Source organism: Arachis hypogaea, chromosome 12 (assembly GCF_003086295.3).
Source record: "Arachis hypogaea cultivar Tifrunner chromosome 12, arahy.Tifrunner.gnm2.J5K5, whole genome shotgun sequence".
Classification (NCBI taxonomy): Eukaryota; Viridiplantae; Streptophyta; class Magnoliopsida; order Fabales; family Fabaceae; genus Arachis; species Arachis hypogaea.
Genome location: NC_092047.1, coordinates 30,491,969 through 30,564,057, shown reverse-complemented (window position 1 = coordinate 30,564,057; position 72,089 = coordinate 30,491,969). Strand labels below are relative to the sequence as shown.

Sequence of the window (72,089 nt, the reverse complement as noted above, 5' to 3'; positions counted from 1 at the left end):
TTAGGTTCTAAAAACTATCTAAGTGAGCTCCTCTTGATATGTGATGTTCACCCCCTTCATATAGCACTCAATTTGGCTTTAGAAACTCCAAAAATTGGGCCAGGAAAGCCCCAAATTTGCGAGCCACGTAACTTTTTAATGAAGGCACACGGAGGGACTTGTGCGTACGCATAAGTTGTGCATGGGTACACTTGCTGATTTCTGTACTTGTGCGTGGTCACAGGGCTATGCGTGGGCACAGGTGCTGATTTTGACCCTTGTGCGTAGGCACAGAAAGTGTGCGTGGGCACAGGCTGAAATGCTTTTCTCCTTTTTTGCATGCTTTCTTCCACTTCTACCAAACCATTCTTACCTCTAGGACTTGAAATCACTCAACAAATATATCATGGCATCGAATGGAATAAAAGTGAGAATAAATTGCTCAATTTAAACACAAAAACGCATGTTTCCACATTTAGGTTCAATTTAGGGATCAAACACAAAAGTATGCTATTTTGGTGAATAAGTGTGAGTTTATGTGATGAAATCAATCCAATTCAAGCCAAAACATATCGTCAAATATGGACTCATCACTCGTCCTTCCTCTCAACGCCAGCGAGCTGTCTCTGTCACTTCCATCTAGCCGCTGAACTGCTCCCGCCGCTGTCGCCAGTTGGAGCCTCGAAGATTATAGTCGCAATCGTGCAGCTCTCCACCATCGTCACTGTTTCAGCTCTGGAAGCAGCATCACCGGACTCGCCTCCTGTCTCCATCGCGCACCTCTATTCCACCGTCGCCAGCATTAGCTCGGTTGCACCGGTCAGTTTTGTTCGCCGATTCCCCCTCTATTTTATACTTTTATGCTTCTAGCTTCTAGGATTTTCTTAATTGTTGAATAATTAATTAATTATTGTTGAAAAATTTGTAAACTTGTTATGGGTTAAATAATTGTTAATTAATCTGTGAATTTTGCTGTTGTTATTGGTTGAATTTTGCTGCTGTTATTGGCTGAACTTTGTTGTGGGTTGCAGTGAAGCACAATCGTCGAGATCGCCTCCTGTCTCCGTCGCGAACTCAGTTCCACCGTGGCCGACGCCATCTCTGTTCCACTGGCCAGCGCCACTCTCCCTGGATCTGCTCTGCTCTGTTCTGTTCTGTTCTATACTTCTAGCTTCTAGGTACTTTTTATTTTTTTATAACAATAATGGTTGAATAAGTATTGTTGAGTAATCTGTGAGGGTTGAATAATTATTAATTAATCTGTGAATAATTGCTGTTGTTACTGCCTGACTACTTAAGCCACTTGGGCAAATCTATTAGTTTATGCTATTATTACATATTCACATTGTATTCCCTCCCAGATCAGAAGCTCACCAATTTTTTAATGCCTTCGGTGATGAATTGCTTCTTTAGATTTATGTTATCTTTTTCTACATGCCCAAGGCCTAGCTAGTCAAATGTTTGTGCAATATGACATATTATTTTCAATATCGATAACATATAAATAACTCTATGTAGGTAGATATGTTAAGTAATAATGTGTATTATACTATATTGTTGCTAACCATTCAATGCATTATCAATTTATTATTCAGATTAGACTCTTATGCATAGAGATAGAGATATAAATCATAAATGCACTTTGTTGTTATGAACCTTGCTGTTGTTAATTAATTCTTGGAATAAAAAACTATGCTCGAATCAGTTGAACCAATAAATTATTGAACCAGTGGCTAGAGCGCTTCAATGACTGGTTCGGTTTTCAGAACCTTGCTTCTAATAGAGACAATTTTTAAATCCTTTTCATTTTGAATTCTTTTACAAAATACTTCACAGGCTGAATGTATCATTTTTATGTGCTAGAAAAAGAACCCAACCAAATCTTGTATAGTCATCCACAATCACTAAACTATAATGTTTGCCACCCAAACTTTGAGTTCTTGTTGGACTAAAGAGATCAATATGTAGCAATTCAAGGGGCCTTTTAGTAGAAATGTATTCCTTTGGTTTAAAAGAGCTCTTTGTTTGTTTTTCCATTTGACATGCATCACAAGTGATGTTTTTGTCAAATCTGATTTTATGAAGACCTTTCACTAAATCCCTTTTAACAAGCTTGTTAATCTGAAACATGCTAGCATGGCCCAATCTTTTGTGCCATAGCCACTTTTCAGAATCTTTTAAGTGAAAGCAAGCTACATTTTGACTCTTTAATTCATCAAGAGTGAGTCCATACACATTATCACACTGTTTAGCTACAAACAACACTTCATTTGATTTTTCACACACAACTTGACATTCTAATTTTTTGAAAATAACTAAATAACCAAGATCACTGAGTTGATTTATGCTCAAAAGATTGTGTTTTAGTCCATCAACTAAGAAAACATTATCAATGAAGGTAGAAAGATTTTTACCCACTTTTCCAATTGCAATTATTTTTCTTTTACCGTCATCCCCAAAAGTCACAAAGCCACTAGCATAGTTGTTGAGACTAACAAAGAAGGTAGACTTCCTTGTCATATGCCTAGAACATCCGCTGTCCAAGTACCATAGATCTTTCTTCCTCTTGGACGCTAGGCAAATCTGCAATCATTTTTAAGTGGCCTTAGGTATCCAAACTAGTTTGGATTATTTGAAGTTAATCCATCTTGGTTGTCCAAGTTTATTAAAATCACAAACAACCTTGTATGTTTTATTTTCCACAATTCTTTTGTCAATAAAACATTAAGGGGAAGAATGACCATTTTTATTGCAATTAGAACAATGATTTTTGATTGCATGATACTGAAAGTTATCAATATTATGATGTTGAAATTGATTTAATGTTTGGTGCTAAAAATGATTAAAGGTTTGAAATTTTCTGGTTGTTGAGTAAGGTGCCTTTCTTTTATAAAATTGATTTTTAGCAACTGCACCTGTTTTTGCAACATATCCCAAACCAGAATTATTTGAAACAGATTTGGTTCTTGAATATGAGGCACTCTTGTTAAAGTGTGGTTTTTCAAAACAAACCTCATTGTTAGTGAAAAAATCATGACCAAAATTTTTTGACAATGGTTTGGTCTTTGAAGATGATGCATTTTTATCAAAAAATAATTTTTCAAAACTAGCATGAGTTTTAATTGAATAACTCAAACCAGAAATTTCAAATGAAGGTTTTGTCTTTGAGTTTGATGCTTCGGTTTTAGTGAATGGTTTTTCAAAAACTGCATCATCCTTTATCACATAACCCAAACCAGATTTTTCAAATAATGGTCTTTGATTAGCAAGTAATTTGTCCAAGTTGCTGGAACTGTGTGCAAATTTTGCTAAATCATTATTCAACCCTTTAATCATTTCATTTAATCTTTCATTTTTCGCAATCAATTCTTGTGAAGCGTCCGTGTGCTTTCCTTTGAATTTTTCAATTTCAGATTTTAAAAATCTATTTTCTTCAACAAGATCAAAAGCACATTTGGTCTCCTTTACTTTTTCTTTTAAAAACTCATTTTCAGCTTTCAAAACTTCATTTTCAGATTTGCATTTGTTATATTTCTTCAGCAATTTTTTGGAATGGTAAGGGAGATCATCACAATAACATGTAATTCTTCAAGAGGTAAGTCATAGTAATTTACCTCTTCTAATTGATCATCACCAGCCATGAAACAGACTTGAGCTTCATATTCAGAGTCATCTTCCTCATCTGAATCATTCTCTAGATCCTCCCAAGAAGCCATGAGCACTTTCTTCTTTTCTTTCTTAGCCTTGTCCTCTTTCTTGAGTTTTGGACAGTTAAACTTAAAGTATCCTACCTCATTGCAGTGATGGCAAGTGACCTTGATAAGATCCTTCTTTTGCTCCTTTGAACTTGATCATTTGTACTTCCCTTTGCTCCTCATTAGCCTTCTTAATCTCCTAGCAAAAAAGACAAGTTCGTCATCTAAAAAATTGTCACTTGAATCACTCTCCCTAGACTCAACTTTTGATTTTAGGGCCACTCCTTTTTTCTTTGTGTCTTGGCTAGTGTGCGTGGCTTCATATGCTAAGAGTTTCCCTCTCAACTCATCATACGTTAGTGGACTCGGGTTGTTACTCTCGGCTAGGATAGTAGCTTTTGTTTCCTACTATTTTGTAAGGCTTCTAAGGACTTTTCTCACTAGAGTTTGTTCAGTGTGTGTCAAGCCCATAGCATCAAGGCTATTGATGATGATTGAAAATCTCTCAAACATCTCATCAATGCTTTCCCCATCCTTCATGGTGAATATCTCATACTCTTTTCACAACATATCAATCCTTGTTTCCTTGACTTGTTTGATGCCCTCGTGTATAACTTGGAGTTTTTCCCAGATTTCTTCTGCCATCTTGCATCTAGACACCTTTCGGTATTCCTCAAAGCTGATAGCACAGTGTAGCAAGTTTATTACTTTAGCATTCAACTCCACCTTCTTTTTGTCGTCATCATTCCATTCGGCTTCCTCCTTTGGAGTCAATTGATTGAATGAAGATCTGCATCTTTTCTTTCCAATAAGCATAGTTCTTCTCATTGAATAAGGGAGGCCTGTTATTTGACTGACCCTCTGTTAGAGTGTAGGCCACAGTGGTTGCACCCATGTTATTTGTCATTGGACCTTTCCTCCAAGCTGTGAAGCATGATTCTTGAGACCTAGCTCTTGATACCAATGATGCTGATCATAGCCACTCCACTATGTCATCCATCAATGGCGCATATCAGGCTAGCGAGCAACCGTCTCTACCGGTTCCTCCACACCAATGAGCGGAGAGTCTTGCTTTGGTGACACAGTCAAAAGCGAGAGTTCCCATTGGTGCTTTTCCCAAATTAACAGTATGGGTGGTACACGAAATCGTGATCGCACACCTTTCACACAACTCCATGCAGCTGACCAGCAAGTGCTCTGGGTCGTCCAAGTAATACCTTACGTGAGTAAGGGACGATCCCATGGAGATTGTCGGCTTGAAGCAAGCTATGGTCATCTTGTAAATCTCAGTCAGGCGGATTCAAATGGTTATGGAGAATTGATAATTAAAAGATAATTAAAACATAAAACAAGATAGAAATACTTATGTAATTCATTGGTAGAATTTCAGATAAGCGTATGGAGATGCTTTGTTCCTTCTGAACCTCTGCTTTCCTCCTGCCTTCATCCAATCATTCATACTCTTTTCCATGGCAAGCTTATGTTGGGGGATCACCGTTGTCAATGGCTACCGTCCGTCCTCTCAGTGAAAATGGTCCAAAATGCGCTGTCACCGCACGGCTAATCATCTGTCGGTTCTCACTCATGTCGGAATAGGATCCATTGATCCTTTTGTGTCTGTCACTACGCCCAACACTCGCGAGTTTGAAGCTCGTCATAGTTATCCCATCCCAGATCCTACCCAGAATACCACAGACAAGGTTTAGACTTTCTGGATCTCAAGAATGTTGCCAATTGATTCTAGCCTATACCACGAAGACTCTAATCACACGGAATGGAGGGCTCTATTGTCAGGAGAGGCAACCATGCGTCATGAATCAGGAGGCTAAGAGATACATACTCAAGCTTTCGCAAATAGAACGGAGGTGGTTGTCAGGCACGCGTTCATAGGGGAGGATGATGATGAATGTCATGGATCATCACATCCATCAGGTTAAAGTACGAGTGAATATCTTAGAACAAGAATAAGCGTGAATTGAATAGAAAAACAATAGTACTTTGCATTGATTCATGAGGAACAGCAGAGCTCCACACCTTAATCTATGAGGTGTAGAAACTCCATCGTTGAAAATACAAAAGTAATGAAGGTCTAGGCATGGCCGAATGGCCAGCCCCCATAAAGGTCTAAGATAGCACAAGACTAATCAAAGATGAAAATACAATAGTAAAAGGTCCTATTTATAGAGAACTAGTAGCCTAAGGTTTACAGAAATGAGTAAATGATGTAGAAATCCACTTCCGGGATCTACTTGGTGTGTGCTTGGGCTGAGCATTGAAGCATTTTCGTGCTTGGGCTGTTCCTGGAGTTAAACGCCAGCTTTGGTGCCAGTTTGGGCGTTTAACTCCAATTCTGGTGCCAGTTTGGGCGTTTTACGCTATAATTTTTATGCTGACTTGAAACGCTAGTTTGAGCCAACAAATCTCGGGAAAAGTATGGACTATTATATATTGCTGAAAAGCCCAGGATGTCTACTTTTCAACGCAATTTAGAGCGTGCCAATTGGGCTTCTGTAGCTCCAGAAAATCCACTTCGAGTGCAGGGAGGTCAGAATCCAACAGCATCTGCAGTCCTTTTTCAGCCTCTGAATCAGATTTTTGCTCAGGTCCCTCAATTTCAGCCAGAAAATACCTGAAATCACAGAAAAATACACAAACTCACAGTAAAGTCCAGAAATGTGATTTTTGAATAAAAACTAATTAAAACATAATAAAAATTAACTAAAACATACTAAAAACAATGCCAAAAAGCGTATAAATTATCCGCTCATCACAACACCAAACTTAAATTGTTGCTTATCCCCAAGCAACTAAAAACAAAATAGGATAAACAGAAGAGAATATACAATAAATTTTGAAAACATCTATGAAGATCAGTCTCAATTAGATGAACGAAGCTATTAGCTTTTTGCTTCTGAACAATTTTGACATCTCACTTTATCCTTTGAAGTTCAGAATGATTGGCATTTATAGGAACTCAGAATTCAGATAGTGTTATTGATTCTCCTAGTACAGTATGTTGATTCTTGAACACAGTTACTTTATGAGTCTTGGCCGTGACCCTAAGCATTTTGTTTTCCAGTATTACCACCGGATACATAAATGCCACAGACACATAACTGGGTGAACCTTTTCAGATTGTGACTCAGCTTTGCTAAAGTCCCCAATTAGAGGTGTCCAGAGCTCTTAAGCACACTCTTTTTGCTTTGGACCACGACTTTAATTGCTCAGTCTCAAGCTTTTCACTTGACACCTTCACGCCACAAGCACATGGTTAGGGACAACTTGGTTTAGCTGCTTAGGCCAGGATCTTATTCCTGTGGACCCTCCTATCCATTAATACTGAAAGCCTTGGGTCCTTTTTACCCTTGCCTTTTAGTTTAAAGGGCTATTGGATTTTTCTGCTTGCCTTTTCTTTTTCTTTTATTTTTTTCTTTTTCTTTTCGCCATTTTTTTTCGCAAGCTTTCTCTATTCACTACTTTTTCTTACTTCAAGAATCAATTTTATGATTTTTCAGATCATCAATAATATTTCTCCTTTTTCATTATTCTTTCAAGATCTAACAATTTTAACATTCATAAACAACAATATAAAAAATATGCACTATTCAAGCATTCATTCAGAAAATAAATGTATTGCCACCACATCAAAATAATTAAGCTGTTTTAAAATTCAAAATTTATGTACTTCTTTTTCTTTTTCAGTTAAGACATTTTTCATTTAAGAAAGGTGAAGGATTCATAGAACATTCATAGCTTTAAGGCATAGACACTTAGACACTAGTGATCATGTAATAAGACACAAACATAAATAAAATATAAAGCATAATTTTTGAAAAACAGAAAAATAAGAACAAGGAAATTAAAGAACGGGTCCACCTTAGTGATGGCGGCTTGTTCTTCCTCTTGAAGATCTTATGGAGTGCTTGAGCTCCTCAATATCTCTTCCTTGCCTTTGTTGCTCCTCCCTCATGACTCTTTGGTCTTTTCTAATTTTATGGAGGAGGATGGAATGCTCTTGGTGCTCCACCCTTAGTTGTCCCATATTGGAACTTAATTCTCCTAGGGAGGTGTTAATTTGCTCCCAATAGTTTTATGGAGGAAAGTGCATCCCTTGAGGCATCTCAGGAATTTCATGATGAAGAATTTCCTCATGCTCTTGTTGAGGTCCATGAGTGGGCTCTCTTGTTTGTTCCATCCTTTTCTTAGTGATGGGTTTGTCCTCATCAATGAGGATGTCATCCTCTATGTCAATTCCAGTTGAATTGCAGAGGTGACAAATGAGATGAGGAAAGGCTAACCTTGCCAAAGTAGAGGACTTGTCCACCACCTTGTAGAGTTCTAGGGATATAACCTCATGAACTTCTACTTCCTCTCCAATCATGATGCTATGGATCATGATAGCCCGGTCTATAGTAACTTCAGACCGGTTGCTAGTAGGAATGATTGAGCATTGGATGAACTCCAACCATCCCCTAGCCATGGGCTTGAGGTCATGCCTTCTTAGTTGAACCGGCTTCCCTCTTGAATCTCTCTTCCATTGAGCGCCTTCCTCACAAATGTCTATGAGGACTTGGTCCAACCTTTGATCAAAGTTGACCCTTCTAGTGTAGGGGCGTGCATCTCCTTGCATCATTGGCAAGTTGAATGCCAACCTTACATTTTCTGGACTGAAATCTAAGTATTTCCCCTGGACCATTGTAAGCCAATTCTTTGGGTTCGGGTTCACACTTTGATCATGGTTTTTGGTGATCCATGCATTAGCATAGAACTCTTGAACTATTAAGATCCCGACTTGTTGAATGGGGTTGATGAGAATTTTCCAACCTCTTCTTCGGATCTCATGTCGAATCTCCGGATATTCACTCTTTTTTAGCTTAAAGGGAACCTCGGGGATCACCTTCTTCTTGGCCACAACTTCATAGAAGTGGTCTTGATGTACCTTTGAGATGAATCTCTCCATCTCCCATGACTCAGAGGTGGAAGCAATTGCCTTTCCTTTCCTCTTTCTAGAGGTTTCTTCGGCCTTTGGTGCCATTAGTGGTTATGGAAAACAAAAAGCTTTAGCTTTTCTCACACCAAACTTAGAATGGTTGCTCATTCTCGAGCAAAAGAAGAAAGAAAAGAGTAGAAGAAGAGGAAACAGAGGAGATGGAGGGTAGTGAAGGTTTTGGCCAAGGGGGGTAGTAGTGTGTATGTTGTGTGAAAATGAAGGTAGTGAGGGGGGTATTTATAGGGTAAGAGAGAGGGTGGGTTCGGTCATGAAGAGGGGTTTTGGGAGGGAAATGGCCTGAATTTGAATGGTGAGGTAGGTAGGGTTTAATGATGGATGGATGTGGGTTGGTAAAGAGATTATGGAGAAAAGGGTAGGATTTGATAGGTGAGGGTTTTTGGGGAAGAGGTTTTGAGGTGATTGGTCAATGGTGGGTGGGGAGGAGTGTTATGGAAATGTGTGAAGAGGAGAGAAGAAGAGAGAGAGAGAGAGTTGAGGTAGGTGGGATCATGTGGGGTCCACAGATCCTGAGGTGTCAAGGATTTCTCATCCCTGCACCATGTTGGCGTGTAAACGCCCCTTTGAGTGCCAATCCTGACGTTAAACGCCAGGTTGCTGCCCATTTCTGGCGTTTAACGCCAACTTTTCTCCCCTTTCTGGAATTAAACGCCAATTTGTTGCCCTTTTCTGGCGTTAAACGCCAGTCTGGTTCCTCTTTCTGGCGTTTAAACGCCAGTAAGCTCCTCCTCCAGGGTGTGCTGTTTTTAATGCTGTTTTTTATTCTGTTTTTTGCTTTTTCAGTTGTTTTTGTGACTTCACATGATCATCAACCTAAAGAAAACATAAAATAACAATGAAAAATAGAAATTTAACATAGATAAATAAAAATTGGGTTGCCTCCCAATAAGCGCTTCTTTAATGTCAATAGCTTGACAGTGAGCTCTTAGAGAGCCTCACAGAGAATCAGAGCATGATGATGACCTCCCAACACCAAACTTAGAGTTTGAATGTAGGGGCTTTGTTTGACTCTACATTGAGAGAAGCTTTTCATGCTTCCTCTCCATTGTTACAGAGGGAGATCCTTGAGCCTTAAACACAAGGTAGTCCTCATTCACTTGAAGGGCCAATCCTCCTCTGTCAACATCAATCACAGCTTTTGCTATGGCTAGGAAGGGTCTGCCAAGGATGATGGATTCATCCATACTCTTTCCAGTGTCTAGGATTATGAAGTCAGCAGGGATGTAGTGGCCTTCAACCTTCACCAGAACATCCTCTACAAGTCCATAAGCCTGTTTTCTTGAATTGTCTGCCATCTCCAGTGAGATTCTTGCAGCTTGTACCTCAAGGATCCCCAGTTTCTCCATTACAGATAGTGGCATGAGGTTTATACTTGACCCCAGGTCACACAAAGCCTTCTCAAAGGTCATGGTGCCTATGGTACAAGGTATTGAGAATTTTTCAGGATCCTGTTTCTTCTGAGGTAATGTCTGCCTAGTCAAGTCATCCAATTCTTTGGTGAGTAAGGGAGGTTTATCCTTCCAAGTCTCATTACCAAATAACTTGGCATTTAGCTTCATGATTGCTCCAAGGTACTTAGCAACTTACTCTTCAGTAATATCTTCATCCTTGTCAGAGGAAGAATACTCATCAGAGCTCATGAATGGCAGAAGTAGGTTCAATGGAATCTCTATGGTCTCTGTATGAGCCTCAGATTCCCATGGTTCCTCATTAGGGAATTCCTTGGAGGCCAGTGGACGTCCATTGAGGTTTTCCTCAGTGGAAATCACTACCTTTCCCTCCTCTATGCATTCGGCCATGTGAGACGTGTTTATGGCCTTGCACTCTCTCTTTGGATTTTCTTCTGTATTGCTTGGGAGAGTGCTAGGAGGAGTTTCAGTGATTCTCTTACTTAGCTGACCCACTTGTGCCTCTAAATTTCTAATGGAGGATCTTGTTTCATTCATGAAACTTTGAGTGGTCTTAGTTAGATCAGAGATTATGGTTGCTAAGTCAGAGTGGCTCTGCTTAGAATTCTCTGTCTGTTGCTGAGAAGATGATGGAAAAGGTTTGCTATTGCCAAACCTATTTCTCCCACCATTATTATTGAAGCCCTGTTGAGGCTTCTGTTGATTCTTCCATGAAAGATTTGGATGATTTTTCCATGAAGGATTATAGGTGTTTTCATAGGGTTCTCCCATGTAATTCACCTCTTTCATTGCTGGATTCTCAGGATCATAAGCTTCTTCTTCAGATGAAGCTTCTTTAGTACTGCCTGTTGCTGCTTGCATTCCAGACAGACTCTGAGAAATCATATTGATCTGCTGAGTCAATATCTTATTCTGAGCCAATATGGCATTCAGAGTGTCAATCTCAATAACTCCTTTCTTCTGAGTTGTCCCATTATTCACAGGATTTCTTTCAGAAGTGTACATGAATTGGTTATTTGCAACCATTTCAATGAGTTCCCGGGCTTCTTCAGGCGTCTTCTTCAAATGAAGAGATCCACCTGCAGAGTTGTCCAATGACATCTTGGACAGTTCAGACAGACCGTCATAGAATATACATATGATGCACCATTCTGAAAGCATGCCAGAATGACACCTTCTGATCAACTGCTTGTATCTTTCCCAAGCTTCATAGAGGAATTCGCATTCCTTCTGTCTGAAGGTCTGGACTTCCACTCTAAGCTTACTCAATTTTTGAGGTGGAAAGAACTTTGCCAAGAAGGCATTGACCAGCTTTTCCCAAGAGTTCAGGCTTTCTTTAGGTTGTGAGTCCAACCATGTCCCAGCTCTGTCTCTTATAGCAAAGGAGAAGAGCATAATTTTGTAGACCTCAGGGTCAACCCCATGGGTCTTAACAGTGTCACAGATTTGCAAGAATTCAGCTAAAAACTGATAAGGATCTTCCAATGGAAGTCCATGATACTTGCAATTCTACTGCATTAGAGAAACTATTTGAGGCTTAAGCTCAAAGTTGTTTGCTCCAATGGCAGGAATAGAGATGCTTCTCCCACAGAAGTCAGAAGAAGGTGCAATGAAGTTACTAAGCATCTTCCTTGCATTGTTGGCATTGTTATCTTCAGCTGCCATGTCTTCTTCTTTTTCAAAAATTTCTGTTAGGTCCTCTCCAGAGAGTTGTGCTTTAGCTTCTCTTAGCTTTCTCTTCAAGGTCCTTTCAGGTTCATGATCAGCTTCAACAAGAATGCCTTTGTCTTTGCTCCTGCTCATATGAAAGAGAAGAGAATAAGAAAGTATGGAATCCTCTATGTCACAGTATAGAGATTTCTTGAGGTGTCAGAGGAAAGGAAGAATAGAAGGAGGAGGTAGAGAGGAGAATTTGAACTTATAGAGAGAGAGAGAGTCCGAATTGCAAATAAAGGTGGAGTGTTAGTCCTTAAATAGAAGGAGGTGAGAAGAGGGGGAAAGAATTTTCGAAAATAAATTTAAAAAGATTTTGAAATAATTAAAAGGAACTTTGAAAAAGTGGTTGATGGTTTTCGAAAATTAAAATTGAGAAAGTAGTTAAGTGATTTTTTTAAAAAAAGGATTTTGAAATTAGCAATCAAAAAGATATGATTGAAAATTATTTTGAAAAAGATGTGATTGAGAAGATATGATTGAAAAACAATTTAAAAAGATTTGATTTTAAAATTAATGACTTGGCTAACAAGAAATTTAAAAGATATGATTCTAAAATTCAAATATTGAACCTTTCTTAACAAGAAAGTAACAAACTTGAGATTTTTGAATCAAATCATTAATTGTTAGCATGGATTTTCGAAAATAGTGAGAGAAAAATGGAAAAGATTTTATTTTGAAAAATATATGATTGAAAAGATATGATTTGAAAAAGATTTGATTTTGAAAAATTATGAAAATTTGAAAAAGATTTGAATTAAAAACTAACTTACCTCCCTTGTACTGTCCTGGCGTTAAACGCCCAGAATGGTATCCATTCTGGCATTTAACGCCCAAAATACTACCCTTTTGGGCGTTTAACGCCCAGCCAGGTACCCTGGCTGGCGTTTAAATGCCAGATTTCCTTCCTCACTGGGCGTTTTGAATGCCCAGCTTTTTCTCTGTGATTCCTCTGCTGTAGGTTCTGAATCTTCAATTCTCTGTATTATTGACTTGAAAAGACACAATTTTGAAAATTTTTTTTTGAATTTTAATGATGAGAAACAACAAAATTAAACTAATCATGGAAAACTAAGATCAAATAAACAATGCATGCAAGACACCAAACTTAGAAATTTTCATATTAGAGATACTAACAAATTGAGAATGCATATGAGAAACAACAAAAGACACAAAACAAGAGAATTTAAAGATCAGAGCAAGGAAATCATCAAGGACAACTTGAAGATTAATGAAGAACATAATTCATATATTCAAAAAATGCAAGGAAATTAGAAACATGCAAGACACCAAACTTAGATATTGACACTAGGCTCATACAAGAAACACAAAATCTTTTTGATTTTTTTATGATTTTAAAATTTTTTTTGTATTTTTCGAAATTTATATGGAAAAAGAAAATAAGGAATTCAAAATTCTTAATGAGAATTCCAGGAATCCTGCAATGTTAGTCTAAAAACTCCGATCCAGGAATCAGACATGGCTTACTAGCCAGCCAAGCTTTCAGTGAAAGCTTCAGTCCAAAACACTAGACATGACCAATGGCCAGCCAAGCTTTAGCAGATCATTACATTCAACAGCAAGATTAATAGAAATCAACAAGCTCTTGTGATGATAAGTTGAAACCTCGGTCCAAAAAAAATTAGACATGGCTTCACAGCCAGCCAGACTTCAACAGATCATCATGAAACTCTAGAATTCATTCTTAAAAATTTTGAAGAAAAATATATTTTTTTTGAATTTTTCGAAATTAAAAATAAAAAGCTTAAACATAAAATAAAATTACCCAATCTAAGCAACAAGATGAACCGTCAGTTGTCCAAACTCGAACAATCCCCGGCAACAGCGCCAAAAACTTGGTACACGAAATCGTGATCGCACACTTTTCACACAACTCCGTGCAGCTGACCAGCAAGTGCACTGGGTCATCCAAGTAATACCTTACGTGAGTAAGGGTCGATCCCACGGAGATTGTCGGCTTGAAGCATGCTATGGTCATCTTGTAAATCTCAGTCAGGTGAATTCAAATGGTTATGGAGAATTGATAATTAAAAGATAATTAAAACATAAAATAAGATAGAAATACTTATGTAACTCATTGATAGAATTTCAGATAAGCGTATGGAGATGCTTTGTTCCTTCTGAACCTCTGCTTTCCTCCTGCCTTCATCCAATCATTCATACTCTTTTCCATGGCAAGCTTATATTGGGGGATCACCGTTGTCAATGGCTACCGTCCGTCCTCTCAGTGAAAATGGTCCAAAATGCGCTGTCACCGCATGGCTAATCATCTGTCGGTTCTCACTCATGTCGGAATAGGATCCATTGATCCTTTTGCGTCTGTCACTACGTCCAACACTCGTGAGTTTGAAGCTCGTCACAGTTATCCCATCCCAAATCCTACTCGGAATACCACAGACAAGGTTTAGACTTTCCAGATCTCAAGAATGCTGCCAATTGATTCTAGCCTATACCACGAAGACTCTGATCGCACGGAATGGAGGGCTCTGTTGTCAGGAGAGGCAACCATGCGTCGTGAATCAGGAGGCTAAGAGATACACACTCAAGCTTTCGCGAATAGAACGGAGGTGGTTGTCAGGCACGCGTTCATAGGGGAGGATGATGATGAGTGTCACGGATCATCACATCCATCAGGTTAAAGTACGAGTGAATATCTTAGAACAAGAATAAGCGTGAATTGAATAGAAAAATAATAGTACTTTGCATTGATTCATGAGGAACAATAGAGCTCCACACCTTAATCTATGAGGTGTAGAAACTCCACCATTGAAAATACAAAAGTAATGAAGGTCCTGGCATGGCCGAATGGCCAGCCCCCATAAAGGTCTACGATAGCACAAGACTAATCAAAGATGAAAATACAACAGTAAAAGGTCCTATTTATAGAGAACTAGTAGCCTAGGGTTTACAGAAATGAGTAAATGATGCAGAAATCTACTTCCGGAGCCCACTTGGTGTGTGCTTGGGCTTAGCATTGAAGCATTTTCGTGCTTGGGCTTTTCCTGAAGTTAAACGCCAGCTTTGGTGCCAGTTTGGGCGTTTAACTCCAATTCTGGTGCCAGTTTGGGCGTTTTATACCAGATTTTTTATGCTGACTTGGAACGCTAGTTTGGGCCATCAAATCTCAGGCAAAGTATAAACTATTACATATTGCTCGAAAGCCCAGGATGTCTATTTTCCAACGCAATTGAGAGCGCGCCAATTGGGCTTCTGTAGCTCCAGAAAATTCACTTCGAGTGCAGGGAGGTCAGAATCCAACAGCTTCTGTAGTCCTTTTTCAGCCTCTGAATCAGATTTTTGCTCAGGTCCCTCAATTTCAGCCAGAAAATACCTGAAATCACAGAAAAACACACAAACTCATAGTAAAGTCCAGAAATATAATTTTTGAATAAAAACTAATTAAAACATAATAAAAATTAACTAAAACATACTAAAAACATACTAAAAATAATGCCAAAAAGCGTATAAATTATCCGCTCATCAATGGGTCAACTGCGCTATGATACCAATTGAAGGTTCTTGATGGCCTAGAGAAGTGGGTTGAATCTATGGCCTTTTTTTAAGTTGATTGATTAACCTTTAAAATCAGGAAATGAAATTTTGCTTCTGTTTGGCTACGTGATGATTATGCAGGAGACAATTTAGTTTTGTCTCATAAATTGCAGAGAGACAAAATACTGCAGAGAAGAAGAAAATGGCATCAGCATATACCCTGGTTCAGTTGCTTTGTGCAATGCAACCTACATCCAATCTCCACCACAATATTGGTGGAATTTTCACTATACTTTCAAGTTTTACATACACCAATTCTCTAGGACTCAACATAATCCTATCTGGGACAAACCAAACTTCAACATAAGCTTGATTTGGCTAGGCAACATCCTAGACTCTCAATACACTAAGTGCTTACCCAACTTAGCAAGGGATACATCAGATACAAGATGCAGAATAGAAATACAAACAAATAAAAATCTGAAATCAACTTTGGCTTTGCTCTCCAAGTTTCTCTCTTTGCCTTCTCTCTCTATTTGGCTTTTTCAAATGCCTCATATGTATGCCTTTTTCCACTCAAGAGAAAACAGAAAAAGATAAACATTGAAATAGAATAATAGAACAATAAACCATGAAGGAGATGATGATTCACAGCCTTGACGCTATTAGATGAACCAACTTCAGAACTCTCTATGATTGTTCTTCATTTTGGCGGTATGTTTCTTTGATGTAGAAAACAGTCCAAAGCGTTAAACTCTCACTGGGAATGCTCTCAATGTAACTCAAATTCTGGTTCTCCCTCCTTGCCTTCAAATTGAAGTGATTTTTCTATTTGTATAAGCTCTGTCTCAACACCTAGAGCTTACTTCACAAAGTCAGCTTCTTGAATCTAGGGCTAGCTAAAGTCTTTCTTCTTCTTTCTTCCATCAGCCATAGGGATTTGAAATCAGAGACAAGTAATACACCTTCCTTGAAAATAAATTTTCAATGGATTTGATAAATCCAAACCCTCAGATTTGTGCTTTGTCTCTAAGAAACAATTGTAGCCATTGATTCACAGCAGAAGTAAGATGAATCCAGTTTCTTTTCATATGCCCAAAAATGGTATGTGTAGAAGAAGGTATGTTTCAATCAAGCTATCAACATGCATATAAGTGGAAATAATCTACCTTTATCTTCTGATCAAGCTAGAGGAGTCCTTTGCTTTTGGCTTCATTGATTTGACCTTTTTTTTTTTCAAGAAGCTTCTTCCTCTTTTCTTCATTGTGTATTGTCCGAAAGACAAAGCTTACAATGAAGAACTCTCTTTTTCTTCTCTTTGTTATACCCAAAGGACATCTAGCATTCCAGCTGTTGATTTCTTCCTTTTGAGAAACCACGTGGGTGATGTGAAAGAGAGAAGAGAGAAGAGAGAAAAGGGAGAATGTGATTTCGGTGGATTGATGATTCAAATGCAAATGGAGTTGAATTAATTTAGTTAGCTGCCAATTTAAATTGATTGAATGGACTTGGATCTCTTCTTGGGCTTGTTTATGAATCAAGAGCTTGATTCACCAGTTTGTGACCTGAAGTCCTCCTTGATTTCTAATGGAGCCAGCCACTTATTTTATGGATCTGGACAGTTGGTGGGCTTCTCTTTCTCCTTGTTGCTATATTCAAAACAACATAGATTCCCATCTGAACAAAACTTTTCTTTATTTCATTGGTTTGAGCTACTGCACAATTACTTTGGGCCTACATCACTAAATGAAATAATTAAACCCAGTTTGATATTTAACTCAATAAATCAATATTTTTCATCATCATTAAATTAATTGTATTCTTAACTCCACAAGCACTAATAGATTCACCAAAACAAATGTAAGTACTAATAGCATATCTTTTTCCTCCCCCAAATTGCCCAGTGAACATCTTTCTCGCCTGATGCTAACCATCAAACGCGGAGAGGTATCTAGTTTGTACTTTGACATTTGTGTTTTGATATGTTTTCTTATCTTGGGCCAAGCCCTTTAATGCTACCCGAACCCAACAACCTAACCGCTCCAAACCCAGATTCTCTTTCTGCTCCTAACTTAAACATGGTTCTTCAGGCCACCAGAACACCGCCATCCATGGCCGTCTTGCTTTGTTGCGCCGTTCTCACCCCTTCCCATCTCCTCCACTTTGCACGCTCATCGCTACGACTTCTTGTTCCTTCAAATGTTTTCTCTACTTTGCAACTTACATCCAAACTCTCCTCCGGTCCCACTCTCCGGAAAGATCCCTCTATCGTGTTATTAATGTATGATGTGCTCCATGTGTTGCACTAGGATGGAACAAGCCATACAGCTACATTGGGATCTCTCCTTCAATTTGATTTCCTTCTTGGCTGCGCTTGTTATCCTAATTTCCATGGAGTTCATACTTGCCTTCTCTCCATTTATGCATGCTTGCGACGACTGTAAATGATACAGAACTATCTCCATTTATAGGATGAAGATTGATGATCTTCTGGTCCACTATGTATCCCCCCTTACCTCTCCATGTGTGTTCTGTTGATTGTTCATATGGATAGGAACTATAAATCTATAATAGTGTATGTTTTAAGTCGCTCGGCTTTCATCTTTGAATAATAAGCCATCTGTTGAGCATTTTTTTCCAATCGCGAAGCTATTCAATTATGTCTTTTCGACGGTACTTTAGGATATGTTGGTCATTCCAACCATCACTCCACGACAAATGACATCCGTGCTACCTGTTTGTTGACAAGTGGCATCGAGCTTGTTGCAAGGGGGCAGCTTGGCAGAGATGTCTGTTGCATTGTCGGGACTGAACCTTCATGAAGCCGCGCTAAATGGTGAGGAGTTCTAAAGGCCATAATGGGCTTTGGTAATGGGCTCCGTTATGTTGTATGAATAGAGCATAGAGATTGGGCTATGTATAGGACTTGTTAACGGGTTTAGAAAAGAAGTGTTTTAAGATTTTTTATTCCAAAAAGGAGTTTTAGGCTTATAACATTTGAAAGGATACAAGATATAACAGACATGGTAATTAAGTATGGAAAAACATGATCCTACCAAAATAGAAGCCATGAGAATGCTAAGCTTATTTTTGATTGCATTCTTCTCTGTGTAGGTACTTTTGTTTAGCATTGATGCTTTAAATGGAGAGAAATACTATTTATAAATAAGAATAAATTATTATAAAATATATATTAAAATTTAATTTAACTTTTTTTATTTTATAATAAAAAATATTTTTTTTGGGTTTTATTTTGTATAAATTAATTATTATTGTTCATACCCGGACCCAAATACTTAAAGCCAGGCCCGCTAAAGAATGAAGGCCCCAACCCAAGAGAGAGTTGGTCTTCACGCTTACTCGACCTCTTTAAAGAGGTCGGACATCATTGCGGAAGTCCAGCTCTACTTGCCCAAAGCAAGTAACTGCCTTCGTGAATCTCTCCCCTCTGTCTAGAAGAGTAATTTCAACAAGTGCCAAAGATAAAGAGAACGGTTACCCACCAATAAAGATGGAACTACTTCGACAAAGGTGGTTAACACTCTACGATAAATACTTTAACACCCGTCAAGTATAATTTGTGTTCTAATCTACTAAAAACCCGCCTAAGGCCATTGCTAACTTAAGCATCGAAGTCTCTTATAGGTATGATGAGCGGATAATTTATACGCTTTTTGGCATTGTTTTTACTTAGTTTTTAGTATGATTTAGTTGGTTTTTAGTATATTTTTATTAGTTTTTAATTAAAAATCACATTTCTGGACTTTACTATGAGTTTGTGTGTTTTTCTGTGATTTCAGGTATTTTCTGGCTGAAATTGAGGGAGCTGAGCAAAAATCTGATTCAGGCTGAAAAAGGACTGCTGATGCTGTTGGATTCTGACCTCCCTGCACTCAAAGTGGATTTTCTGGAGCTACAGAACTCCAAATGGCGCGCTCTCAATTGCATTGGAAAGTAGACATCCAGGGCTTTCCAGAAATATATAATAGTCCATACTTTGCTCAAGGATAGATGACATAAACTGGCGTTCAACTTCAGTTCCATGTTGCAGTCTGGCGTCCAGCGCCAGAAACAAGTTACAAGTTGGAGTTCAATGCCAGAAACAGGTTACAACCTGGCGTTGAATGCTCAAAACAGCCCAGGCACGTGAGAAGCTTAAGTCTCGGCCCCAGCACACACCAAGTGGGCCCCAGAAGTGGATTTCTGCGCTATCTATCATAGTTTACTCATTTTCTGTAAACCTAGGTCACTAGTTTAGTATTTAAACAACTTTTAGAGATTCATTTTGTACCTCATGACATTTTTAGATCTGAACTTTGTACTCTTTGACAGCATGAGTCTCTAAACTCTATTGTTGGGGGTGAGGAGCTCTGCAGCGTCTTGATGAATTAATGCAATTATCTCTGTTTTCCATTCAAACACGCTTGTTCCTATCTAAGATGTTCATTCGCGCTTCACTATGAAGAAGGTGATGATCCGTGACACTCATCACCTTCCTCAATCCATGAACGTGTGCCTGACAACCACCTCCGTTCTACATAAGATTGAATGAGTATCTCTTAGATTTCTTAATCAGAATCTTCGTGGTATAAGCTAGAATTGATGGCGGCATTCATGAGAATTCGGAAAGTCTAAACCTTGTCTGTGGTATTCCGAGTAGGATTCAAGGATTGAATGGCTGTGACGAGCTTTAAACTCACGATTGTTGGGCGTAGTGACAGACGCAAAAGAATCAAGGGATTCTATTCCGACATGATCGAGAACCAACAGATGATTAGCCGTGCTGTGACAGAGCATTTGGACCATTTTCACTGAGAGGACGGGAAGTAGCCATTGACAACGGTGACACCTTACATACAGCTTGCCATGGAAGGAGCCTTGCGTGTGTGAAGAGGAGTACAAGAGAAAAACTGAAATAAAGAAGACAAAGCATCTCCAAAACCCCAACATATTCTCCATTATTGAGTAACAAGTATTTGTTTTATGCCCTTTGACTTTTTACAATTAAAACTAAGAATTATTATTGATATTATATCCTGACTAAGAGTTACAAGATAACCATAGCTTGCTTCAAACCAACAATCTCCGTGGGATTCGACCCTTACTCACGTAAGGTATTACTTGGACGACCCAGTGCACTTGCTGGTTAGTGGTACAAGTTGTGAAACGTGTGATTGACAATTCGTGCACCAAGTTTTTGGCGCCGTTGCCGGGGATTGTTTGTGTTTGGACAACTGACGGTTTATTTTATTGCTTAGATTAGGAAAAATTTTTCTTTTTGGTTTAGAGTCTCTTATTATTGTTCTTGTTAAAATTTTAGAATCCTTATTTTCTTTTTCAAAATTTTAGTTTTCGAAAAAAAAAATTTTTTTATATATTATTTATTTATACCTTGTTAAAACACTTTAAATTTATAGCTCAATTAGTTAGAGCGTGGTGCTTATGTTCTTGGTAATTGGCTATCCTTTTTTTAAAAAAAAAATCCTTTTTTCAAAAATATTTTTTTTTTAAAAATCTTGTACCAAACTTTAAGTTTGGTGTTTTCTTGTTGATTTTTCTTTATTTTTCGAAAATTTTAGCTTGGTTTTCTAAAAAATTTTAAGTTTGGTGTTCCTTCTTCATGTTCTTACTGTTCTTGTGAGTCTTCAAGGCGTTCTTGAGTTTTCCTTGTGTCTTGATCTTAAAATTTTTAAGTTTGGTGTTCCTTGGTGTTTTCCCTCCAAAATTTTCGAAAACAAGGAGCATTAGATCTAAAAATTTTAGATCTTGTGTTATTCTATTGTTTTTCTCTTTCCTCATTAAATTCAAAAATATCTTTTCCCTCTATTTTGAAGTAGTTTTTCGAAAATCAATTTTAAAATTCAGATTTTTTTTTATTTTTTTATTTCAAAATTTAAAACCCTTTTCAAAAAAAAAATCATATCTTTTTCAAAACTTCCTAACCACTTTCTCTCTCCTCATTTTTTTTTCGAAAATCTTCACCCATTTTTATTTATTTTATTTTAATTTATTTATTTTCGAAATAAATAAATAATTAAATAAATAAAAATATTTTTTCTCTATTTTACATCATCTCCCTTTCTCCATCATGGATCTAAGTGGAAATGAACAGTCTAGAAGGACTCTGGGGTCATACGCCACCCCTCTACTGCTTCATATGGGAGTAGTATCTGCATACCCTCCATTGGAGTCAGTAGCTTTGAGTTGAATCCTCAGCTCATTATCATGGTGCAGCAAAGCTGCCAGTATTCCGGTCTTCCACAGGAAGAACCTACAGAGTTTCTGGTACAGTTTTTACAAATTACTGACACAGTACATGATAAGGAAGTAGATCAGGATGTCTACAAATTATTACTGTTTCCATTTGCTGTAAAAGACCAAGCCAAGAGGTGGTTAAATAACCAACCTAAGGCTAGCATAAAGACATGGAAACAGCTGACAGAAAAATTTCTGAATTAATACTTTCCTCCAAAAAGGATGACACAGCTAAGGCTGGACATCCAAGGCTTTAAACAAGGAGATAATGAATCTCTTTATGATGCCTGGGAGAGATACAGAGAGATGCTAAGAAAATGCCCCTCTGAAATGTTTTCAGAGTGGGTTCAGTTAGACATCTTCTATTATGGGCTTACAGAAACAGCTCAGATCTCTCTAGATTACTCAGCTGGTGGATCTATCCACATGAGAAAGACAATTGAAGAAGCTCAAGAGCTCATTGATACAGTTGCCAGAAATCAGCATCTGTACCTAAGCAGTGACCCTTCCATGAAAGAAGAGGTTAAAACAGTAACTGCTGAACTCAGTCTTGTAGAACAAGCTGCTGAATTCAATCAGCAATTGGACTTTCTAACACAACAGTTAGCCAAATTCAAAGATAGACTACAAGAGACAAGGATGGATAATATAAATATGGAAGAATAATTGAAGCAAACAAAACAGCAACTGTCAAAACAAATAACAGAAGAATGCCAAGCAGTTCAATTAAGAAGTGGGAAAACATTAAATACCCCACCTCAAGGCAGCAGGAAGCCAAGAAATGAGCAAACCACCCAACATTCATCTGAGGACAGTAAGAGCCCAGGAAAAAATAATTCTGGCGTTAAAACGCCAGAAATTGGGTGGAAGGATGGCGCTGAACGCCCAGACCATGCTCAGGACTGGCGTTGAACGCCCAAAGGAAGTACAGTTCTGGCATTCAGACGCCAGGAACAGATGAGGAGTTGACGTCTAACGCCACTCCAGCTTCCAACCCTGGCTTTCAAATGCTAGTGAGGGATCAGACACCTGCAAGTGCTGATAATAAATCCCTCAAGAAGGCTTCTCAACCTACCTCTGTAGGAAATAAACCTGCAGCAACTAAGGTTGAGGAATACAAAGCCAAGATACCTTATCCTCAAAAACTCCACAAAGAGGAGCAGGATAAGCAATTTGCCTGCTTTGCAGACTATCTCAGGACTCTTGAAATAAAGATTCCATTTGCAAAGGCACTTGAGCAAATACCCTCTTATGCCAAGTTCATGAAAGATATCTTGAGTCATAAGAAGGATTGGAGAGAAACTGAAAGAGTTCTCCTCACTGAAGAATGCAGTGCAGTCATTCTGAAAAGCTTCCCAGAAAAGCTTAAAGATCCCGGGAGCTTTATGATACCATGCATATTAGAGGGTAACTGCACCAAGACAGCTCTATGTGATCTTGGGGCAAGCATCAACCTAATCCCTGCATCCACTATCAGAAAGCTTGGCTTGACTGAAGAGGTCAAACCAACCCAGATATGTCTTCAACTTGCTGATGGCTCCATTAAATACCCATCAGGCATAATTGAGGACATGATTGTCAAGGTTGGGCCATTTGCCTTCCCTACTAACTTTGTAGTGCTGGAAATGGAGGAGCACAAGAGTGCAACTCTCATTCTAGGAAGACCATTCCTAGCAACTGGACGAACCCTCATTAACGTCCAAAAAGGGGAGATAACCCTGAGAGTCAATGAGGATGAGTTTAAGTTGAATGTTGTCAAAGCTATGCAACATCCAGACACATCAGACAATTGCCTGGGCGTTGATATTATTGACTCCCTGGTGGAAGAGGTCCATATGACTGAGAGTCTCGAATCAGAGCTAGAGGACATTTTTAAAGATGTTCAGCCTGATCTGGAGGAACCAGAGGAAATAAAAGAACCTCTGAAAACTCCTCAGGAAGAGGAGAAACCTCCTAAACCCGAGCTCAAACCACTACCACCATCCCTGAAATATGCATTTCTGGGAGAAGGTGACACTTTTCCTATAATCATAAGCTCTGCTTTAGGGCCACAGGAAGAGAAAGCATTAATTCAGGTGCTAAGGACACACAAGACAGCTCTTGGGTGGTCCATAAGTGATCTTAAGGGCATTAGCCCAGCCAGATGCATGCACAAGATCCTATTGGAGGATGATGCTAAGCCAGTGGTTCAACGACAGAGGCGGCTAAATCCCGCCATGAAGGAGGTGGTGCAGAAAGAGGTCACTAAGTTACTAGAGGCTGGGATTATCTATCCTATTTCTGATAGCCCCTGGGTGAGCCCTGTCCATGTTGTCCCTAAGAAAGGAGGAATGACAGTGGTTCATAATGAAAAGAATGAACTGGTTCCTACAAGAACAGTTACAGGGTGGCGTATGTGTATTGACTACAGAAGGCTCAATACAGCCACCAGGAAGGATCATTTTCCTTTACCATTCATAGACCAGATGCTAGAGAGACTAGCAGGTCATGAATATTACTGCTTTTTGGATGGGTATTCCGGTTACAACCAAATTGCAGTAGATCCTCAGGACCAAGAAAAAACAGCATTCACATGTCCCTCTGGAGTGTTTGCCTACAGAAGGATGCCTTTTGGTCTGTGTAATGCACCTGCAACCTTTCAAAGGTGCATGCTCTCTATCTTCTCTGATATGGTAGAGAAGTTTTTGGAAGTCTTCATGGATGACTTTTCAGTATTTGGAGACTCATTCAGCTCCTGCCTTAACCATTTAGCACTTGTTCTGAAAAGATGCCAAGAGACCAACCTAGTTTTAAACTGGGAAAAATGTCACTTTATGGTGACTGAAGGGATTGTCCTTGGGCATAAAATTTTAAACAAGGGAATAGAGGTGGATCAAGCTAAAGTTGAAGTAATTGAAAAATTACCACTACCTGCCAATGTTAAGGCAATCAGAAGCTTTCTGGGGCATGCAGGATTCTATAGGAGGTTTATAAAGGATTTTTCAAAAATTGCAAAACCTCTGAGCAATATGCTAGCTGCTGACACGCCATTTGTGTTTGACACAAAGTGTCTGCAGGCGTTTGAGACCCTGAAAGCTAAGCTGGTCACAGCACCAGTTATTTCTGCACCAGACTGGACATTACCATTCGAACTAATGTGTGATGCCAGTGACCATACCATTGGTGCAGTATTGGGACAGAGGCATAACAAGCTTCTGCATGTCATTTATTATGCTAGTAGTGTTTTAAATGATGCCCAGAAAAATTACACAACCACAGAAAAAGAATTACTTGCAGTGGTTTATGCCATTGACAAGTTTAGATCCTACTTAGTAGGATCAAAAGTGATTGTGTACACTGACCATGCTGCTCTTAAATATCTACTCACAAAGCAGGATTCAAAGCCCAAGCTCATAAGATGGGTGTTGCTTCTGCAAGAGTTTGATATAGAAATAAGAGACAGAAAAGGGACAGAGAATCAAGTAGCTGATCACCTGTCCCGGATAGAACCAGTAGCAGGAGCATCCCTCCCTCCTACTGAGATCTCTGAAACCTTTTCGGATGAGCAATTGTTTGCTATTCAGGAAGCTCTGTGGTTTGAAGACATTGCAAACTATAAGACACAAGGTTCTCCTTCTATAACCATGGAGAGGAAGCATGAAAAGCTTCTCTCACTGCAGAGTCAACCAAAGCCCCCACAGTCAAACTCTAAGTTTGGTTTTGGGAGGCCACAACCAAACTCTAAGTTTGGTGTTGGGAGGTCCCAACCTTGCTCTGATTATCTGTGAGGCTCCATGAGAGCTCACTGTCAAGCTATTGACATTAAAGAAGCGCTTGTTGGGAGGCAACCCAATGTTATTTAATTATATCTATTTATTTTCCATTGCTATTTTATGTTTTCTTTAGGTTGATGATCATGTGAAGTCACAAAAACAAATGGAAAATCAAAAACAGCATGAAAAATAGCATACCCTGGAGGAAGATTATTCTGGCGTTTAAACGCCAGAAACAAGCATCAGTCTGGCGTTAAACGCCAGAAACAGGCTACATTTGGGCGTTTAACGCCAGAAACAGGCAGCAGTCTGGCGTTAAACACCAGGATTGCACAGTAAGGGCATTTTGTACGCCTAATTGGAGCAGGGATGCTAAATCCTTGATCCCACTGGATCTGTGGACCCCACAAGATCCCCACCTACCTCACCATTCAAATTCAAACCATTTCCCTCCCAAACCCACCCATTCACACACTTCCATCTCCTCCATCTTCTCTACTTCTTTCTTCTTTTGCTCGAGGATGAGTAAACCTTTTAAGTTTGGTGTGGTAAAAGCATTGCTTTTGTTTTTCCATAATTCAGTGGTAGAGCAATTGACTGCAGATCAAAGAGCTATGAGGAAAGAGCAACAAAGGCAAGGAAGAGACATAGAGGAGCTCAAGAGCACCATTGGTTCTTCAAGAAGAGGAAGACGCCACCCTCATTAAGGTGGACCCATTCCTTAATCTCCTTGTTCTTATTTTCCTGTTTTTTGTTTACTATGCTTCATGCTTAATTATGTTTGTGTCTTTACTATATGATCACTAATATCTAAGTGTCTATGTCTTAAAGATATGAATGTCCTATGAATCCATCACCTTTCTTAAATGAAAATTATTTTCTGAAAAAGAAAAAGAAGTACATGAATTTCGAATTTTAAAATAGTTTAATTATTTTGATGTGGTGGCAATACCCTTTGTTTTCTGAATGAATGCTTGAACAGTGCATATGTCTTTTGAATTTGTTGCTTATGAATGTTAAAATTGTTGGCTCTTGAAAGAATGATGAAAAAGGAGAAATATTATTTGATAATCTGAAAAATCATAAAAATGATTCTTGAAGCAAGAAAAAGCAGTGAAGAACAAAGCTTGTAGAAAAAAAAATAGCAAAAAAAAAAGAAAAAAAAAGAAAAAGCAAGCAGAAAAAGCCAAAAGCTCTTAAAACCAAAAGGTAAGAGCAAAAAGCCAGTAGCCCTTAAAACCAAAAGGCAAGGGTAAATAAAAAGGATCCCAAGGCTTTGAGCATCAGTGGATAGGAGGGCCTAAAGGAATAAAATCCTGGCCTAAGCGGCTAAACCAAGCTGTCCCTAACCATGTGTTTGTGGCGTGAAGGTGTCAAGTGAAAACTTGAGACTGAGCGGTTAAAGTCAAGGTCCAAAGCAAAAGAAGAGTGTGCTTAAGAACCCTGGACACCTCTGATTGGGGACTCTAGCAAAGCTGAGTCACAATCTGAAAAGGTTCACCCAGTTATGTGTCTGTGGCATGTATGTATCCGGTGGTAATACTGGAAAACAGAGTGCTTAGGGCCACGGCCAAGACTCAAAAAGTAGCTGTGTTCAAGAATCAACAGACTGAACTAGGAGAATCAATAACACTATCTAAATTCTGAGTTCCTATAGATGCCAATCATTCTGAACTTCAAAGGATAAAGTGAGATGCCAAAACTGTTCAGAAGCAAAAAGCTAATAGCCCCGCTCATCTAATTAACACGGATCTTCATAGATGTTTTTGGAATTCATTGTATATTCTCTTCTTTTTATCCTACTTTGTTTTTAGTTGCTTGGGGACAAGCAACAATTTAAGTTTGGTGTTGTGATGAGCGGATAATTTATACGCTTTTTGGCATTGTTTTTACTTAGTTTTTAGTATGATTTAGTTGGTTTTTAGTATATTTTTATTAGTTTTTAATTAAAAATCACATTTCTGGACTTTACTATGAGTTTGTGTGTTTTTCTGTGATTTTAGGTATTTTCTGGCTGAAATTGAGGGAGCTGAGCAAAAATCTGATTCAGGCTGAAAAAGGACTGCTGATGCTGTTGGATTCTGACCTCCCTGCACTCAAAGTGGATTTTCTGGAGCTACAGAACTCCAAATGGCGCGCTCTCAATTGCGTTGGAAAGTAGACATCTAGGGCTTTCCAGCAATATATAATAGTCCATACTTTGCTCAAGGATAGACGATGTAAACTGGCGTTCAACGCCAGTTCCATGTTGCAGTCTGGCGTCCAGCGCCAGAAACAAGTTACAAGTTGGAGTTCAACGCCAGAAACAGGTTACAACCTGCCGTTGAACACCCAAAACAGCCCAGGCACGTGAGAAACTTAAGTCTCGGCCCCAGCACACACCAAGTGGGCCCCAGAAGTGGATTTCTGCGCTATCTATCATAGTTTACTCATTTTCTGTAAACCTAGGTCACTAGTTTAGTATTTAAACAACTTTTAGAGATTCATTTTGTACCTCATGACATTTTTAGATCTGAACTTTGTACTCTTTGATGGCATGAGTCTCTAAACTCTATTGTTGGGGGTGAGGAGCTCTGCAGTGTCTTGATGAATTAATGCAATTATCTCTGTTTTCCATTCAAACACGCTTGTTCCTATCTAAGATGTTCATTCGCGCTTCACTATGAAGAAGGTGATGATCCGTGACACTCATCACCTTCCTCAATCCATGAACATGTGCCTGACAACCACCTCCATTCTACATAAGATTGAATGAGTATCTCTTAGATTTCTTAATCAGAATCTTCGTGGTATAAGCTAGAATTGATGGCGGCATTCATGAGAATCCGGAAAGTCTAAACCTTGTCTGTGGTATTCCGAGTAGGATTCAAGGATTGAATGGCTGTGATGAGCTTCAAACTCACGATTGTTGGGCGTAGTGACAGACGCAAAAGAATCAAGGGATTCTATTCCGACATGATCGAGAACCAACAGATGATTAGCCGTGCTGTGACAGAGCATTTGGACCATTTTCACTGAGAGGACGGGAAGTAGCCATTGACAACGGTGACACCTTACATACAGCTTGCCATGGAATGAGCCTTGCGTGTGTGAAGAGGAGTACAAGAGAAAAACTGAAATAAAGAAGACAAAGCATCTCCAAAACCCCAACATATTCTCCATTATTAAGTAACAAGTATTTGTTTTATGCCCTTTGACTTTTTACAATTAAAACTAAGAATTATTATTGATATTATATCCTGACTAAGAGTTACAAGATAACCATAGCTTGCTTCAAACCAACAATCTCCGTGGGATTCGACCCTTACTCACGTAAGGTATTATTTGGATGACCCAATGCACTTGCTGGTTAGTGGTACGAGTTGTGAAACGTGTAATTCACAATTCGTGCACCAAGGTACCATCCCCCACCTCCTCACGAGGAACTCGGACAAGCGGCACCTCGGTATCAATAAGTCGAACGCTGCCATACAAAGGGATCTGGACCTCACGTTCAGACTCATATCATCACTCCAGGTAACTCTCAGAACATTGGCGCCGTTGCCGGGGACCTGGGATTCGACCCATCACAATGGCGGACGACCAGTATGAAGACGGCCGTACGACGTCTGAATCTGAAGTTGAGCTCCCAACCAGGGTAATGCCCTTATACTACCTTCACCATACCAAACCCATGGTCCTCACGGGGAGGGGTGACTAAGGAACCCCCAACCCAGGCGGGTTCATTCGTAAATTCATCATCCCGAGAAGAAAGAACCCCCTCAGACAGTAGAGATAATGGGTCTCGTCTGTGGCCAACGAGAACGGCTAGAACAACTCGAGCAAGAAGCCGAGCAACAACGAGAAGCAAAACAAAAATTGCGGAGGGAAGTAAGGCGACAGAAGGATCTAGAAGAAAAAAGCTCCTGAAGTTAGAAGCTGATCTTCGCAATCGGAATAATCGGACCGATCGAGAAGAAAGCCCCTAGGTGGAGAAGATCCATTCATAGAAGAGATCCTATGGGCCAAAGTTCTTGGGTTGTTGTATTTTGATTAATTTTTTTGATTCGGTGGATTAACTATATAAACTGGGTTATTGAGTTCTTGGGCTTGTGTTTTTTTCAATTAATTATTTATTGAGAGCGGAATTTAGTCCAGATTTGAGTTAGGATGTAGAACTCTTCTTCTTCTGAGTTATTCTGCTTCTAATAAAACTGGTTCAACAACAGTTCGACCCTGATTTATTTTCTTCCTTCTTCTTGATTTTGAACGTCGTCGTCTTCTTCTTCCACAAAAGAATAAGGAAAAGGTCCAGCATTGTATTTTTGCATAATTCTTTTTCAACGTGACCTTTTTTATAGAAGTCAAAATTTTAATAATTTGTAAGCATTCTATTAAAAAATGCAATCAAAATATTGTAATAGAAAATAAAATATAATAGTTTACTTTTGAATATTTTTAAAGTATATATAAGTTGGTTTAACAAAGATAGGGTTGGTCAGGTTTTTAAAATTTTAAGCCATCTTTTTTTTATTTCTATTAGTGGAAAACAGAATTGTTACATAATATTTATATTAATTTGAATCATCATGCATGGACCAAATTTAATTCTCTATACTTGTTCATGTTCTAATTACAGTACTTATTCCTTGATTTGTTTGCCTCCTTGATCATATTTTTTTTCTTAAAAAAAAATCAATTCTTACAATTGGATTCCAAATTTAATTACCGTAACATTAAAGCATTATTTAACTGATCTTATATCCACTATTTTTCCACACATATATAATACCAGAACAAAGACCGAGAAACAAATTACGTTCCACCTAATCCTATACATGTTATGAAGGAGAGAACCAATTGTATTTCTTTTGAAGTGATGCAACATCGTGCGCCCATAATTAAAGAATTTTGCAACATCGTGCGCCCATAATTAAAGGATTTTAGAAATATGGGGCAACACGATCTCTGGACTGAGATTTTAGATATTAACAAGCAACATGATTAACAAGCATTATCAGAATAAATAAAGGATTTTAGAAACAAACTGCAAACCATTATCAGAATAGATAATTTTAGAAATTAACAAGCAACATGATTAATCAAACTAATTGCTCAAAGAAATAAATAAAGGATGAAATCTCCGTCATCCTGACTTCTTTGAAGCGGCAGGGTTTATTTTAGCCTTCTCCTTCTCCCCTTCAGAGTGAGGCAAGAAAACTTGTCTGCAAAAGAATTGTTGACTCTTACATACATATCTAAACCATCATGCATCCAATAATATGTTTCTTCAATTTGTAGCTACCATTAATAAACTTATCCAATCTTTGATCAATTTCTCAAAACTTGTTACTTTTCTATATTCTCTACCTAATTGAATGGTTCACTTGAGCTATTCAACAAAATTTTAAAAGGTAAAATAAAAAAAGAACAAAAACAATAAGCGGCTTAATTAGGATTATAGTAGGAACCAAAACAAGCAGGAATGGCAGTCATATTCTATTAGAGTATTTGGTGAATTTGGTATGCGTGAGATCCACTTCTTATTATGAACAATATCATTTGACGCTAGCGACCCAATATGTTATATGATTAACGACTTGCACTAAAAGCAACAAGAAACCAAAGACATCTACTTGTCCAGTGACATCAGTCAGGCCTATATCTGTTGGGATTGTGTAATGGATTTACCAACTTTAAATTTGGGCCTTTGATCAAACCTACACAGAGCAGAAAAACCAAAACCTACTCCATAAATGCACGCTGGTTAGGCACATGTTGTTTTTCAAACACAAAACAAATTGACTTTCCTCATCAGGGGACCAAGATTCTTAGGCGATGAAAGCATTAGTAGTAATAAGGATGTTTTGTTTTTTAAACGATTTCTGCTTTTGTTACTGGATACGAATGATTTATTATTAGTTTATGAGTGCTAGGGGACCAGCAACTTTTATGATTTGTAGCCATCAAATAGCCATCAATCATGATTTTAATGGTGTGACATTGGTGTGAGATTTCATCCAATGACTCACTTTTCTTTGCTGGTTACATGCTGGCCAAAATTTGGAAAAGTTGCTGGTCCCCTAGACTTTTCCTTAGTTTATTACTCTATTATTAGCAGAGCCAAAACTAATGATTTAGTGGGCAGAGCAAGATGACCACGACGAGGGATGGCGGGAAAAGACCAACTGAGCAAGATGAGGGGTTATAGGCCGCGACGACTCGAAAACTACCGCGACGAAGCTTGCGACTGGCAATTGAGGTGCGAACCTGGAGCAGGACAAACAGACGAATATCTCTGGCATCACTGACGCCGACAATCAGAAGTCCAGCAGCGGCGATCGCGGTGGAGGAAACTAGGGTTTCCTTCGAGGGAGATGCTCGTTCTCTGAGCAACTGGGCATGGTGAGAGGAGGAGAGAGAACTGAAGACCCAACCCAACCTGTTTCAATTATTTTTGTTTTCTGAAACTACTCCCAACGAATAATAAGGCCTAACCAATGAAGCTGGACTCACGGAGCCCACTACAATGAAATTCCGTTCCTTGTTCTACCTACCGGCTCGACTCAGCAAATCCTTCCCATGACCTCTCATATTCTGTTCAGAGCATGCTCTATTCTACAAAAGTAAACAACACGTATAAAGAGAAGATATAATTAGAGAGAATATCTGTATATCTGTATGGAAATTGATCTGTACAGTAGATTGACCTTTTATATATATATATATATATATATATATATATATATATATATATATATATATATATATATATATATATATATATATTGCAACAGGAGCATCTTCTGGGAACGAATTTAATGGCATCACTACTGTTGGAAAGAAAACTGCTTTAGTGTGTGTGTCCGCTGACATTTTGAGTTTGTGGCTCTAATTCCAGTCCATAAGATATGTTCATCACTTCATTGTGATGTCCATATGTAAGAAATACAACTAATTAAAGTTGTTGTGGCTTCGTTAATTAGTTTTATTAAACAATGAAGGGTGCTAGTATATATTTGTATGAATATAAGCAAGTAGTTGTCATGTTTCATTTTATCTATAGCACTATTTATTTCTTAAATAAATAAAATTTATACTTTATGCTTGCTTCTATAAAATTGAGATTATTCTACTTCTTATAAATTTTTATTATTCGGCAAAGTGGCAAACAACGTAGAATTATCACACAAAGTAGGAGACATGAAAGAATAGTAGAAGTCCTCGAAGGCTTTGTTTTTCTTAAGGACCACATCAGTGTTTGAATACACATTATTAAAAGTTTTAAAAGGAGAAATTGTGCTTGATTTAGGCACAAGAAACATTATTATTAAATAAGGAGGGTATGGACAATTTATGCACCACCATGTGATAAAAGATATATAACCCCTTCTAGCTAATTTTTGTAGAAAATAATCAATGTTTAGTTGTGAGAACGAAATAAGAAAAAATGCTAAAAATAAGATATAAAAAATAAAAATACAGAAATTATTATTTTTATATTTTATTTAGTGATAAATTAAATATAATAATTTAAATTAATTTCATTTTTTTATATACGTGGTTGTATATTTTTCAATGAGAAAGTTTAGGAGACTAGCATTTTTATTAAAATTTAACCAACATTTATCTAAAAAAAAAGAGTGAATAATCTCACACCATTAGATATAATCTCACACCATTAAAAATACTAATGATAACTAAGTGATAGCTACAAATCACATAATCTATTGGCTCCTAGTACTCCTTTTTTTCAATTCCGTGCAACGAATATATTCACAAATTAAAAAGTCAGGGAGTAAGGAGTAACATGTCATTTTTTGGCCGCCCAACGCAACTGCCAAACAGAAAGAAAAAAAATTTAATAAATCAATTATTAATTTCCCAAAAATAACAGCTAAAATTTTCTACTCATGGACTCCCAAACCCAGAAGCCTTTCAAAGTACACCTAGTTTTCTCCACCAACTCGCCCGAGTTCACCCTTCTCACTCGGTCCTTGACTCAGTCCTCACTCGTTAGGCTCGACGCCGAGTGGAAGCCCATCCGAAAACACCAGTCTTCGTTACCCGACATGTCGCTGCTCCAAATTGCGTGCCAACTTGGCGGCGACCCAGAACTTGACTCGGCCATGTTCCTCCTCGACCTTCTTTCCATCCCTTTCTCCTCGCTATGGAAGCCACATAGAAAAATGCTGGAATCCCCCAAGACCTTAAAACTTGTTTTCATATTCAAGCAAGATTTGATATATTTGTCTTCTACTTTCTGTTCCCATGGCTGCAACTCTAGTTTCGACAAGGTTAGAGGATCACAATCACGTAGTTTCTTTGGTTGAATTTACAGTTTTCAATCTAGTTCTGGAGATTCTGAAATGAACTATTTAGATTCTCATTTTGTAAAACATTATTTGAGTTTATTTTCAATTTGTATAACATTTTATCAGTTAGGTTATTGGAATTTAATTTTGATTGAATTATTGCGTAAACACGAATCAAAATTAAACTTAATGCACTACCCATATGTATTCGTTTTATAATTGAATAAATTGAATTATATTGTATAATTAATACTTAAATTGGTCCCTGAACTGATAAGCACCTCAAATAATGTGAGTTAAGATTACCAAGTTGGGGGACAATTGAGTAAATCAAAACTTTGAGAACTAAATTGAGGTGCAAGTGTAACTTCAGGATCAATGTGAGTATTAACTCTTACTCAGAAGATTTACTTGATCAATGCTCATACTCTGAATATTGTTATGTTTTGTTTTAAGGCTGTGTTTGGAAGAGGTGATTGATTTCTGAGTGTTGTTTTATTTTTGTTTTAAGGTTGTGTGTTGTGTTTAATTTTCATTTTGTAGGAAATTCTTTGAGGTATATAAGAATAAAGAAGGAAGACTATTTCAACGGTATTACTCTGTTGATTCTGGTCTACTACATGCTTGAACATAGAATTGAAGAGAGAAATCCTTCATTATTTTATTATTGGCCCATTTTTGGCATTGCATATAATTATAATTTATTTATTTATAGAACTAGTTGTTTATGATCCCTTTTGAAGTAAAAAATACAGTAGAAGAGTGTTTAGAACTAGTTGCTTTATTCATTCAATTTTTATAAAATCAAGTGTTTATTATAAAACGGTTTTTTCGGTTAAACTATGATTAAACCGATTGAATCAATGAACTAATGAACCAAAGAGGTTCGATGACCAGTCCGATTTTCAGAACCTTAGTTCTGATTTTTATTAAATTTTTCTATTATCAGTGAATTCATTTATCAAAAAAATTAATCAGTTATTAAAAATTAAAATTTTTAATTAAAAGAATTAATTAAAAAATTAAAATAAATTTTTTAATTTTAAAAAATTAATAATTTATTAAAAATTATTTTTTAATTAAATTTATTAAAATTAATCATATATTAATTTTTTAATTTTGTTTTTAATTTTTTTGTTATTAAAAAATTAATCATTTATTAAAAATTAATTTTTTTTTATTGAATTTTGTTATTTCATCAGTGAATTCGTTCGTCACCTCCTCTTTTCGGTATGTTTTTGCTTGTTTTTGTTTAATTTTGTTTTGTTTTGGAGAGTAAGATTTTTGTTAAACTTTGTATTAAATAACATTTTAATTACATCCTCCAACCAGTAATCCAACCAAAAAAAATTTTAAATTTTGTATTAAACACTGTTTTATTTTTTTCTTGTTGATAATGTTTTATTTTGTTTTATTTAAATTTTATTTTATATTTTTTAATTTTGTTTTATTTAAATTTTGTTTTATTTTGATGATGTTGCTTGTCGCGGTGTGTTTTTGTTTGTTTTTGTTTAATTTTGATTTGTTCAGAAGAATAACGTTCTAATTTTTGTTAAACTGTGTTAAATAACATTAGAACAGGGGAATGACCTACTCCATTTTCCAATGTTGATAAATGGTAAAGAAGAAGACAAGTACACAAAATTTCATGTTAAAGTACATTGTATGTACGTATCTGTACTAAATCTAGCCACATTCCAATATCTCTCCACCTCTGCGTATTTATATATCAAGTATCTCAAAACCACCATACCAAAACAAAAACCACACCTATCTTTTCAAGCTGATTTAGACCAATTTTGTCTTTTACCTAGGTCTCCGGTAGTATAATAACATAGAAAACGGTACCATATGCACATATCTCAATAGAAAAACTAACACGGCAGAACATGAAAGTTGTCTTGTTTAAAAATTGTATAATTAATCTTATTGAAGAAATAATTAAGACCAGATGCATATATATTCTTATAGTAACCGGAATTAATGAATGAAATATGTGTTTTATATTATTGTTCCAGTACAATTTGACACTTTTAAATTTTGCAATTATATAAGGCAGTCCCAATTCAAAGCATTAATTAGTAATGTAATAAGTTAGCTATCAAGTACTATGGCTATAAAAGCATAAATTATGTTGCACATTATATTCATCATGATTTTGAACTTGAATTAACATACAAATCCATAAGAAGAAAAAAAATGGATCATGATAAGGAGGAGAAATCAAGCTCATTATTCTCAACAGGAAATAGTGCTGAAGAGATGGGTTTCACTTATGTTTCACAACGTTAAGTGGTTCCAACTTTGCAAAGGCCCAGTTTGGCACCAGAATATGCTGACGTTGCTGTTATTGACATAGCTGCGCTCAGGAATAATAATGGCTTGTCAGCAGAAAATAGGTTTCGTGTAATTCAAGAAATTAGCGACGTCTGTGGTAACTTGGGCTTCTTTCAAGTAAGTTAGTTAATTTAGTAAATATTGAAATTAAACTAGATTTTGTGACATGGTTTCTTTCAAATTTCGAACTCAAAATATAACTTTTAAAAATATTATTTATATATTAAAAATTAAGTTATTATATATTTATGTATAATAAATATATATAATTAAATTTATTTTTAATATATTTATATTTTAATATGTATTTTAAGTTAATATTTAATTTAATCTTTAAATTTATATGAATCTCAATTTAGTCTTTAAAATTTTAATTATTTTTATTTAGTCTCTAAATTTTATAAATATGATTTATATTAGTCTCAAAAATAATTTTCGACACATAAATATTAATGGAGTGCTAATATAAACAATTAAATAATATGCATGTTAGAACTTGTAAGACGATGCCATTTTAAATTTGACGCTCAAATAGTTTAAAAAGAAGGTCAAATTACTTGTTTTGGGAAGAAAAATTTTAATAACTTAAAATATTTTTATGCTATTTGAGTGTCAAAACAAATACAATGTTATTTTATAGAGTTTAACGAGACATTTAACTATCTACTGTCCACATTAACATTTTATTAATGTCTAAAATTATCTTAGAAACTAACATAAATTATATCGTAAAATTTAGAAATTAAATAAAAACAATTAAAATTATAAAGATTAGATTAAATTTTACATACCAAAACTAAATTAAAGATTATTTTTATATATTTTATTTTAATAATTAATCTATCTTTTCAAATATGTATAATAATAGAAAATATCAAGTTAGTTAAGATGGTAAATACTTAATATTTATTTAACGAAAAGATTTTAGAAATATATTTTTCATATATATATTAAAAGATATTTTAGAAAAGAAAAGTAGTACACCATTTCCATGTCCTATAATAATAGTGACCTAAATCAATATTGACCTAAATCCCAACAAAACATCACAAAATTGAAAATTATCATTAATTTGGTAAAAAGATTAATTTTTTTCTCTAGGTTTAGTTTCATAATTAATAACTTTAATTTGTTGTAATAGATTTGCTTACACGGTTGAGTTTGGAAACTGATTCAGATTGTAAACCACGGAATAAGTGAGTCAGCGTTGGAGGGAGCAATATCCGTAGCATCCAAGTTTTTCGATTTGCCGACAGAGGAAAAGTTGAAATTGGGTTCGAGTGATGTGCGCAAGCCAGTGAGGTACGCAACAAGCTTTAAAGATGGGGTTGATAAGCATCAATTTTGGAGGGTTTTTCTAAAACACTATGCTCACCCCTTGAACGATTGGATTCATATGTGGCCTGATAATCCACCAGACTACAGGTATTTTCGTTATGTATGTGATGCTTTGATATTATTTATGCACATCTTTTCTTTTAAAAAAAAAAATTAAAGTTAGAAATTTCAACTAAAAACACGGGAAATTGAAATAAAACTACTGAAAACTTTAATTTGGCGTCAAATTTTCATTTAAAGAATTCGTGTAATTCTGGTCCTTTTTAAATTTATTCAAATAAAAAAGTCTTAAATATACGTACCTTTTTAAGCCATACATAATTATCTTCATTCCTATTATTTTATTCATTTGTGGCATTCATCCAACTTCGACGGTGCTGTGTAAGTGAACTACAATATATATCGCCCCACATACGCTGTATGATTTAAACTAGTCATTGCAACTATGTGACACATCTCTTAACTTTTTCTTTTTGTATTTTTATAAGTCATGAGTTGGAGTTGCTTGAATGTTCCTCTCTCATTCTTCTGTCGGTTCGGTTCCATGCATGTCTCAACATCAACAATGCATGTGCAAGGATAAGTTTTATCATCTTAGCTAATAAAAAAATCATTTAAACTTAATACCAATATTAATTTTATTCATTCTTTACTATTGCTAATGCAGTTAGGAAATTTATAAGGAAAAACTAATAATACTTAATTATCAAATGGCATAAATTTTAGCTGTGTAATTTTAAATTTTGAATATTTAATTTTTCAATTTTCGAATGTCCAAACTTTTTGTTATTTTCCTAAAATAATTATACATGTATATATATATATAAAACAAGCAAGTTTAATATTTAAAAGCGAAATTAATTTTTCTCATAGTATTTCTTAAATATATTTGTATTTTATGTTTTACTTTTATTACAGAATATTATTGACAAGGTTTTCACTCACGGAGAACAATCAATTTGTTTGTAAACAAAAAATGGTCGACAAAAAAAGAAAAATTCGTTGATAAATTTATTGGTAATTTGTTATTTTTATAGTAGTGAGTAATTATTTTATTGTCGGACAATAATAAAACTTAGATACGTTTATTATCCTCTCAGAAAAGCTACGTTGATTTTAATATAGTAAAATTAGAAATATTTAATTTAATTTTTATTATTAATTAATTCTATTGTGTAATAGAATTTTATAGTTAGAATTTTATTTATAAAAAATAAAAGTTTGGAGATTTTAGGGAAAAGATGGGGAGATATTGTGAAGAAATAAAGAAAGTGAGCGTAGAGGTGATGGAAGCAATCCTAGAAAGTCTGAAATTGAAGGCATCAACAACAGCGGCTCTAACAAAAAAACTTGAAGATGGGATGCAAGTGATGGCAGTGAACTGCTACCCACCATGTCCAGAGCCAGCTATGGCCTTAGGCCTTCCACCACACTCTGACTACAGCTGCCTCACCATCGCGTATCAAAACTGCCAAGGCCTTGAGATAATGGATTCTACTGCGTGCTCTTGGAAGTTAGTTCCACATGTTCCTTATGCACTTCAGGTTCATATCGGTGATCACTTTGAGGTGCTAAGCAATGGTTTGTTCAACAGTGTTGTCCATAGAGCTACTCTTCACAGGGACAGGACAAGGTTCTCCATTGTTAGCTTGTTTAGTTTGGGAATGGATGATAACATGGGGGTTGCTGCAGACCTTATTGATGATGAGCATCCAAACAAGTACAGGGAAAGCAGCTTCAGAGATTTTCTTGATTTTCTTGCATCTAATGACATTGCTCAAGGGAAGAACTTCATTGATACGCTGAAGATCCAAAAGAATAATTAGGTGAGCCTGGGTTAAGGAGGAATAGAAAGGGAACCCAAAAATTTTGCGCTACAATTCGATTTGTGTTCAAGATTCAATTGGATTTGTGTTTCATTTCTATGAGAAGATTGATCTATTGTTGGTTTAGCTTGTCTCAAATTTGGAAACAGTATTTGTAGTTGGTCCTATTAATAAACACAATAGATTAGATGTGCTCAAGTCTTACTTTACTTTGGTAAGTGATCATAATCCATTGAGAATCTCTTTTTTATTCTTTTAAAGCATTCTTTACAAAACTCAACCCATGATAAGGAGAAAAAAGAGATATTTTCATAGACTATTAAACCATCTTCTTTTACATTGCATAATCATAGATTAACAGTGAGATTCAACAACTAGGGCGGAGCTTATAAAGCATGGGCAAAAAAGTATTAAATTCAAAACAGAAAGCCCTATACATATTAAGCTAAAGTCTTCAATTCTTCTTTTTTGGAGCTTTAAATCCTGGAATTGGGATGAACTTCATGTAATTGACAAGTCTTGTTGCAGTTCCTAAACTAGCACCCTGCATGGGATTCATTGGGACAGAAGTTGCTAGTGGAGAGGATCTTCTCCTTGGTGATAATTTTGAAGGTCTTTTTATTCCATGATCCTAGATAGAAAAAAATTTACATTACACATAAATGATGATTCACTTGAATCACAAAAAATTTAAGAAATGTAAATAAGAAGTTACCTTTTGAGAATTTTCTACATCAGAAGCAGTTGGCTGAGATATATCTATCTCTACAGGTTGTGCATCAGAAGTGGCTTGCCCAATCTCAATAGACTGCACAAGAGGATTGTCTTCTCCATCACATTCGTCACCATCATCTTGAGGCTGCTGAAGTTGCTGCTTAGATGCAGGGGCACCTCCTTCATTTTTCTTCTTCTTATTAGCCTCAGCAGCAGCAGCAGCAGCAGCAACTGCAGCAGCTGCAGCAGCAACTGCAACAGCATCACAAGCTCTCTTCTTCTTACAACCTCTCTTTGTATGTCCTTTATCACCACAGAAACTACAAGTAAAGGGGACCAACTGCCTTTTGAAACTGTTGATGGTGGTCGTGTACCTTTGGTGTTTGAGGTAACTTTGGTGTTTGGGGATAATGGTTGTGTTAACCTTGGAGAATAATATCCAACATCTCTTCTATCTGAAAAAAAAATTCAAAACCCATTACTTGACAATCACTATAAACACAAATAGATTTTTCTGTCCTATTTACACTAACTATTCAATAAAAAAAATAAAAAGAATAATACATGTACACAAACATATTTTAGTGTCTTATTTACATAATTATTTGCAGGATATAGTCACTTTATTTAGTACAAGACAAATATAATATTAACTCCTAGACACGAAATTTTTATTTGAATATGTATGTTTCAAGTTCCATAACATCACATCTTCTACAAACTTAATAAAGAGTATACTTTTGTGATAACATGTTGCTGTTTATTTTCAATCTTCTAATAAAATTAAAATGGCTTAAGTAAAATAGATCTTTTAAATATTCTCATCATTATACATAAAAACTGAATTAGACAAATTATATATTATACAGGACAACTGCAGCAGAAGTATTTATAATATTGTCTACATTACAAGTCATTGCAGTATTCACTCATATAACAGACATCAACAAATAAGTGTTTTATCAAATAGAACACTCATGACCATGAAACAGAGCATTATTTTCAAACAGAGCATGACCATAATCAAATAGAGCTTCTCATGAAACCCGAACCTAATCAAACCACAGAACCATAGTAACAGAAAAAAAAAACAAAACAAAATTCCAACCACACTCACAACACAAGCATATACAAAAATCATCATGCATTGCAAAAAAAGAATAAAAAAAAATTTACCTTTACAAATGGCAGAACCTCTTGTTTCTGACGCAGGAAGAAACAAACGATGAAGTGAAACTTGATTTTGATGTCTTATGAGTGCAAGAATTTCAACCTCACTAATGAAACCCTAAGGAAGTAACAGAGCATTATTTTCAAACAAAGCATGACCATAATCAAACAGAGCATCTCATGAAACCCCAACCTAATCAAACCCTAGAACCATAGTAATAGAACAAAAAAAAAAACCATAATTCTAACCACACTCACAACACAAGCATATACAAAAATCATCATGCATTGCAAAAAAAAAAAAAAAGAATAAAAAAAATTACCTTTACAAATGGCAGAACCTCTTGTTTCTGACGCAGGAGGAAACGAACGATGAAGTAAAACTTGATTTTGATATCTTCTGAGTGTAAGAATTTCAACATCACCAATGGAACCCTAAGGTAGTGGCATTCATGAAGAGAGGAGGAAGAAGAAGAAGAAAAGAAGAAGACAGAGGGTAGAAGTGGAGAAGACAAGTGAAGAGATGGTGTGTTTTTGATGAAGCACGTTTCATATTTTTATTTTGGGCCAAACGACAATGTTTTTGCCAAATTGGGGCGCCAACCCAAAATGCCAACGTTTTGGCTCTCCAACGTGGCAACTTCATGACACATCATATCGTTGGTCATGACTCATCACCGGAAAACTGTCCAGGGACTATTATGGTGCCCGGAGCCGTACCTAGAGGATTACAATGGTGCAATTGGGATTTCAGGGATCACATTGGGTAACGATCCGAATTTCGGAGACTATTATGGGGATTTACTCCCCATACATTTAATGAAAATTAAATCTCACCTACCATTTCACCGCATGGGTGCCACTAAATCAAGATGACCCACTATATATATAATGGGTAGCTGCAGATACTTGTAATTATAATCACTTTGAAGAATTCCTTTTCTTTCCTTCGAAATTGATATTTCAGAATCAATCATGTATTGTTGAATGCGATATCACTAAAGATGTTGAAAAAACTCGCTCAAGGCTGGCTTGAACACAGTTTTTGGGGAAAGCTTGCATGCATCAGGTACGATTCAGTGATCGGCTTAAAAATTCTTTGGGATTTTCATTTTCAGATTACAATTGTAAAAGGCGTTAACTTTTGTATGTCTGTTATGGTTTCATAATATTTGAGTTTAATTATGTGTTCCAAATTGATCAGATTGGCCGAGCATAAAAATGGTGGGGAAAAAGATCACCGAAACTTAATTGAGGTGATGTGTGATCTCTTTATTAATTTACTTTTTAGTCTTGATTATTGCTAATATATTATCGAAAACCGTATGCTGGTCACCATTCCGACATAACTGATCCTGATATAAGTTGATAGTAACAATTTGTTGTTTGTAAAAATAACCATTGAAAAAATGTTATAATTAGTAGATGCGTTGGTAAAATTGTGATCTGATTAAGCTTCAACTATTTTAAACTTAATTTATGGTGGTGTTACTATTTGCTTGTGTGCGTTGGTGTGTTTCTTCGGGTGAAGAGTATTTTTGATGACGTTGTTGTCTCCTTGTTGAAGCTTCGTTTGAGTGAAAATGCGGCTTAGAAGATAAAAATAAATTGTGGTCTTGGAGGTTCAATGCTACTTGTATTCGTGTTGGACAGGTTGTTTTCCTTTTTCTATGAAAGTTGATTTTTCTTAATTTTATCTATCTCTTCTATGATGCTCATAATAGTAATTTTGATATTTTGTTATGGCTGTTCTCGTTGAGCGTTGATTTGAGCATAGATGCTGCTCAAGAGATGAAAAGTGATTCTAAACTTCAATAAGAGATTTTGATATCTAATGCCAGTTGTGTTTGCTTTGAACATGTATTTTTCCATTTATACTCTATTATAATCACTTTCCACTATTTTGCGAGAATGTATACAAATGCAATGTTCTATTTTGAAGTTGAATAAAAATACAAAGAGTAATCTGCTGGTGCTGTTAGTTTTGGCTTATGTGCACTGGTGTGTTAGTTCGGTTGAAGAGTAATTTTGATGGTACTTTCACCGTTGATATTGTTGTAGGTTCCTTTGAGTGAGAATGGATTTCAAAAGATGAAATGAAATTCTGAATTTATATCAGATCTGTGGAGCTCTAATGCTGTTGGAGACGTGTTTTTCCTTTTTTCAAGTTATGTTAAGTTTCCTTTTTTTTTTCTCTCTCTTTTATGATGCTGTTGGTATTCTTATGTTAATTTAAGTGAGGATCTTGCTGATAAAATGAAAACGAATTGTGAACTTCAATAAGAGATCAGATTTGGATTTCTAATTCTACTTGTCAATTGGCTTTTAAAAATGTGTTTTTCCATTTAGAATATTTTATAATCACCTTCCTTTGTTTTTCCATTTATATTATTTTATCAACTGAAAATGATATAAAGCACAGAGGCTCAAACGAAGAATCCTTCTAATGTAACGCTTGCCAAAATTTGCTGGTATAGAGAAAGACAACTATGATATGGTCCCATGATATAAAGTTTTGACATGTATGCAATATAGTTATGCAGCAGTTTAAATTAAATAGCCATCATCTTTTATATTTTAAAGTAACTCTTGAAGAATGAGTTGTTAGCGCAGTGTATCTTCTATCTTGTTTTCTATAAATTATCCGTGTGTTTGATCATCGTTGCTCTAAATTGTTGTGCAGCTTAGGAAGTTACCAAACCAACTATACTCAAGATCTGCGAAATGTATTGTGTAAGTATTATAACATATCTTTTACCCTCCTTTTAGTGCATGAATATCTGAAAGAAGATATCCTTTTGAATCATTGTGTCTGTCCATTCTTGTTTGACACAACGGTAGCTTGCTATAGATTTTCTAATTTAATGTATAAAGGAACAAATATATAAATAACCAAGACTTTCTAATTTACTGTATAAAGGAACAAATATATAAATAAAAATGGGTTAACGCTCATATATTGTTGAGTTTTGGTTTAGCGTATGTGTTTGCTAGCACGGTTTTTTGCCAAGCAGGTGTTTATATATATATATATATATATATATATATATTACTCTTGAACGGTAACATTGTTATGAAATTTTAGATAGTCTTCTGCATAACCACATATCATTTTTTCATATTATGGATGCTAAATTCTGATAGAGTGATTGCCTCAATGTTATAAAAAGACATTTTTAAGAAAATTACTTTATCAAATAATGGATAATAAAGTTATATCCTCACAGTTCTAACAAATTTTAAATTTAGACTTCATATATTCTGTTTCCACATGCACTAAAGTTAACATGACTCAGACTTATGAAATGCCAACTAATGCTCTTGTAAAGTCATAAAAAACCAAAATGCATCATCTTTTGACTTAAGAAATGCCAACTAATGCTCTTGTGAAGTCATAAAAAACCAAAATGCACCATCTTGAGGCCAGATTGATCGAGGGGATACTATATAGTTATTCTACTTGTGTGACTCCTTTTCTGGGGTTTAATATGAAATTCACCTGAAATAAAGAAAGAGAATGCTACCTTTTTTAACTGTTAGTTAGAAAAAATCACAAAATGTGACATGAGTTCCGTCGATGAATTTGAATGAACGACATCTGAGCATATACTTTTCACATGTTTAATGCCAACCTAACTGATGTACTTGCTAATATAGTAGGATTAGAGCTATTTCTGCAAGCGTTTGTGAACTTTAATTCCAAAATGTCATTTTTTGGATCCTTGCTCTCTTTTTCTACTCAACATATCTGATTTGAAAATATCACCTGCAAAAAGAATGACCTGTTAGGTTAATTATGACGGATTTGTGGTATATTGTTATAAAGATGGTCTGCCATCGCATATAGAGATCGTTGTGAATTTCTTTTATGCACATTACAAAATGCACTTCTATCTTTACGAAGTCATATATATATATGTTCGAATGGAATTTATTCTGATGGAATGCTACATTTAATACCTTACTGATCCTATATGTTCGCTTTTTTTTTTTTGATTTGTAAAAACTTGATTGACTAACCCACAACCAAGAATTATACATTGATACGCCCACCTAAAAACCATGAAATTAGAACATATCCATATATTAAAAACATATGAGGATGTTGAACTAAGAAGCATGCAATTAGGACATACCTAATGGGTGGTACTCGCATAATAAAACTACTTAGACAACGTTTCTAAATACTTCTTTGAACACAACATTGTTTGTTTCCTTCTTCTCTTTTTCTTCATGACATATTATGATCTTGAGCCCTCTTTTATTGGTAACTCTTGAAACTGCAACATATAGTTGCCCATGTGCGAATACAGGCTTTTTTAATATCAAACCAACATGTGACAATGACTGCCCTTGACTCTTGTTAATTGTCATTGCATAAGAAACCATGATAGGAAATTGTCGCCTTTGAAATTTAAATGGTATCCTATGATCAGAAGGGATTAGGGTCATTCTAGGAATAAACACTTTTTGGCTAGCTCCCTTCCCTGTTAAACTTTTTGCTTCTATTATGTGCTTTCCAAGTTTGGACACAACCAATCGTGTGCCATTACATAGACCTGCTGAGTCATCTATGTTTCTTAGTAACATGATTGGTGTCCCTACCTTAACAGTTATCTCATGGTTTGGTACTCCTGAGCATCTAATAGTGTTTAGGAACTCTGGTGTGTGAATTGATGCCAAAATATCATTATTTGTTTCAGATTCAGAAACTGTATCAGAACTATAATAAGTCCGAGCTTCGGATGGGTTCAAACTCATCATATAATTATTTATTTCATCCACCAGTTGTAGTGTCGGTGTGAGGATAGCTTTGTCTTTTACATGTGAAACACAACTTGAACCGCAAAATAATTCAGGGTAAGTTGCTTTACATATCGAACTAATAGGATCATCCTAATCATGTATCAATATATCATCTGGGATCTTTATTTTATCAATACCATCTATAGATGACAAACATCTACCATCTCCAATGCTTAAAATCCAATCAGTAAATTCTCTTAAGTCATTGTTTTCACAATTGCTATTGTCCGCTTGTAAGCGCATGTTTCTTGTCAAAGTCAACAGCTTACAACTATCCCATATATATGATGAGTTAATTGTAGCATTGACAATCTCTTGCCTACTGCCTTGGGTATTACTGGTAGTATTTGTCAAAAATCACCACCAAAAACCACTGTCTTTCCTCCAAATGGTTGTTCCAAGCTTGCAATATTGTTGAACCTCAAAATATCTCTCATGGTCCTATCGAGTGCTTCAATACAAAGTTTATTGACCATAGGAGCTTCATCCCACACAATAAGCTTAGCTCTGATTATTAATTCAGCCAACGGAGTATTTTGCTTTATGTTGCATGTTGAAAATTCATCCAAATTGAGTGGTATTGCAAAGCGAGAATGTGTCGTCCTACCACCGGGTAATAAGAGGGATGCTATGCCACTTGAAGCAACTGTCAACATGATTTGACCCTTGGACCTAATACCTGCAGTAATTGTCTTCCAAAGAAATGTTTTTCCCGTACCACCATAACCATACAGAAAGAAAAACTACCCTGCCCACTATTCACTGCTGTCATCACTTCTTCATAAGCTCTCTTTTGCTCGTTTGTAAGTTGTTGTACATACACTTCATGTTCAGCAGTCAAAATTCGTTTATCGTACTGAAGCTCATCAGAAATCAACTTATTGTTTTCCCCATTCATAATTTGCATCAAACTTGTAATGGCATTGATGGAAAATCTCTTAAGCTCTTGTTATAACTCTTGAGTAGTTTTTCAATTTCTATCAACGTCAGATCCCATAATTCTTCATCTGTAATTTGTAACTCTGTTCAACAAACTGTATACACTGTTGTAAGTAATAGTATGATTTTGTAGAAGATAAAATTTTGCAATAAAATACATACATAAATTATATTTACATCTGTTCTATTATGACCAAGATCATTATTTAGTTAAATATACATTTGTTTTACCTCATGTAGTTGATTCTTATATTTCCCATATCTATATTGGATATTTTGAACTCTGCTATTTGGATGTATATTGTCTATATAGCAATATGTTTTCAGCTTCTTATGATATCTTCAATGCTTAATAGAATTGGATTTTTTGCATGGCATATATACAGTAAGATGCAGAATAAGGAAAAAGGATACACCTTATTGTACACTTCCATATAAGCATTCATGACCATTGAGACAATTTGTGCATAATCAACCTCAGATATAATTTGTGGCTCAACCACCTCGAGGTAAGTATGTCATTTTAAAAGAATTTGTTTTGATGCATGTGTATATTATTTTGTTAGTAATGTTTATTGTTAATTTTGGGAATTGTGTCCATGTCTTTTTGTTTTGTATGAGATTCATACTTTATTTTGCGAAGTAAAAATATATTAAAATCTAGCAAATTCATAAGTCAACTAATATTTATTGATAGAGTTATACTAATAGTTGTCTAGTAACATTAATAGTATTGACAAACTGATACAAAGAATACTTATTTTTCTACAATTAATAATAATAACTATAACAGCATACCTTGATTGTTAAGTAACCTTCTTTGTCGATGAAGAATGTCATCGGATAGCATTCTCTGTGTGCTTTCCCATACATGCTCCGGCCTAGCCATTGAGTTAGAAAACAGGAGTGTTGCATAAAGCCTTCTTAAATATTCTCCTGAGCCCCAGTGACTTGCTTCCTCTATAGCATCAATGTATTCTTTATCATCAGCCAAAAGTTCATATGCATAGCATGCATCTCGAAATGTCGAGTAGACAACACCATCAATAGTTCTAATTTGTTCATAACTGGTAGGTCCTCTAACAAAATTTAGAAGTAGTCTTAGGTAGTAAATCTCTCCTGATCTTGGAGGTACAAAGAAAATACGGCCAATAATTACATGAGATTTTCTTGGAAACCATTTTCTAGTATTAGCCTTCCATACAAACTTAGAAGGAAATTCCACATATGTCAAAGATCGAGCTTCAGGGTATTTTTTGTTTGCCTCGAACCATCCTAAGAACATGGATTCTTTCACAGACTCTTTCCTAGCAACGTCATCCATGTTTTCATCGTCCTTGAATATCACTGGTTGTTCACCAGGAAGCTGAAAGCCTAGCCTTACCACAGAAGGGTTCCTATAATGAATGCTATACCCGAAAATTCTCCATGCAGCTTCGCACGAGGATATGTACCTACAATCATAATACATATTAACTTCATCACACTGATCATTATTCACATCACTTGTAGCACTTCTGTAAAATGAAGTTGTTACACGGTCATTTGGCCTTTATTGACGTATCTAAATAGATACTTAATCGATCTTGACTGGTTACACCATTCAACATTTATGTGAGCACCATATTTCAATAATAACTTCCTATTGTGAGGCACGACATATCGATTGTCAAGTTCCACACCTGATTTGGTTATTATTTTGCCATCATCCCTGCGCCTATAAACCGGATAACCGTCTTCATCAATAGTAGTACTCGCAACAAATCTCTTAGGAAAGTGCCTCATGCATTGACCATTTTTCATGCATGGTGAATCTTTCCTAATACTACCACATGGACCATGCATCATGTGCTTTTCCACTGCTTCGTAATATAGTGGATCGTTGACCTTGTTGGGTATCTCAGCACTTATGATCCGGTCCATGTCTTTTTCCGTTGGAAACTTGTCATCATGATGTAGAAATAACAGAATATGTGCGTGAGGGAGACCGTGCTTCTGAAACTCAATTGTATACACAACTGCAAAGGAGATTATGTACAAACACATTTATACAGGTTCTTAGACATTGTATACTTCCCATTAGTTAATACAGGAGATGCTTTTACGTAGTTATATGATGAAAAACGACAACGCTGGTTAATTTTATAAATGATTGTCTCTTTATTCATACAAATCCAGCAAAGTTTTTTATAATTGAATGGAATTCGCAATTTATAAAGTTTCAAAAACTTCACTGGAACTGAAATATATAAAAAATGTAGCCATCTTAGACTGCAGGTTAATTCAACAGTAATTTAGTTCCCTATTCCATACTTTCTTTTCATCCAAAAATCTTCACATCACACATTTTAATTTATAAAGGGTTTTGTGTATATGTGTTAAACTATTTTTTGGAAATAGAAATTTCTAGTGCGGATTTGTTTAAAAACGTGTGATAGAAGAAGTTAGAGATTTATTGTATAAAATGATTGGTTTCATAAAAAATCAAAATATCTCCATAACGAACATACACATGTACTGGAAAAGCTAAAAAACATGCATATTAATATTAAAGAGTATGTAACGGGACATTGTTTACCTGCACTAACGTGCCTAAATATTTGGTTCTTTCTGATGTCTTGGATAAGTTTGTCCAACTTAACTTTGAAAGCTCTACATACCATGTCTGGTCGATCTTCTGCATGTAGTTCTCTATTCTTAAGAAAGTCTTCTAATTCAGGCCATTTCGGATTACATGTGAATGTAAGAAAGGTCTGGATAGCCAACCACCCTGCAAATCGCCATTGCATCTTGGTAGTTCTGTATCATGTACCTAGGCCCTCCCGTGAATGAAGAAGGCAGGATGATACATTTTTCTCTTGACGCAGGTCTAGTTTCCCCACTTAACACTGCTTTGGATAAGCCCTTGTACATTTCACACCTAAACTTTTTTTGATCAAGCCGAATGTAATTTAATCTGGCTGACTCAATCATGGAGAATCCGTCTACCAAGAATTGCTGAAATAACCTTCTTGAATAGAGAAATGGAGATGCATCGGCTAGTCTTTCTTGGATCCTGAACGCAAAAAACTCGTTCATTGAGACCTCTTGCCTACCCTTATCTTCTTTACCACTTTTTTTTAGAGGAATGTCTTCCTTGTATCCATCTTCTCTATATGGAAACAATAAAGGGTACTGCAATGCCAAATAGGCTGGATTTAGCTGATTAATTCGTTGTAGCCTCCCACTATGTGTTTCAACCAAAATGTCTCTATCAGTTTTGGCGAAATCAAAGTCGCCTACTATCAACGCAGCAACTTCATTAGTGGATGGTAGGTTATACCGCCTACCATCTTTGCCCCGTTTGCCAAACAACCTCAACTTCACTGTGGATGTGTAGTCAGGTCCTATAGACTCCCGAACCATTTGAAATGCCTGGACCAATATGTTGTTATCGTCCAACATCTTCAAATCTCTAACAATATCTTCATGTATCTTGTTGTCTTTTCCTCTGTATCATGGCAAATCATTTTCGAAATTTATGTTAGTTAAATGAATAGTTCCTTACTGATTTAATCAACACATAATAACCATGGCCATATTTAATTCCGTTACGCACCTTATCACTGCTATACGATTTTGAATTTCATTTTATGTATCGTACACATATAATTGTGCAAATCTTGCCATGCACCCCTCTTCGGGTATAAGGCTACCCATCAGATGATAATTCTCTCCATATAGAATAAACGTGCGTGGCCCTTTGCTATTTGTTATAGTTCAATCAATCTTGGCACCCATCGAGGTGAGTTGGAACATAGAGTTATAAGTCTTAATGTTCTCACGGAAATGCTTGCTTTTGATGTCCTCGCCATATAGCAACTCATACAAAATCTTGGGTGCTTCTTAGAGCTGAGGAATTTCAACTTTTCCTCTGTAACAGAGAGTATATGTAGGGGTAGATGTGTTGTATTATTTTTGTGACCTTTCATCGTACCAAAACAAAGCATGACAATATTGACATTCATGAATTGCATCTCCCATGTGCCAGTACACTACATGATAATAGACAACTTAGCCAAATTGTCCAAAAACTAACATTCAATACATACTTGTGGCACATTAAGGTAGGTTATTTTCTGCCTTATACCTTTGTTAGGATTATTTGGAGGTGTGCTTGTGCATGCGTCATTAGTAGCTGCTCGATTTGCTGCATAATAGATGAAGTCAAGATATAGTTTTGAGGAAAATTTTATCTTATGTCACTTGGTTAGATTATTCCTCCAAAAAGTCTGTTACGTTTATGCATATATAGTGTTTGGCATTCTGTAAAAGTAATTGATGAAACACAAATGTTGTTGCTTATGCTCATTAAATTAAAAAGGTATTTTTACTCTGACTTAACAAAAATAAACCTCAAGAAATTCAAAAACTATCTTTTCAAATTTAATTTTGATAACCTACCATTGAAAAAATATTGTTACCAAACCAAATCTCTGTGTTTGAATTATTTTCAGTATGTTTATATTTTGGTCTATCAAGTAAATAGTATATTCGACATTTTAAGGTTACTTAATTATTTAGGCAGCCTTAGTTTAAAAGAATGTAAACTAAATCCAATGCATAACCACTGAAAAGTTGAAGCTGGAACATTTTTGCATTCTTTTCAAATTTTGGAAAGATAATTTTGGATGCTCAATAATTTTTTATATTTGGTTTGACAAAATATCTGTTATTGTTTAAAGATGACCTTTTTTAACTGGTTATCTTATTTTGGAGAACTTTATGGGAACTAAATATTCTTGTTCATTTTGTTCAACAAAAAAATGTGTTACATTATTAGAAAATTATATTTTAAAAGGTAAATTTGATAAGCTAGTTGCTTCGAATAAAAGGCTGCAAAATCCAAGCTTTTGTGTCGGTGAGAATCACTTTTAGGTGTTGCGTTGGATTTTTTTTAACATAACAACCAGTTTTGCTAAATAATTTTAGTTTATTACTTATGCAGAGTGAGTTTAAAGGAATATGAAGTAAATCCAATACATAACCACTTTAAAGTTGAAGCTAAGACATTTTTTCTCAATTTTTTCTATTAAACACAAAATTAATAACAAATCCTTCTCTAATTTCTGCCACTTAATATTGTATATAAATTTTCTTACCCATTGCTACGTTGCTCTTGTCCACGGAGCCACCCTCGTCATGACCTGATCCATTTGAAATTGAATTAAAAATTTGTGGCAATCTAGTTTTTGCCGTGGTTCTAATTGAGGTTGGAGTTCGCGTATTCACCCTGGAATATGTTTCTGCAATAAAATTTTTCAATTGTAAAAATGGTAGTAAGATTTGAGTGTATGTATTTAGTTTTTAGTTGAGGAACTAAATAATCTCGAAGCAACAACGCCTAAATAAAGGAAGATTATCATCTGAGTGTGTGTACATTGTGTGAGAAGATTTGATGCCCCCACGACTATATGCATTTGCATAGTACACTCAAAATTATCTATCTTTTGAGCCACATCCACTTGGACCATACCATTTGCATCGATGTAGTTAAAAATTATTGTACTCAACATAAATAGCTTGGAACTAATCTGATCGAGTATTCACATTTCTTTTTTCAGCCAGCTTAAGAGCCCTTTCCCTCCTGTAAATTTTTGTCGTTTCTGCACTTATGTTACCTACAGGGTTAACACAATACATGTCATTTCTAAGCTTTATGTCTCACAATTTTTATCTGCTGACTTCATAAAAACCCCGTATCTGATAATTGTTGTCGGGATTGCTATTTTTTTAACTTACGTTCAGATCTAATAATCAAGTTGTGACTTATTATTACGAAAGACAGTTCAACCTGTTGGAAAGTTTACATGTCCGGGTCTAATAATCAAGTCGTGACACTATATTATGAAAAACAGTTCAACCTGTTCAAAAAATCCATAGAAAATGAGTCAACCATATCAAAATATCTAACCTCTCGAATGAGCACCATGACCACTGCCACCCACACACTCATGATAAATTGCTGTAGTGATTGATGGGGACCTTTTGGACGTACCTAAGCTGCCGAAGTCTATGTAGTGGTGTCTTGCATTATCATAATTTTCCTTATCCTTATAATGAGTTCCATAATGAGTTTCTCTTCCTGTCTCTAAAATTTCTGCATAGAAATTGAGTATAAAGTGAATCCATTTTTGTAAGACAGTTTGCTAATCTAAAGAACTTCAAATGTTATGTTACTCGCTGCTTCATTATGCCTTTGTGTTCTTTTTCTTCTACTGTAACACTTGAGATAGAAGACCTTGAGCTTCTTCCAGTCAGCCTTTGTTCAAGTTTATCTGAAAAAAAATCCATCTTATGTTTTTGAGGCATGTTGATATCCCATACACGGTTACATAGCATATTCCATACACTTCAGAATATGATGAACCTTATTAAGAATACTACCAAATTTTCGTCTTTAGGATATTATCTGAGTGGACATTATATAGTGATGAAAATTGCACAGATTTCACTATTTTTATTAAAAATTTACGCACCTGATTCTTGTGAAGATGAGCTATGGAAGATTTGCTGCAGAGGTACTCGAGTGTACAATGTCCTCTGAGAGTCCGATTGTGATGTCTTCAACTTCTTTCTCTTGTCATCCATGATACTCTTCCTTTTACACCTAGATATGAATGAGGAGTTTTGGTCCATTTTAACGGTAGTCCTATATATAACTTCTAGTTTAAAGTTTCTTTAACCATACACGGTCAACCACAATATTCTGTTAGCTACACATGTATTGCTGAAATCTCTACTGGTTTGGATATTTTGGTAGACATCTTCACTCAATAAAGAAACCTAAACTACTATCTCAATGATGGTGTTATCTTTGTTTCTTATATATCCCACTGTATCTTTTTTTTCCCTTGCCTTTTGACCTAGTTTCTACGATGATTAATTTTTTGATTGACCACTATATCGTGCTAATATCTGCATTTATGGTTTAATTCAATTTGCATTAATATTTTGGTTTTAACCATATTGTATTTTTATGAATTGTTGATGTATAGATTCCTTTTTTGTGGAGTACAAAACACAATATATTAATAACTAAAAAGATCCTGTTTCTTTTAGGGGCTTAGTTTATCTTTTAATTATTTATTCATTTTTTACTTCTATTTTGACCCTTTTGATACTATAAACTTGACCATTAAAATGTTCAAAAAATTTTCTAATATTATCCAAGCTTACTCTTTTTTGTATTATGTTTTGATAGTCTTTTTATACCCTCATGTTACCTTTAATATCTAAGTAATCAACTTTCTTAGTAATATAGCCTCCATTACAGTGTTTTTATCCTACTATATTTGTTGTGGCCAAGCTTATTGTGATTATTTGTAAAACCGTTTTCAAATGGTTTATATTCCTTACTTAGTTATTATCGACTGTATGAGCTCAAATTAAAAATGCATATGAGTGTTCAGAGATATGACTAATTGTGTGGACATAAACACTCGCAATATTGGTGTTACAACCAAATCTTATAACTATTTATATTAATGAGTAGATACTAAGCCAAGACACTCTAGGAAATCACACTAAACACTGACCTAATACACTATAATATAATACCCTGCAGATTATATTCTACTTTCTTATAAAATCTTGGAAACTCAAGAGAGTTTCTTTGACAAAACCATACACTCAGAACAAAGACAAATAAGAAACTAACTATCATTATGCATCCATTATAGGAACTGAGGATGCTCTGATCTAAACCAAAATACAATAACATAGACAGACACAAAACAAATTTTTTGAAAACATAAGCTTGAGACCTAATACTTAAAAGTTGTGAAATATTGGATGAGTTTCCACATAAGTGTGGGGTAACTGGTTACACAATATAGAGACTTTCAGAGTGCATGGTCATGGACTTGACGTGTACATTTTGTTGCCAAGTACGGTGCATCAGGTGCTCCCTCCTAGCTCCGCTCCACTTAAGTCTTGAAAGCAAAAGATCTGTCCTATCAGCACCATTGGATCCCCCAAAACGATTCCTACACTCCATGATGGAAATGATATCCTTTCCGATGAACATAGATGGGTTGTAAAGAATGCCAAGTCCTGTAACTCTTATCCCAATTAAGCTTGTCCTGTCCATCATGCTTAATTTCCCAAACTATAACTTCCCTTGAGAAGCCTATATTACGATAGGATATGAAACCAACCCCATCATGCAGATTTGTAAGAGAGTGATAGGTTGATCTTGCATCAATTGGAATAATGCTTTCAAAAAACTGCCTTTGTATTATGGAGAAAGATATTATCAGTGATGATTTAGTGAAGTTGGTTCCTTCCCAGCCAATCCAGTAAACAATTCTATCAACAACGATAGACTTTGGTCCCAACTTTTGCACGTCGCTGGTGAATGATCTGCAATCTCACCAGTTATTCTCAAATGAACAGTATAGACTCCAGCCCAAGGTCCTATGTATGTAATGGCGCTTAAAGACATGCACAATTCGATACTCCACTGAATCATACAAATACCCAAATGCATAAACTACAACATGATGACGGTAGTGTTTTTTGGACTCATCAAATACATATTTCATCATTCCAGTGAGTGGATTCCATATGAGTAGCCTTGAGTTAAGTCCTCCTTGGGATAATTTTATACAAAGAACTCCATGGTCTGAGCCAATAAGTGAGTAAAAACCAAGCTGGTTGATCACAATTGGAAGGTTTAGCTGCGAGTGCACTCCATCATTTACACCAGCACGAATGAACCATTGAGAATTTTCGTCTGCTGGAGGGTTTCCAACACCAATAATGACATTGATGTTTTGACCCCTTTGTTCAGCCCAGTTCTGCTTCACAAAGTATGGTGTGTTAAGCCTGAAATTCCAAGACTTGTTGAGTGCCCTACACCTGCCACCAGTCTTAGGATCAGCCTTAGTTAAGATCTTCCATACTAAGTCATCACCAAGATATGGTAATAGATTTTTTTTTTGGAGAAATGTCACTCATTTGTGAAATGCAGCTTATAAATTTCTTAGTGAAGTTTCTAAGTAGAGAGGAATGCTTATGTTTTGTGCTTGTGTCCATTGGATTAGATGTCGTTTATATATAGAATGATAGGAGGTGTATTTCATGCAATCCTAAATCTATTATGAAGGGTTTAGACTACTTCATAATAGATATATTCCTTTTTTTATTTACTTTTTTGTCCAAGGTCTATAACAACTATCTACTACATGGCTACATGCATCATATCTGTATGGTGATTTCCAAATACCATGGCTTTGCTTTTGTTATAATCTGTTGATGCTTTGTTTATATGTTTGTTAACCTAAAACATGAAACATGTTAAGTGATGTGATATAACATCTGGTTTGCACATTTAACCAAGACGATATACACATTGCCATTTGCTGATTCTCCTTATATAGCTGTGACTTTTTTACTTAATTATTAATTGTCACTTTTAACCTATAAACCTATAAAAATAATTGTTTAATTGACCAAATATGTAGTCTCCAAAAAACTACATATAGTGGTTGGTAACTATGCTCATCCTTGCACACTTTTGTTATGACTGCTTTGAGTTGACTAAAGACACAAAAGGCTAATTAGTTGTACAAACAAAACCAGCAAAATCAGCTTTCATTTTCTTATATTTGAATGCTTAGAAAAGTAAAAAAACTTTTTGGCTAATGTATACATATTTTTATATATATTGTTACTTAATATGTATTTGTTGTGCATTGTGCTTTGATTTGACTAAAGAAAAAAGACTAATTATACGTATAAAGAATACCAGCAAAATTAGCTTTTATTTTCTTATATTTGAATGCTTTGAGAAGCAAAAAGAACTTTTTAGCTAATGTATACATACTTTTATATATATGATTACTTAATATGTATATGTCATAATGATTTTACTCCTATTTCTGTATATCCTCTTCAAAAAAAAAACAAAACTTGATAAGAATGGACTACAAACTCTTGGTAAAAGTCAATGAGTTCGAATATATATTAAAACTATGTATGTGGAATCGTGCATGGATCACTGGAAATAGATGATAGCCATTATGATTTGATTGCCAGTCTTATGTGTTTTATGATTATTTAATCTTATTTATCTTGCTCCATAAAACTTATTAAGATCCCTCTTTTTGCAGCTTAAAAATTTTTTGGTGAAGTTTTTAAGTAGAGAAGAGTGTTTATGTTTTGTGCTTGTGTCCATTAGATTAGATGTCGTTTATATACAGAATGATACGAAGTGTATTTCATGCAATACTGTATCTGTTTTAAAGGGTTTAGACTACTTCATAATACATATTTTCTTTTTTTATTTACGTTGTAGTTGATTAGTCTATAACAATGAGCATTTACATGCATCGATACTTGCATCGCATCTATACGGTGATTTTCAAATGCCCATTGCTTTTGTTATAATCTGTCGATGCTTTGTTTATATGTTCGTTAACCTAAAACATTAAATATGCTAAGTGACGTGATATAACATCTTGTTTGCACATTTAACCAAGACGATATACACATTGCCATTTCCTGATTCTCCCTATATAGCTGTGACCTTTTTATTTAATTATTAATTGTCACTTTTAACCTATAAAGCTATAAAAATAATTGTTTAATAGACCGAATGTGTAGTCTCCAAAAAAAAAACTAAATATTGTGGTTGGTAACTATGCTCATCCTTGCATACTTTTGTGCAATGTGTTTTGAGTTGACTAAAGACAGAGCAAAATCAGCCTTTATTTTCTTATATTTGAATGCTTAGAAAAGTAAAAAAATTTTCTGGATAATGTACACATACTTTTATATATATGATTACTTAATATGTATCTATTGTGCAATGTGTTTTGAGTTGACTAAAGAGACAGAAGACTGATTATATGTATAACCTAAACCAGCAAAATCAGCTTTCATTTTCTTATATTTGAATGCTTAGAAAAGTAAAAAAAGTCAATTGGCTAATGCATACATACTTTTATGTATATATGATTACTTAATATGTATGTCATAATGATTTTACGTCTATCTCTGTATATCCTCTTCGAAAAAAATAAAATTTGATGAGAATGGACTACAAATTCTTGGTAAAAGTAAATGAGTTTGAATATATATTCTTTAATAATATTTATGTGGATTCGTGATTGGATCACTGGAAATAGATGATAGTGATTATCTCCTTGGTTGCCAGTATTGTGTGTTTTATGACTATTTAATATTATTTATCCTGCTCCATAAAATTTAGTAAGATCTTTCTTTATGCAGGTATAATCCTTGTATTGTATAGGTGGAGAAATTTCTATTAAGTCATATTATGAAAATTTAATTTGCTTGTGGATCACATCATGATATCTTCTTTTAGGGTTTTGGAATATAGCCATACAAAAAATACAACTAAAATTCAATTTGATATTCTTTGAAAAATAACCCTAATTTTTCAGGCGCTCTAAATGTGTAAATGCGTTGACTGTTGAAACCACCATAATTTCATATTAAGCACCTTACGGTGTTTGGCCCAATTAACTGTTTTCTTTGACCACACTTTCACTTTAGCATTAACTATACTTACTTGCATTAGAAAGACATATCATATGAGAAATGTTTTAATGAATCGTCTTTTTATTGATAATGGCCATAAATAGTTAGAAACCCGATGAATTCAATTCCAAATGCATGTGAACAAAATAAACATGAAATTGGATTTATAGGTGATAGTGTATGTAAAAGCTAATGCTGCAACATCCTTGGTTATGCAATATAATGTATCGTCTTTGTCAACTAACCTTTTTTATTGTATCAACTTGATCGGTTATGCCATTTGAAACTTTCAAAGATTATGCCATTCAAATGACTATCCTTGTTGCAAGTATTTTACCCTTGGTTTGACACTCCTTCTGAAATATTTCTAACTTCATTATAAAGCTTTACCCCTGATTTGACCCTCCTTCTGAAACATTTCTAATTTCATTATAAAACTTTTAGGGTTTATGCGTATAACATACGATAGCTGTACCCATATTCTATCTAAAAAAAATTATTTATATTTCTTGTCACTTAGTTGAGCAATTAGTAGATATATTATTGTATTCAACTTATCCAATTTCTTTATGCCTTTAGATCCTTTGCTTTTTCGTTTCTAGTTATTCGTGAAACCTGTTGAACTATCTCTAAAAATCATATATGGGCTCTTTCATCATTGTAATTGTCGAGGAGAAATTTTTTACTTAATCTGTATAAGGATCCATAAACTTTATCTTACTCAATGAGGATCATATCTTGTTAGAAAGGCATCCCTTTATGGACCTTGTCATAAAAATATGTTGAAAGTTTTTATTGGGATTGCTACCATAATTAGTCAGCAACATAATAGCCTATACTCTTGAACTTTGTTAAGATTTTTTTATAATAATACATTTGCCCATTACGTGCAGAGAAATGCAAAGTCACCAACAAATTGCTTTATATTCATAAGAAATCTATACCAATTCAAAAATATCATCACTACATGATTTTTTTTAATCTTGAATTCACTTTTTTTTTAAATCTTTTATTTCATTTACCTAGTATTTTTTATTATTAAAATTTATTTCAGCACAATAATTAAACATGAATAAAGAATGGAGTTTAATTAATAGTTTCTATTTCTTTTTAATAAATTGAATCCCATTCAAAAATCAATCTGCTTTTCTATTTCATTTACCTTGCAATTTGAGAAACACATTTTAGATATGACTTTTAGATATAGCTTCTCCAAGGTTAAAATTCATTTTGCACCATAATTATACATGGTTAAAGAATGAAGTTTAATTAATAGTTTTTGTCCTTTGTACACCATTCTATAACCCGCGTTAACTATTTTGAGTAGTCTTCCCAAGCATCACACAGATGAGAAATCAACTCTAAAGAAAAGTTATATTTTGGATTACTTGGCTATATCAATAGTCGTTGTCAATATGTAAATAGTCTTTGTAAATTAGAAACTCCTATTTAGGTTGTTAGTTATATTTTATATAATGTCAAATTTGTATTAACATATAATCCATCACGTGAAAAATAAGTTCTAACATCAATTTCTCTGGGTTCAAATTTTGTAAGGTATTATTCATCATGGATTATGTTTAAGGCATATATTCTCATACACCATAACATAATATAAATCATATATAATATAAGTCTCATTCAAAATATATTCATGATAATACATCACTTTTTGGATATCATTGCACATAAGCAACTCTTCTGATCCCTAAACATAGAACATCTTTCAAAACATATAGTCTATGGTTAAACAAATACAATCAATATTAAATAACTTTGTCAACTTTAGTTAATACTTAATTATCCACATCAGATGTTTGAGACTTTTGTTTTTTCCCTTGAACCTATTGGTTGAAAGCTAGCATTCTTCATCAACAACCGAACCATACTTCAAACTGTCGGCAATTCTTTTAGCTGGTATTTTGTATTTGAGGCTTTCAACACAGTTTTCCATAGAATCCTACACAAAGACATACATGACAGTTCACTTAGAATAATTTCAGAACCTAAATCACATGTTTTTTTATACATTCAAAACACTTGCATATACTGACCACAGTAAGCTGAGGATCATTATCATTCTTAAGATTAACAACATGTCCGGACATCTCCAGCGTGTTGCTACCTCTATTCTCCTATTTAAAGTGAAACCCTACTCATAATTAGATATTAATGTACATTTTGATAAAAAAAAAAAAACAATTGTATGGTCTGGAAATCATATCTACTTATTAAAGTGGAATAGGTATACACGTATAATGATGTTCATAGATGTGCTAACGTCCATTTGCTTAGGCTTGTTCTTTGCAACTGTTTCTTCATCATCACACACTTTCATGACTGTGTAAATCTGATCATAGTGTTTTATGTTGCCACTTTTCACATTGATTTTGAAAAGAACTATTCTATCCATCATGTTGTCTAGACTTTTAGGGTATTCATCCTCTTTAGCATCCTGAAACCCCAACCAATAATTAGATGTATTTTTGTGTATATAATTTATAATATTTTGAAAAACAAAATTGTAACTTTAATCCCTAATAGTATAAGGATTTGGTGTGCTATATACATCCTCCTCTACAATTTTTTCAGCTGCCTTTCCACACAACTGGTTGGTTTCTCTGTCCCACAATAACAATGTAATGCTTCCGGTACCATCAAAGACCATGACCTCAACCTTGTATCTGTTGTTTCACGTGATAATAGCGATAATAGTTTTAGTACAGGGATCACAAATATCAAGTAAAATGAAGATGCTAATTGTTAATAATCACTCAAATTAAGAACACACACCTGAGTGCTGCACATCCATGGGTGTGGCCACACTTTGCACATTCGTACCTATTCCCAATAGGAGTTTCCACCTTTTTTGGACATCGCCTGCATGCTTTATAAAATCAATCATCCTTCCCAGCATTGATTGAGACAATAGTACCTGCAATCCAGGTTGGCCCCTCCTTGGAAGCATTACACACATTAAGACCTTTTACCTAATAGCTCATCTGATTTTTGAAACAGCAAATAACTTCATAATTACAATAACTTTTACCTCGACAGACTTAAAAACTTCTTCAATCGTTTTCACAATAGCTGTGCCATTGTTGAGCTCATCAGTCCCAACCCATGAACTTTGGGTCGACTGATGGCTAATCCTCATTGAAGTTGACTCAGAACCGCTGAGTAGGCTGCAATTCACGTGTTAAATGGTTAGACAACATACTGTTACCAAACCAAATCTCTGTGTGTTACCAAACCAAATCTGTATGTGTTTGAATTATTTTCAGTATGTTTATATTTTGGTCTATCAAGTAAATAGTATATTCGACATTTTAATGTTACTTAAATATCTAGGCAGCCTTAGTTTAAAGGAATGTAAACTAAATCCAATGCATAACCACTGAAAAGTTGAAGCTAAAACATTTTTGTATTTTTTTCAAATTTGGAAAGATAATTTTGGATGCTCAATCATTTTTTATATTTGGTTTGACAAAATATCTGTTATTAGTTAAAGATAACCTTTTTTAACTGGTTATCTTATTTTGGAAGAACTTTTTGGGAACTAAATATTCTTTTTCATTTTGTTCAACAAAAAAATGTGTTACATTATTAGAAAATTATATTTTAAAAGGTAAATTTGATAAGCTAGTTGCTTCGAATAAAAGGCTGCAGAATCCAAGCTTTTGATAACCTATCCTTGAAAACACTGTTATATGACCACAAAACATTCAACTTCTTTTTAAAATGTACTGACCTTTTTTTGAATGACATAACTTCTTTTAGTTCTGGGTTGACATGGACCTTGGACAGTTCAAAGTGGCTCTGCACTAAAGTTTTGCCATTCCATCTGGTTGCTTTAAAATATTGGAGGATCACAATAAGCGGTTCAAGTTGATCATCATCAAGGTGAGGGAGTATCTGGTCAACAGTTTCGCCAAAGAGAGTACAACTTAACCTGTTCTTCCTGTCATCAGCCCCAGGAATTCAAGCTTACTATATAAATAAGAAAACCGAATAAACAACATACCTCTCTTAATAAAAACACATAGAACTTACTCCAAGTCTTCCACAATAACAACCAAGCGCTTAGTCTCTATTCCCTTGCTAGTTATTAATTCTCTTGGATCTTCCTTTCCAACAACTTCTCCAATTATATCTACAAAATAATAAGAAGCACACTTTTAGATATGGCTTTCCAAGTGGTTATAATTTTTTTGCACATCTATATATCATTACATATAGTCTTAGACTTACCAAACAGTTCAAGATCCTCTACTTTCTCGACTGTATGCATCTCTGCAAGGTTCCTAAATCGAAATGCTTCCAAAGAAAAAGTTGGATTCTCTATATGTTCAACCCTTGTTCTATGTGAAAACACAAGTACCCACCTACTAACACCGTTTTTTTTCTTGGTTATGTTGTCAACAATTATGAAGTTACTCATAGTATACATGTGGAACTCATGAATAATACTAATGTATTTCTTTGCTAGTGATCTTGGTATGGTTGTATAAATCCTGCCACCCTGTGACAACGAAGTGAATACTTAAAGAGTGAGTATATCTTTAACATGTTTAAGTCATAACAATGGAGATAAGTCTCAATGTAGTCCCTGAAGTTGCACTCGAGCCTCAAAGTAGTCCCTGAACTTAAAAGTTCCTCAGAGTCATCTCCGAACTTGCACTCCGGGATTCAAAGTTGTCCTTCCGGCAATTTCTGGACAGCTGGCGCAACCGGAAAGCTTAGCTGGCAGCGTTGGTGACACGTGGAACTCATAGAAATGACGTCGTTTCACACTGATTACGTCCCTCCCTCAACGTTTCAATAACGTATTGTCTCCCTCCACTCTAAACACGAAACAAACACAACACAGAGTGAGGTTTCTTCTTCTCCCTCCCTCAATCTCCAATGGCGCATGTGCTCCTCCATTAAATGCACCGATTTCAGTGGAAGACGTTGGCTCTGGAGCATCGCTGTTTTCCACTCCTTCATACACAAAGTTGGCGCTTGTGCTCCTCCATTAATCGCTGTGAGTCCCACGTGTCACCAACGCTGCCAGCTAAACTTTCCGGTTGCGCCAGCTGTCCAGAAATTGCCGGAAGGACAACTTTGAGTCCCGGAGTGCAAGTTTGGGAATGACTCTGAGGAACTTTTAAGTTCAGGGACTACTTTGAGCCTTGAGTGCAACTTCAGGGACTACATTGAGGCTTATCTCTACATGACATATAAAGCACAGTTATGTTTTTGTAAAAAATGCTCCTACCTGTTTATCTTGAAGAACCATTTCGATGGAGCCAATCTCGCTGACATTGAACTTGTTTGGAGTTGTCCACACCCTTACAACAAATTAAATATTTTGAAATTCCATGCAAATCTGATCCTAAATCAAAATGTTCATCCATTGTGTTTCAGGTCTCCTACCAGGTTGAGAAGTAGTGGGGAGTTTCAGGTCTCCCGTCAGGATTGTTTAATGTCAAAAAGTGGATATTTGAATTATATATATGACTGGTTTACTTCATGTGCATTGCAATGTCAGATTTACCCATTATATATTGCTTAAATTTTCTATTTACCCTGCATGCCACTTGTCATTCAAGAAACTGCTACACGTGTCGAGCATAGAACCCATTACTTGTCTCCTATTATATATTAATAGATAGATTAATAGAAGATTAATAGATTTCAGTTACACCCTTCAGCACCAGCAAATCAGCAATCCAACCAAAAAAAGCACAAAATCACAAAAAAAAAAAAAGGAAAAAAGAATGCAGGCTCTGACCCTGAGCAAGAGGCTCTCTACATCCAAGCCTCTCTTCAGAATCTCTCCTAACTTCATCGTTCAATCATCAACCACCTCCTCCTCTTCCACCACCTCTCCGCCACCTTCGTCACCGATCACCGCCGCAGATGGCGGCTCCTCCTGCCATCCCTTGGCTCTCCTCAGCTTACTCCGCATTCCCAGGTCCGCTACCCAAAGCCTCCGAATTGGTGTCTCCGGATCTGACGTAAGCATAACCGTTTCCTCGATTCTCTTGTATCGCTGTCATTTTCTTGCACGATTTCTTGTGGCAACACTGATAGTTAGCAAATACTGTTAGAATATTTTAGTTTCCATTGTTTTCTTGTTTTCATGATTTATGTTTTTTCCCTGCTTATGGTGCAGCTTAGAGATGCGAATCTCGCTGGAGGCCAAGGTTGCGATTTTCATTTCTTTGTTGTTATTTGCTGTTTCTGATTTAGTTTTTGAGATATTTATTGCCACTGATGACTTCAATGTGCGTTGCTATGGTGGTTGATGTGGACGTGTGGTGTGTGTGCTTTTAGTGCGCGCTTATGAGGTACTGCTTATTAGTTATTACTATTTGATTGATAGAGAATTTGGTTGGGTTGTAGGTTTTAGTTAAAGATTTTTGTCTAATGTGTCATTTGATTTGTGTAAATTTCACTAGGTTCTGAAACTTTATCGCCCCTGTTACAGAACCGGAATAGCAACTTTCAAGGTTTCATTCTAAGATTTCATATTTTTTGCTCTTAGCAGATTTCTTATTTGATGTGATTACTGTTGCATGTTATGCTTCCTTCAGCTGTTTTATCTTGATTGGAACTACTTCAACTAATCAATGGATTGATTCATCTTAATGAAGGATTTCATTCTTTTGCTAATGTTTGAATTGGAGTGTTGTGTTGTTCACATATTTGTACATATCTGTTCAACTTGATAAAATAAGGAAAATAGAATTAGTAAGGATATTGAAAGTGTGATTTTTGTCAGTTGACGAAACTATTATTGCTAGAGGCTTTCATGTAATTTTTAATATCCTAAGTTAAGGAGAGGGTCTTTTGGACATTTTGTTTGGGGACAATCTTCTGCAAATTTCTTCACTCAGAGAAATAGCTTGGATTTTAGAGCCAACTTTGTTTCCACACTCCGGTGTCTACCTTATAATATGCTTGGGTAGTGGGACTGTTTGGGTAGTAGAACATTTTCATAAATGATCAAAAACTTTTTTCCCCTCTTCTGAGCAAGATGATGAAGAAAGTGGATAGAAAACGAAAAGCTTTTATTTTGTGTATGTCTATTATCTCAAGTTCTCAACAATGTTTGAGAGATATATCTGTAAAGCTATTTGCTCCCTGCAGAGTCCGTTTTGCTCTATCATAGACAACAACAAAGTTTTTTCTTTCTTTTTCTATCACTAGATGTAATGGCCTGGCAATAGTGTGCTAAGTAGTAACTTTCCTTAAAACTACTACCATATATGTTAACGCTGCATCTTAGATTGTAAATGCTTCAGTCTTGTTAAACCGTGTGACAATGTCTCCCAGGTTCAGCCTCACGGTGCAGCTGGTTATGCAACTGCTACTACTACTGGCGATAGCATCCAGAGGTTAGTTGGTGTAAATTCAAAGTATTCAATAATAAAATTGATTTTAGTTTCAGTTTTTTCAAGCATCACCATCTTCTGTTGTATTAATATGCTTATTTCTTGGCCTGATTGCTGAGACTAGTGACTTTTCTGGGACCTTGTTTGTTGGAATTTTCAAAGTTTATACGTAAATATAGTCATAACTGCTATTTTTAATAGAATAAAAAAAATAATATTCTTGGATAGTTGAAGGAAAAAATATGCAAAAGGATAAGACATGTTGAGTTAGCATCTATGAAGCATGAACCCAGCCTATTGATTTTTCTTGTTATCTTTTGGAGCAATTTCAGACCACATCTTGTCATGAAAGCCCAAAATAAAAAACTTTTTATTAAAGGGGCATAGAAATAAATACTTATTTTACTAAAAGGGCATATAAATAGAGGATACCAATTTTATTAAAAAAAAATCTTAGATACCAAAGATGTATACAACATGCTCCATTTTTTTGTGAGGGACTTAGAATGAATACCTTGTATTTGTTGGATTTATTTCTTTGATTTTGGTATGCCTGTCGTGTTAGGTGTCCATGTTTGAGTCCCTGACCCATAGGTTATCATTAATTTCTTTATCAGAACACCGTGCCTGAACATTCTTCATTTTTGTTTGGATAACTTGCTGTTAATTAATCTAGAAAATGATCTTTAGTGTATTCATAAAAGAAATCAATTTAATCATCACAGATCAAAATCCACCCACCTCAATGTTGGCAACAGAAGAATCTTGCTCCACCCTAGAAACTTGCTTTTGCATCTATCTCTTTCCAATCAAGATTTTTAAACCTTATCGTCCTATTTTTGGGAGTATTAATGATTTTCATCGTCATCCATGTGACGCGACATTGTTTTGATTTTTGAACTGCTACCATAAAACACTTTTCCATATGCCAATCCTTAAGTATATACCCTGCAATTGAATCTGTGAAGCTTCACCTAAGATGGTTAATTCCTTTCATGTTTACAAAGGCTCAAAGCTGCAGTAATTAATTATTGCACTCATACACTTTGGTGCTTGTGATTTATTGAGTAATGGTAAAATATTTGGCTGTCTTTGATGACGTCAAATCTCTTCTAGATCATGAAACATTTAACTGGAGGTTAGGTTATATGAGGTTACCAAATAAAAATTAACACAATGTATTCCGTGTCGTCAAGTGTCTTGTCCTTCATTTTTAATCAACTTGGCCACTGCTGAAGCAGTTGTGTTCATTAATTTTAATTTGTGTAATATTGGCTTCAATATCACGTTGATCGATGTTTCCAGCACATATTATTTTTTATTCTAAAGGCCAAATGATTTGGGGGTTTTAGCCTGGATTTGAGTGGATATCTTTGTGAGATAAAAATCCAATTGTAGAGTAAACAGTGTGTGTTGGATGAGATGTTCGATTTAACTTGCCTCCCCCCTTCTTTTTTCAAAACCCCCTTTTCTATTTATTTCTTGATAATAATAAGCTTGTCTAGGGTATGCATTTGTAAAACCTCAATCTTGGTGCTTGTTCTAATTGGGTTCAATCTATTCAAGCCTAAAGGGATCAGTATACTGGTCTTAGGTCATGAAAATTTGACAATAGAAATGTCATTGAAACATTTGTGAAATCCTCTTGAAATAGAAACGGGCATTTTACAGGTCTGGTTTGATTACTTTAACCATTGTTCGGCATGTATATAGGAAGGAGCGATACAGTGGATTGAGGAGTGTAGGTCCGAAGACAAAGAGAGAGCAGCTGCTAAAAGCCACTGCACTTGTCCCACTTCTTTTGATATTCCCGAACGCATATTCCATGCTCGCAGCGAATCTCTTTGTATTCTGGCACATAAGTGCTGGTATTGAAGAGATTTTGGCTGATTATGTCCACCATGAGATGACCCGAAATTACGTCGTGATTGCTTTCAAATTGTTCCTGATAATTGCAATGAAGGATGTGTTCCTAAAATTTGTATTTGTATAATCAGATAGCTCACTAAAATTATGCTTGCATTTCTGCATAATAAGAGCCCGATGAGGCCTTATTTCCAGTTTTCAATTGGTTATTAGAGGTGAGGCAACATGATTATTTGATTTATAAAGTTAATGAATGACTTTTAGTGTGTATTGCTCAAATTTTTGAGATAAGTCTCAATGTAGTCCCTGAAGTTGCACTCGAGCCTCATAGTAGTCCCTGAACTTAAAAGTTTCTCAGAGTCATCCCCGAACTTGCACTCCGGGACTCAAACTCGTCCTTCCAGCAATTTCTGGACACCTGGTGCAACCGGAAAGCTAAGTTGGCAGGCTTCGTGACACGTGGGCATTACAACGGCTAGCTGATGTGGCATAGTAAACTGTCCGGAATCAATTTGGTCCCTTAAATCAAGTTAAAACCCTAATCTCCAATTTTGAAGCCCACAACGCTCTGTCTTCTCTTCTCTTCGTTTCTCTGTTCTTGTCTTCCCCACAGCGCTCTGCTCAGAATAATTGCTGCTTTCATTTGCTATAGTATAATCCCTAACACTGTATGTAGAAAAATCAAAGCACCAGATCATGACATAACCATAAATTCACAAGAAGTACGATTAATCATAGAAAATTTAAATTTTCACAACATATCCGACTTCACCCAGAAAGAAAAGCTGATAACCTTTGAGGAACAAAACTCAATACACACAAGCTTAAAATTTGCAGCATAGAACGAATATACAAAATATTTCTGGTGGCTTTTTTATTCCCTTAACTATTCTATCTTAATATTTGATGTGACAAAGAAAGGAATGGGGGAAAAGGGTAAAAGTTGACAATACAGAGTACAAACTCTAATTTCAAAAGGTTTTCAAATCACAATTCAGTACTTCAGTTTTTACTAAAAATCATGTATGATTTTTTGCCCCCACCATAGCCATTATATTTTAGTTTCTGGTCTTCCTCTATCAAGAATGGAAATTCTATTCAATTAAAAAGAGTAATAAAATAAGTCATCAACAAATAGAAGCTCCAAACTCCAACGCAGCCCAATTCAACATGAACAAAGAAAATCAGGTTAGTCAGTTACAAAAAATTTTAATTTTGCAATGCAGCAAATGAAAGAAAAAATATTACCAAAGTTGGTGATATTTACAGAAGGCTTGAAATCAAATATTGTGATTAGTCGGACTAGTGATGTTGATGTGACACAACTACTGAATTGCATGCATCTTGCTAGAGATGTTATTAATCAGAATCATTAGAAAGGCAGAGGCATAGTTGTGCATTCTGAAACAGAAGGCTTTCGGATTGAAAAAACTTGCACCCAAGACAGCTTGCCATCAGTTTTGAGAATAAAAAGTCAGGTTAGTTCGATATAAGTATATAATTTCTTTAATACTTAATCACAACTCCTGCTACGATCCCCTTGATGAATTATTGGTAGATTGTTGAATAAATTAGTTCGATATATGGTTAATCAAAAGTGATGTGCTTGAATTTATGTGTATCAAACATTCTTCTTGCACAATTACTGCGTGACCTTGATTTGGGTTTAATTAGGAGCATGGTTTTCTAATATTGGCCTTTTCTTTCAAATGGTTTCATTAAGTAACTAATAAGGGACAGCTTCCATCTGATGCCTGCATAGTCTGAAGGATCTAATGAAACTGCATATAAATACATTTCTAACTAATTTATAGCTTGAAGGGGAAAAAAGAGGCTTACCAAATCTCAAGGTGTGCAGGGTCAGAAGACCCTTCCTTCAAGGCATCTATGAGTAACTTCTCATTCATGACGAGGCACTTTACCAGCACTTTATTTGAAACCTTTTTGGATTGACATAAACAAAGACATATTCTTGTCCAGTTCTCTACAGACACCTCCTCTACACACAATCACAAACCACGTATTAAAAATGGCCAGTAAATGCTAATTATAAGCTTCAGGCTGCATATATCAATTTGCTACATCTTCTCTTGATACCACAAGGTATCTTCTAACTTCAGCTTAATTAACTTGATCCTCATATTAGATTGCATAGCCTAATCCTTCGTCTAGTATAGAAGCCCAAGGATAGTGCAATTTTTCGGCATGAATTGCCATTATTTGTAGTTATCATGGTTTATTAACAGCTACCACCTTAGAAAGATCAAATTTACTTTATAATCTAAATAATGAACCTATGTAATTCACTTAATCAATCACATATCAGTATTTGATGGTTTTCAATAAATCATCAACTCAAGAACAAATAATCTTATAAAACTCTCTTACACCGATTAGATAAAAATTGTTCTACATAGCTAGTGCTACAAACTTAGGGCACGTTTCGTTTCCCTTTTTACTTTCTATGTTTTCTGGGTTCTTGCAAAGAAAGAAGTGAAAACAGAAAACAGAATTTTCAATTGTTTTCACTAAAGAAGAGTGATAATTAATGATATTTGGATATTTCACATAAAATATATTGAAATTAAATGATTTCGTTAAAGAAAAAAGAAAGAACAAAACGGGGAATTAGTGAAAGTGTTACCAGTGGAGGGATGTGAGAGGGCGTCGTCAAAGAGGGCTTGGGGGCCGGTGGCGGTGAGAAGGTAGCCGGAAGAGAGGAAGGTGGCGTGAACGACAATCACACAGACGCCATTGATGAGTGTAGTGGAGAAGAAGAGACCCCTGTGTTTGTGTTGTGATTTGAGAGGGGGGAGACAATTTGTTAGGGTAACGTTGAGGAAGGGGGTTTTTAGCATGAAACGACGTTGTTTCATGTCATTTTGGCGCCACAGCAAATACTACGTCGTTAATGTTATGCCAACGTGTCAGGAAAGAGGCCAACTCAGCTTTCCGGTTGCGCCAGGTGTCCAGAAATTGCCGGAAGGATGAGTTTGAGTCCCGGAGTGCAAGTTCGGGGATGACTCTGAGAAACTTTTAAGTTTAGGAATTACTATGAGGCTCGAGTGCAACTTCAGGGACTATATTGAGGCTTATCTCCTCAAATTTTGGCATCTATGGACTATGATGCTTATGCTATGATGGTTACGGTGTCTTAAAAAGTATTGTTAAAATTAAAGTAATATTTTTTTAAGATTTAATGTTATTTTTTAATTTAAAAAATAAAAAAGTATTACTAAAATAAAAAAATATATTTTTAATTTTAACAACATTTATATAGTTATCATAACCAATTAATCAAAGGCACCATAGATACTATTTATATATAGGGGAGGAATTTGTTTACATCAAGTATGAGTTTTGTTGATTTACAATCTCAATTTTAAATTTTATGAAATTTAGCTATATAGTGAAATGTTGGAATTTAACAATCAGATTGGTAAAATTTATCTCGTATAAAATGTTATTGAACTGTATAACTTAACAAAGATTACATTTGGTTTATATATGTTTTTATATTGTAGAAAACTTTTGGAGTAAAGATTCAGAGTGGTTCATTAGTCTTTTGAGAAATTTAATTTTGATGTTATATTATTATTTGAGGGTTTAAAATTTAGTGAATTTTATTAAACTTTTTTTCAAATAAAAAGTTGTTTATACCCTATGATATGTCTAATAATTATTGGATGAAATATATTATATCATCATAGTTAATACTCATTCTTAATTTAACGAGTTTTGATAACTTAACTAACTAGGGTAATTTTTTTCCAAATTACAAAAGTTATTAGAGGAATCTCTTTGTGTAATTTTTCATTTTTTTTCCAAATCACTCATATATTAATACTTATCATAAAATTGTGAATTTATCTTTATTGTGTTTTGGACAAAAAAAATTATTAATAACAATTCGTAAGTCTAATTGAAGAATCCAACTTAAAAGAGTAAGCATTGACTAAAATTAACTTAGTGGCGGGAGTAGAAGAATGGATCAAACTCAGAGAGTAGCAGTAATGTTAATGGCATCAGCCTCATGCGCTCATCTGTTTCACCCTACACATTCACCCATTCTTTTCTCTCTTTTCGTTTCCCTCTTCTAAATTTTTGTTTCCGTCTTTACTTTAATTTTTTGCATCTTTTTTTCGAAAGGCATACCATCTAAAAAAATGACGACTCAATTCACTAACCACAATGAGTTCAGTTTTTTTTGGGTTTAGGGTTTAACTTGACTAAATTCCTATTTTGGTCCCTCAGATTTATGCGATTATCTGTTTTGGTCTCCGAAATTTAAAATTATCTATATTGGTCCTTCAGATTCAAGTTTGGACACCATTTTGGTCCTTCGACTCTTTCCGACAATGACTAGACAAACGGAGTAATGAGATGACACCCTCCCTACCATGCTGGATGATGAGTAAACGACGTCATTTACCCTTGGGGCCCAAACAAGTCAGAAACATCGTCCAAGTAGACAACTCTTTTAAACAAGTCAGACTATTGAGGCTCCACTACCAGTGTTGTCTGCTTGGACGACGTTTCTAACTTA

The 72,089-nt window shown here is 35.4% G+C and overlaps 3 protein-coding genes, 1 long non-coding RNA gene and 1 pseudogene across 7 annotated transcripts; 2 read left to right on the top strand and 3 right to left on the bottom strand.

Moving 5' to 3' along the window:
* Positions 1-35,735: 35,735 nt before the first annotated feature.
* LOC140177013 (uncharacterized) lies at positions 35,736-40,397 on the bottom strand. The gene is made up of 3 exons (XR_011868451.1): positions 39,835-40,397; positions 37,107-39,750; positions 35,736-35,977 (listed from the first exon to the last, which is right to left on the bottom strand). It is a non-coding gene; the product is annotated as an uncharacterized lncRNA (long non-coding RNA).
* LOC112727260 (flavanone 3-dioxygenase 3-like) lies at positions 35,803-40,410 on the top strand (annotated as a pseudogene).
* A 957-nt stretch (positions 40,411-41,367) lies between these two features.
* Positions 41,368-67,822, top strand: LOC112727261 (uncharacterized). Of its 4 annotated transcripts, none has more exons than XM_072209142.1 (11): positions 41,368-42,072; positions 42,208-42,259; positions 42,571-42,656; positions 43,065-43,736; positions 47,135-47,257; positions 63,992-64,297; positions 64,456-64,486; positions 64,617-64,630; positions 64,742-64,792; positions 65,619-65,680; positions 67,349-67,822. In XM_072209142.1, the coding sequence occupies exons 6-11, from the start codon at positions 64,058-64,060 to the stop codon at positions 67,668-67,670; spliced, it is 720 nt and encodes a 239-aa protein (XP_072065243.1). In that variant the 5' UTR covers positions 41,368-42,072; positions 42,208-42,259; positions 42,571-42,656; positions 43,065-43,736; positions 47,135-47,257; positions 63,992-64,057; the 3' UTR covers positions 67,671-67,822. The 4 variants fall into 4 exon arrangements, with proteins under 4 accessions (XP_072065243.1, XP_072065242.1, XP_025632721.1 ...); XM_072209141.1 differs by having other exon boundaries at positions 63,979-64,297; XM_025776936.3 differs by having other exon boundaries at positions 63,972-64,297; positions 67,391-67,822.
* Positions 45,171-45,764, bottom strand: LOC140176692 (uncharacterized). The gene has a single exon (XM_072208236.1). It carries the CDS (start codon positions 45,762-45,764, stop codon positions 45,171-45,173), a length of 594 nt encoding a protein of 197 aa, XP_072064337.1.
* On the bottom strand, positions 46,160-48,794 carry LOC140176691 (uncharacterized). Its single transcript, XM_072208235.1, has 3 exons — positions 48,286-48,794; positions 47,547-48,202; positions 46,160-46,488 (listed from the first exon to the last, which is right to left on the bottom strand). The coding sequence occupies exons 1-3, from the start codon at positions 48,792-48,794 to the stop codon at positions 46,160-46,162; spliced, it is 1,494 nt and encodes a 497-aa protein (XP_072064336.1).
* Positions 67,823-72,089: the final 4,267 nt, after the last annotated feature.

What these genes read in the sequence shown, in the direction of transcription:
- LOC140176692 (XM_072208236.1), bottom strand. Translation starts at nt 45,764, where the DNA reads ATGAGTTTGAACCCATCCGAAGCTCGGACTTATTATAGTTCTGATACA.
- LOC140176691 (XM_072208235.1), bottom strand. Translation starts at nt 48,794, where the DNA reads ATGTGTTTGTACATAATCTCCTTTGCAGTTGTGTATACAATTGAGTTT. An exon ending in AATAAAGGCCAAATGACCGT is followed by an intron (nt 48,203 to 48,285) that starts GTAACAACTTCA and finishes TTATGATTGTAG; the next exon opens with GTACATATCCTCGTGCGAAG. An exon ending in AAGGTTACTTAACAATCAAG is followed by an intron (nt 46,489 to 47,546) that starts GTATGCTGTTAT and finishes CAATTACTGCAG; the next exon opens with GTATTAGGTCCAAGGGTCAA.
- LOC112727261 (XM_072209142.1), top strand. Translation starts at nt 64,058, where the DNA reads ATGCAGGCTCTGACCCTGAGCAAGAGGCTCTCTACATCCAAGCCTCTC. An exon ending in TTGGTGTCTCCGGATCTGAC is followed by an intron (nt 64,298 to 64,455) that starts GTAAGCATAACC and finishes CTTATGGTGCAG; the next exon opens with CTTAGAGATGCGAATCTCGC. An exon ending in CCGGAATAGCAACTTTCAAG is followed by an intron (nt 64,793 to 65,618) that starts GTTTCATTCTAA and finishes AATGTCTCCCAG; the next exon opens with GTTCAGCCTCACGGTGCAGC.